At 39.5% G+C, this 72089-nt stretch overlaps 1 protein-coding gene across 1 annotated transcript; it reads right to left on the bottom strand.

The window, feature by feature from the left end:
- Positions 1-28332: 28332 nt before the first annotated feature.
- On the bottom strand, positions 28333-28797 carry LOC138885975 (uncharacterized). Its single transcript, XM_070166993.1, has one exon. It carries the CDS (start codon positions 28795-28797, stop codon positions 28333-28335), a length of 465 nt encoding a protein of 154 aa, XP_070023094.1.
- Between the last annotated feature and the right edge of the window lie 43292 nt (positions 28798-72089).

The raw sequence follows: 72089 nt of genomic DNA, 5'->3' as shown, positions 1-72089 counted from the left end.
GTGGTAACTCATGAGACGACTGGCCGGGTCATCACATCCTCCCCAACTTAAACAAACGTTCGTCCTCGAACGAGTCAAGAAACACACCTAAAGCCTCAAACATGTGAGGATATCTGCTCCGCATCTCCCGCTCGGTCTCCCAGCTAGACTCCTCCATGGGCCGACCTCTCCACTGCACTTTCACTGAAGCTACATCCTTTGACCTCAACTTTCGAACCTGACGACCCAAAATAGCTACTAGCTCCACATCATAAGTCAAATCATCATCCAATTGAACCGTGCTGAAATTCAAAACATGAGACGGGTCCCCAATATACTTCTGGAGCATAGAAACATGAAATACCACATGCACACTTGACAAGCTGGGTGGCAAAGCAACCTCATAAGCCACCTCTCCAATCCTCCGAAGCACCTCAAAAGGCCCAATGAACCAAGGACTCAATTTCCCTTTCTTTCCAAATCTCATAACACCCTTCGTAGGTGAAACCTTCAACACAACCTTTTCACCAACCATGTAAGACACATCTCGAACCTTCCTATCAGCATAACTCTTTTGCCTCGACTGCGATGTATGAAGCTCTCCTGAATCACCTTCACCTTCTCCAAAGCATCCTGCACCAAATCTGTCCCTAATAGCCTTGCCTCACCAGGCTCGAACCAACCGACTGGAGATCTACACCTCCTCCCATACAAAGCCTTATATGGAGCCATCTGAATACTCGACTGGTAGATGTTGTTATAAGCAAACTCCGCAAGTAGTAGAAACTGATCCCATGACCCTCTGAAATCAATGATGCAAGCACGCAACATGTCCTCCAATATCTGAATGGTGCGCTCGGACTGTCCGTCTGTCTGAGGGTGAAAAGTTGTGCTCAACTCAACCTGAGTACCCAACTCTCGCTGCACAGACCTCCAAAACTACGAAATAAACTGAGTGTCCCTATCTGAGATGAAGGAAATTTGGACACCATACAATCAAACAATCTCCCGGATATATATCTTTGCTAACCGCTCTGAAGAATAGGTAGTACACACAGGAATGAAGTGCGCAGACTTGGTTAGCCGATCCACAATCACCCAAATAGCATCGAACTTATTCAAGGTCTGTGGAAGTCAAACTACAAAGTCCATAGTGATTATCTCCCACTTCCATTCTGGAATATCTATCCGCTGAAGCAAGCCACCCGGTCTCTGATGCTCATATTTCACTTGCTGACAATTGAGACACTGAGCTACAAATCCCACAATATCTTTCTTCATTCTCCTCCACCAATAGTGCTGCCTCAAATCCTGATGCATTTTCGCGGCACCCGGATGAATGGAATACCGCGAGCTATGAGCCTCCACCAGAATCAACTCCCGAAGCCCATCCACACTGGGCACACAAATTTGGACCTATATCGTCAACACCCCATCATCACCAATGGTCACATCTCTAGCATCATCATGCTAAACTCTGTCCTTAAGTACAAGCAAATGCGAATCATCATACTGGTGCTCTCTGATGCGATCATATAAGGAATACCGAGAAACCACACAAGCCAATACCCGACTGGGCTCCAAAATATCTAACCTTACAAACCCATTGGCCAAGGCCTGAAGATCAACTGCAAGAGGTCTCTCCCCAACTGGAACATATGTCAAACTCCTCATACTCACTGCCTTTCAGCTCAAAGCATCGGCCACCACATTGGCCTTCCCCGGATGGTACAATATAGTAATATCATAATCCTTAAGCAACTCCAACCACCTCCGCTGCCTCAAATTGAGATCCTTCTATTTGAACAAGTTCTAGAGGCTACGATGATCAGTAAACACCTCACAAGACACACCATACAAATAATGCCTCCAAATCTTCAGTGCGTGAACTATGGCAGCCAACTCCAAATCATGAGCGGGGTAGTTCTTTTCATGGGGCTTCAACTGACGAGAAGCATAAGTAATAACTCTACCCTCCTACATCAATACACAACCAATCCCAACTCTTGAAGCATCACAATACACGGTATATGAACCTGAAGCTGATGGCAAAACCAATACTAGAGCTGTGGTCAAAGCTGTCTTGAGCTTTTGAAAGCTCTCCTCACACTCGTCCAACCATACAAATAAAACACCCTTCTGAGTCAACTTGGTCAAGGGCGATGCGATAGATGAGAATCCATGAACAAATCGGCGATAATAGCCTGCCAAACCAAGAAAACTGCGAATCTCTGTGGCTGAGGACGGTTTGGGCCAACTCTGAACTGCCTCAATCTTCTTCGGATCAACCTGAATACCCTCAATGGACACCACGTGCCCCAAGAAAGCCACTGAACTGAGCCAAAACTCACACTTGGAGAATTTTGCATAAAACTTCTCCTCTCTCAATCTCTGCAACACAACTCTCAAATGCTCCGCGTGCTCCTCTTGACTACGCGAATATACCAGAATATCATCAGTGAAGACTATGACAAATGAGTCAAGATAAGGCGGAACACACTATTCATCAAATGTATGAACGCTACTGGGGCATTGGTCAGCCCAAAAGACATCACCAGGAACTCATAATGACCATATTGGGTCCTGAAAGCTGTCTTAAGGATATCCGAGTCCCTGATCTTCAACTGGAGATAACCTGAACGGAGATCAATCTTGGAGAACACTCTCGCTCCTTGAAGCTGGTCGAATAAGTCATCAATGCGAGGCAAATGATACTTGTTCTTAATTGTTACCTTGTTCAATTGCCTATAATCAATGCACATTCTCATAGTGCCATCCTTCTTCTTCACAAATAGAACCGGCTCACCCCAAGGTGACACACTAGGCCGAATGAACCCTTTATCAAGGAGTTTCTGAAGCTGATCCTTTAATTCCTTCAACTCCGCTGGTGCCATACGATACGACGAAATAGAAATGGGCTGAGTGCGCGACACTAGGTCAATACCAAATCAATATCCCTATCCGGTGGCATGCCCGACAGGTCTGCAGGAAACACATCGGGAAAATCCCTCACAACTGGAACAGAATCAATACTGGGAGTCTCAACATTGACATCCCTCACGAAGGCTAGATACAAAAGACAACCATTCCCAACCATACGCTGGGCTTTCAAGAATAAGATCACTCTACTGGAAATATAATCAGTCACACCTTGCCATTCAATCCGTGGCACACCCGGTATAGCCAATGTGACTATCTTAGCATGACAGTCCAGAATAGCACGACACGGAGATAGCCAATCCATGCCCAAAATGACATCGAAATCCACCATACATAATAATAAAAGATCCACACGGGTCTCCAGACCCCAATAGTCACCACACATGACCGATACACACGGTCTACAACAACAGTATCGCCCACCGGGGTAGATATATAAATAGGTGAAGCAAGAAACTCATGGGGCGTACCCAAATAACGAGCAAAGTATGCTGACACATATGAAAAGGTGAAACCGGGATCAAATAATACAGAGGCATCTCTGTGGCAGACTGAAACAATACCTGTAATAACATCATCTGAAGCAATAACATCGGGTCTGCCTAGGAGTGCATAGAAACGGGCCTGGCCGCCACCTGATCAACCTCCCCCTCTGGGGCGACCCCTAGCTAGCTGAGCGGGTGGTGGTGAAGTAACTGGTCCTGAAGCCAATGACTGATTCACCCGCACGCCTCAAACTGGAACCAACATAGCACATAACCGTGCAATCGACTAATTAATAGTAGACTCCCCCACTTGGCTCGAAGCCATAGACCAAAACATATACAATAACTCATAACGCATATACTTTATTGCTGCCATAATACCATAGTGAGATTAAACCCAATCCTTCATAAGCTCATGGAACACAGACCATCTGGTACTTTATATCTTCTGCAAATCTCACATTCACTCTCGTAGTAGTCAAGCCTACTCTCTTGAGAAACCCAAATTCAAATTGTAAAACATATTTTCCCTAGTAACAGAGATCTTCCAATAAATTACACAAGGGATTACGCAAACTTCAGAACAATCCACAGGAGATAACCCTACCTGTTTTGCCTCAAACTAACATTTCTGTATACCTTCCACCGTCATAAACATTACGCAATCACTTAAACTTCCTGAGTCTGAACTCAGACCGCAACATGAAATTTACTTCACTCCCAACTAGAAAACATGGAAAGATTCTTCACACACCCATAACTCGGGGCTATACCTCAAATTAAGATGAAAATCGAGCACCTAATAGTCCTTCTATCCTCAACAAGCCTTTCTCGTCGCTTCCAAATCACATGAATACATCCCGCAGTCACATCACACTCATCACGTAACTATCTAGTCATCACCTCCCTTAATAGGGACACAAAAGAATGTATGGATCCAGAAACACGCGCTCACAAAATCAACAGCTCAGGGCTCAAGCTATAGGCAAAAATCCAGCCTCAAGTCTTCTCTACTGGCCAAACATCAACACATAGAGATCACATCTCGCCCCTTGATCAGGGAATCACAAGACATCGATGCATATCTGATACCGAGCGCTCATACGCGCATACGAACGCATGGAAGGAATTCAAAGAGTTACTTTTCCAGCTGAATCAAGGATGCATGATAAGAATTCAAGAATATGAAGTTTTTCCTAAAGGTTCTTCAGCCTCTCGAGGATAAATACAGACATCTTCGTACCGATCTCCGAGACTCTACTAAACCTTCTCATGACTCGTGAGACCTATGTAACCTAGGCTCTGATACCAACTTGTCACGACCCTAAACCTTAAACCTGGTCGTGATGGCGCCTCTCGTGAAGACAAGGCCAGCCGACACTTCCCATTTCCAATTATCAATAGTTAAGCATTTAGAAACAGTCTAAACATGGATAAATAAACCAAAATTTAAGCAAATGATAGTATAATATGCGGAATACATTACAAATGTCAAATAAGAGATATAAATGATAAAGAGGGAGAAACACGGGTCTGCGGACATCAAGCAGCTACCTCGTGGACTCCGATATCTACCGAGAGCTCTCAACTCGCACTGCAGGATCCCCAACGCCTGAATCTGCACACGGGGTGCAGGGAGTAAAGTGAGTTCTCTAACTCAGTGAGTAACAAATGTAAATAAAGACTGAAAGATAGAAATCACGTAAAGCACAAAGCATTCTATAATGAAGCAGTAAAATCATTTAAAACAGTAAACCAGTGAAAGATAGGTAAAATCCTTTAACTCAAAATTTATTTCATGAAAGGCCTTTTTCAACAATTAAGCAGGTAATTGACAGTCAATTATGAAAAGTAAACACATAAAGATTTGCCCCTTGAGCACAATATCAACAAATCCGCCCCTCGGGCAACATCTTAGAATAGTACCAGCCCCTCGGGCAATCACATAGAACAATACCAGCCCCTCAGGTTCAATCTCACATCACAATAGGTACCTCCGCTCACTGGGGGTGTACAGAATCCTAGAGGGGCCCTTACGGCCCAAGCGCAATATCAAGCCACCTCGTGGCATCATCACTAGGCCATCGGCCTCATATCAATCAAGCCACCTCGTGGCGTACATATCTCAGGCCCTCGGCCTCATAATCAGTATCAAATGTTTCCTCACAACATAGGCCCTCGACCTTACTCAGTCAAAATCCTCACAAGCCACACAGGCAATAGTAAAATATGATTCTCAGCCCAAAAATATCATTTAAAAAATCATGTAAGTGATAAAATAGAGTAAACGTGAATGAGTATGAAAACATTGAAATATAACATGACTGAGTTCAAGTATAAAGTCAAAACGGTGAGGAAATACCCGTAAAAATCCTCGAAGGATTCAAATAGTTGGCACAAGGCCCAAATATGGCATTCGGTCCAAATCATGAAGATAGCAAATAGATTTCAGTCAAATACGCGGTAAAATAGTCATTCGGGACGGACTAAGTCACAATCCCCAACAGTGCATGACCCTACGCTCGTCATCATGCGTGTGCGTCACCTCAATATAGCACAACGATGTGCAAGTCCGGGGTTTCATACCCTCAGAACATCATTTACAATCATTACTCACCTCGAACCGGTCAAATCTCTAGCTCGTGACATCTTTGCCCCTCGAATCGGCCTCCACTCGCGTCGAATCTATCCAAAATCAGAACGAGGACGTTAAAATATGCTAAGGGAACGAAGCCCAAGCGAAAATAATCAAAATACGACACAAATTCCGAAATTACCAAAACCCGACCCCCGGGCCCACATCTCGGAATTCAATAATTTTTACATCAATAGATTCCTTATCTCCCCACGAGCTCATACATATCAAAAGTTCTGAAATCCGACCTCAAATGGTCCTTCAAATCCCCAAGCAAAGGTCTAAGTTTTCAAGCCCTAGTTTCCCCAATTTTCACCCTTAATTTCCATAATTTCTAGATTTAATCCGTATAATAATAGCATAGGAAAGAGTTTTAGGTCCAAATTCCTTACCTCAATGAAGTTCCCTTGAAATCCCTCTTTCAAATCGTCCAAAAAGCTCCAAAGCCGAAGTCAAAAATGGTGAAATAGCTCAAATTCGCGAAGCCACAATTTATACCTTCTGCCCAGTCATTTTCGCATATGCAGCCAAATTACCGCTTCTGCGGTGCCGCATATGCAACCAAATAACCGCTTCTGCGGTTCCTCACTTAACAGCTAAAATCGTTTCTGCGGTCGCAGATGCGGTCACCCTAACCGCTTCTGCGGTCGTTGCTCATCAGGCCCTTTTTCGCTTCTGCGGCTGATCTCCCGCACGTGCGGCGTCGAACCTACGGCCCCCAATCCCCAGGTGCGGAAATACCAGAAGCAGCAAAAGTTCAGCAACTGCAACATTCCTCAAACTCCCCGTAAACCATCCAAAATCATCCCGAGGCCCCTGAGACCTCAACCAAAAACATAAACATATCCTCATACCTTATTCAAACTTGTACCAATCTTCAAAACACCTCAAACAACATCAAATCAACTAAAACACGTCGGATTCAAGCTTAACTTTCTAAAATCTTTCGAATTCCGTTTTTGATAAAAACCCAACCAAACCACATCCGAATGACCTGAAATTTTGCACACACATCCCAAATGATACAACGGAACTACTGCAACTCTCGGAATTCCATTCCGACCCCTATATCAAAATCTCGCCTATCAACTTGAAATCGCCAAAATATCAACTTCGCCAATTCAAGCCATAATCTACTCCGAACCTCCAAAACTCATTTCGATCACACTCCTAAGTCCCAAATCACCTCCCAAAGCTAACTGAACCATCGGAACTCACATCCGATCCCTCTAACACATAAGTCAATATCCGGTTGACTTTTCTAACTTACGCTTCCTCAAAAGAGACTAAGTGTCTCAAACCATACCAAATTCATTCCGGATTCGATCCGACCAACCCGATATCATATAACACGGATAAACAATGCATAAAGAAGCAGAAATGGGGAAAACAGAACGGTAACTCATGAGACGACTGGCCAGATCGTCACACTGTTGCACGTGAAAAGAAGTTAGGTAGGTTAATAAATTTATTATGGTAGCATTTTGTTATAAAGTACAATATTTTTTATTGAGGATAATTCAGTATTCAATTTTTATGGGCATTTTGGTAATTCAAGTTTGATGTTAGGAGTTTGCTACTTTTAATATAATATGAGTGAATATGATATGATCCTTTTCATCTTCATTCGAATTTGAACTAGAGATTTCATTCAACATAAATTAATAATAATAATAATAATAATAATAATAATAATAATAATAATATGTTACTTTTTTATTTTATCTTGTGGAAATCCACAAAACAGTATGAAAAAAAAATTCAACTCCTCCCAAAGAGAAAAATTGGCAGGCGTATAGTGAATAGATTATTTTCTTTTCCACGATTTCTCTCTTCTTTAAGTAATTAATATTTATTTTCTCATTTAATTTTTATTTTTATTTTTGTATTTTATGTTATTTTATTTTAGAATACAAGTAATGGAGCTATCAACTAATCTAGACACAATCAAGCACAAAAGGAAATGAACCCAAAATGTCATTAGAAACAAAAAGAAAATCAACAGTTTTCTTTGTCCAGTCAGGAAGAAACTTTCTAACATTTATGTTTTGACCTAAATCAGTATTTACCAATCAGTAAGAGAAAAGACTGTTCGGAGAAATAGTGATCATTGTATCTCAAAAGAAAGTGTTCAAATTCATGCTTATACTAAAATATTCTCTTTGATTAATTGTGCCTTAATTCCAGAATTATAAATGTTGGTTATTTATGAGGATTATCAGCCCCACTTAATGTTTAGATCCTTCTATAACGTTAAGATTTTTTTTCTCTAATAAAACAGGATTTACTCCTATGAGACTTCTTCTTTTCTTTGATCTGTTGGGTCATTTTTTTTCCTAATTTTATATTAGAAGAGCTTGTTGAATCATGAAGTATATTCTTTATTGGTAAATATATTCTTAAGGATAGTGCGTTTGACACGCCTCAAGCTTTTAAAGAATTTTGTGAATTTCTGTGATATTTTTAATAATCTTACGGATATTTTTTAGTTCTTTTATCATGGGCCACGGGAACGAACAAAATTATCGCCACTATAGAAAACACCAATGTTGGAGACAATTCTGCCATTCCTAACCCTATACTACCGGTGCCTACTTTTGAGAAACCCTTCCCAGATGTATCCAAAGTTGATGTGTTTGCTGGAGATACTAGGAACGTATTTCTTCTATTCTTATTTAATTAAAGTAACAAAATTGTGGGACTGTAAACATATCATACTAGTGAAATACTTTTCCAAAATTTTCTAGATAACATTTTGGTGGAAGTAATCCAATAGTTTCCTTAGCTACATTTATTGTTTGGGAAAACTACTCAAACTCTCAATGCATAAATAATTTCAACCAAAACTAGCCCAAAAATAAAATGGGATTTTTACCTTCCTATATACTATTTGAAACTTTATTACCCTCCCAACTCAAGTTTCAATTTAATTATATGGTCATATACAATTTACCAATTAAATACAAATAAGTTTTAAATGAGTTTCCCTTTATATTAGGAATTGAATAAGGAATATCAATTATTTCCTTATCCTTTTATACTTGCTCACCCTCTCTCCGTCTCTCTCTGTCTCTGTCTCTGTCTTCGTCTCTCTACTCTCCTTCTCTATTTTTTTTCAATTTTTCTTCATTTGATATTTTTTTTTATGATTTCTTGTTGTATAGAGTTTTAATGGAATTCATAAATGGACTTCAATCGTTTTAACTTAGCAATTTTCTTTCATGCTACATAATTGGTATTCAAATTAAAATTGTCAATAAATAAATTTTGAAGGTGTTTGACTCTCCACCATTGACAGCCATTAAAAAGCTTTGAAGCTTTGAATTCAAATTTAAATTTTTAAAAACCATTATTTGGTTGGATTGAGTGTTATTGCAACAATTGAAAATATTGTTTGGAATTTATATCTCAATTTTGAGAGTGTTTGGTGAAGATTAGACTTGATTTTGACAGAATTTCATATTGAAACTCGTCGTCGTCGAAGAAGAAGAAGAATAAGAAGAATAAGAATAAGAAGAAGAATGTCACGACCCAAAATCCACTAAGGGTCGTGATGGCGCCAGATACCACTATCAGGCAAGCCAACACTAAGAAGTTAACTAAATTCTCATTTTAGTATTTATTGAAATTATTTCTTTTATATATTAAACAATAAATAATAAAAATTACTGAAGTAATAATGATGTATTTAATAAACTTAATATTGAATAATCCCATAATCATCCCAGAACCCGGTGTCACAAGTGCATGAGCAATTTCTAAGAAATAGAGGATAACATGATAACTGTCCGAAATACAATTGGACAGAAAAGAACTACTATACTCTGAAGGAGACTCTGCTGGCCGCGGGTCGTCTCGAGAGGTACAGATCACCTAAGTCTCCGTATCAACCATGCTGCTGCGTCAAACTAGACCACTAGATCTGCATGTGCCTATGTAATAAAAATGCACAGCAAGTGTAACATGAGTACGAAAACAACGTGTACCCAGTAAGTATCCCGTCTAATCTCGAAGAAGTGAAAACGAGAGGTCGACTTCGACACTTGCTAGTGGTCCAATAAAAATATACCAATAATATAGTAAATAGAGGATTTTCACAGAAATGGCTATAACTCAATAGCATGAAGCAAGTAAACAATTCTTTTATTAATAGAAAATTTCCAAATTCATTTTTTTCATCATTTATACACTTATCTCTAGCCAAAGAGACAACATCATCATCTATAAACCTCAAGTCAAGCAATACAAGCATGCGCAAATCATGTCGAGGTCGTACGGCCCGATCCAATAATATTTAAAATGTGCACTGTCAGGGGGTCGAATTGCGCAAACTATAGATGTATCTATTTATTCTACCGAGTCGTTCGACCCGTTCCACAATATATAAACACATTCAAACAGTCAATCAAGAATTCATCAAGGAACAGTCATCCAAGAAAAATCAATTTCTCTTTTAAATATCAAGAAACGACGTCTAGTCCTTTAGAAATTCATTTACGCGTTTGATATGTTTTAAGCATCTTAAATTGACAACAGGATTTCAAATATTGCAAGTAAAGCATGCTTTTGGGTCCTAGATTACCCGGACTTAAGCATAATAGTAGCTATGCACGGACTCTCGTCACCTCGTGCGTATGTAGCCCCCACAAATAGAAGCACATATCCAATTAATTCACCTATGGAGACAATTCCCTCTTACAAGGTTAGAAAGGAAACTCACTTCGTCCCAAAGCTCAGTTCAAATTTTAAAAATGCGCTCAAACCCTCAAATCGAAGTTGAACTATCCAAAAACTATTCAAACGGGATAAGAACTAGTCAATACATGCTCAAAAGTTCGTATTCTAACTATTAAACTAATTTCCCAACCCTAAATGCAAGGTTCCTAAAATTCATCCCCGGGCCCCCGTGCCCGGATTCCGGAAATTTTTGAAGAAATTTGTTACCCATAACCTAAGGATCAAGAATATATTATTTTTACTTCATTCCATAACAAATTTCGTGGTTAGATCTTGTTTTTATCAAACCCTAGGTTTTACTCTAATCCCATGATTTTCACTAATCTTTATGTGTTAATTTCCCCCAAAACCAAGTATTAAACTCACATTAAGTAAAAATAACTTATCTCACAATGCTAGGTTGAAATCCCCTCTTTGGAAGCTCCCAATCACCCAAGAAATGAATGAAAATGACCCAAATGGTCTAAGTCCCACATTTATTAAGCTGTGCACAGGCCTCAGATGTCGTATTTACGATATCTGGTTCGCAAATACGAAGGTCACAATTGCAATAAAATCATCGCAATGCGAACCTGGGCTCCCTCTGTAAGGGTCGCAAATGCAACAAAAGGGGTCGCAAATGTGGATTTTGCTAGGTTCGCAAATGCGATCAAAATGTCGCAAATGCAATCGCTGCCCAGCTCAGGCTTCTTTGCAATTGCGAAGCCTTCCTCGCAAATGCAAATCCTTGCATTTGCGAGACCTGCAACAGCTGCTAAGAGACACTAGAAAACTTGAGTGTTTTCACTCCAAACACATGTGCGAAACGCACCAGAGCCCTCGGGACTCCACACTGAATACTCACACAAGTCTAACAATATTATATAAACTTGCTCGCGTGATCGTAACACTGAAATAATATCAAAAACTAAGAATCTCCACCCAAAACCAATGAATCAAACTTAAGAACTTCAAGTTCTTCATTCTACTTCCAATGCGCCGAAATGTACTTAAGCTACTCGGAATGATACCAAATTTTGCGTGTAAGTCTTAAATGACATTACAAAACAACTCCAACTTTCGGAATTGGAATCCAACCCCGATATCAAAAAGTTCACTTCTGGTCAAACTTCTCCAAAAACTTTCAATTTCTAACTTTATTCAAATGACCCCAAAATGACCTACGGGCCTCCAAATCCACTTCTGATCGCGCTCCCAATACCAGAATCACCATAAGGAGCTATTCCCAGCCCCGGAATCCCAATTAAACATCGATAGAATTTAAATGCACTTCTACCCAAATTTATGGAATTTTTCCAAAATGCCAACTTCCACAATAGGCGCCGACACGCTCCTGAGTCATCCAAAACCCGATCCGGACATACGCCCAAGTCCAAAATCATCATACGAACCTATTAGAACCATCAAATCCTGATTCTGAGGTCGTTTATTCATAAATCAACCCTTACTCAATTCTTTCAACTTAAAGCTTCCGAAATGGGAATGTTTCTTTCCAAGTCAACTCTGAACTTCCCGAAATTCAATTCCGACCACATGTACAAGTCATAATACCTAAAGTGAAGCTGCTCATGGCCTCAACTGCCAAACGACGTGCTGGAGCTCAAAACAACCGGTCGGATCGTTACAAATAATAATAAGAAGAAGATATGACACACAATATACTTACAAAATTGTGGTAAAGTTATAGTATAATTGTATGTAAATTACATTATGTTGTAGTTATATTTATTTTTTATTGGAATATTGTGTGAAAGTTGAATAATAGTTGTATAATGTATGAATCATTATATAAAATTTGTATTTAAGTTATCAATACAATATTTTACATAAATTTATTGATATGTATAAAAATTATACTAAGAGAGTAAGTTTTGATTGGAATTTTAGAGAGGATGCCACGACCCAATTCTAGTTTAGGCCGTGATGGCGCCCAACACTGTTGATAGGCAAGCCAACAATGAACAATCTAGTGAATTCTATTTTTAATAAGTTTTTCAAACAACTAACTTTCCTTAAATTTAAAAAATTTAATGAATAACAGATTTTAAAGTGATCAAAGCGAAAGAAGCTAAATGAAATCATAACCGTAGAAGACTTCAGCTGCTACAGTACGGCTCGGAAGGGCAACTCAGCGCGTAGTCTCGTAGCGGGGATCAAATATGTGTGCCTGACTGTTAACCAGATGTACCTGCCTCAGATCCTGCACAATTAAGTGCAGAAATGTGTCATGAGTACATAAACAATATATACCCAATAAGTATCCAGTCTAACCTCGAAGAAGTAGTGACGATGAGTCGACTTTGACACTTATTATGGGCTAACAATGATATATCAAAATTTTATACTAAGCATGGATTTCATGGATAATATTGAAAGCTCAATAACAGGAAATAATAAATTTTTCTTTCATAAATAATAAATCCCAAGTTTAGTTTCATAATTTAATAGTTTGTATCTCAAGACATTTAAACAATATCAATTATGAATAATTCCAAAGATTTATCATGCGCAAATTATGCCGAGGTCGTACGTCTGATCCAACATAATATTTAAACTGTGCATTGCCGAGAGTCGAACGACACGAACCATAGATGCATCTATCTGCTACCGAGACGTTCGGCTCGCTCCACAAATAGAAAACATTTCAAATAAGACACAAATTCTCATTTATAGTCAAGTGCTCCATTCGAAACTTCAAGGAAGTGAATTTAACATTTTACAATTATTTTATCAACTTCCAATATGACTTAAGCAATTAAATCAACAAGTAGGGGTGCAAACATTTCAAGTATAGCATGGTATTGGTCCTAGACTACATGGACAATAGCATAATTAGTAGTTACGTACGGACTCTCGTCACCTCGTACATACGTAGCCACCACATATAGGAGCACATATTAGGTATAATTCACCTATGGGGTTAATTCCCTCTTACAAGGTTAGAAAAGAGACTTACCTCGCCTCAAGACCTGCTTTCTGGTCCAAGATTATGCTCAAACCCTCAAATCGGTGCCGAACAATCCATAACTATTCAAATAGTATATAAACTAATCAATATATGTTCAAAAGTTCATATTTTAACTATTTAAATGATTACCCAACCCTAAATGTAAGGTTCCTAAAATTCACCCCCTCCCTCCAGGCCCACGTGCCTAGATTCCGGAAATTTTTGAAGAAAGTTGTTACCATAACCTCATGAACTCAAATATATGATTTTTACCAAATTCCATAACAAATATTGTGGTTAAATCTCATTTTTATCAAAAACCTAGGTTTTCCATCTAACCCATGAATTCCACAAATTTACATTGTTAAGTGTATACGGTAAAATCAGAGGATCCAATTTTCCATCGTTATGATGCCTCGAAGGCTCGAAATCACGGTCGAGTTTCATCCCTCGAGGGTCATCGATGCTCGACTGCGGGAAAGTATGAGACCGAAGGTTACGGGAAGAAAATGGGGAGTTCCCAAGGCGTGAAGCTAGAGCCGACAAAATCTGCCAGGCTAGTCTGAGCCCGTATCGTGGCATTAATTAGGTGTCCCATCTCCATATCTTTGTAATTAATGCGTTTGTATTATGTTAGGATTCCCCCTCTTATATAAAGGGGATCCTTTTCATTTTGTAAACAACTGTTGCTCCATAATAAATGTACTAGAACATTCTCTCTGCTCTCTAACACATTCTCTTGGTCTCGTCATCTCATTTATTGTTCATATTTATTGTGTTCAATTTATTGTTCATCATTTATTTCTTATTATTGGCCATAAAGAGCCGTCTTTGATTTATTAATAACTATTAGTCACCATCGACCGCCTTCGATAGCTCCCAGCCGAGCTTCAGACTCGACCCCGAGGCCCTCGAAACTGATTGACAGTGATTCAGTTTGATTAACATCTCGTTTCTAAGCTCTTATCTCGTCTCTAAGTCTTTCACCTAGCATCAACTGTCTAAAAACTATCATAAAAATAGATCACGTATTTTTAGAACCACTAAATCAAATTTAATTATTATTACCATTTCCACAGTAAATAGTTTAGCGCCCATCGTGGGGCTAAAAATAATAGTGATTATTTGCTTGCTGGTTTAACTACATAATGCAAGTTATCTTTCACGCTTTGTCTTGCCCAAGATCTTTGATTTTAGGTCAAAATGTCTGACTCAGTAAACAACAATCTTGAGAACCACGGAGAAAATGGTGTAGATGTTTCAGGTGTTGGTATACCACCGCGAAACCCTGAGAACGTACCAGAACCGATTTCCGTGGATGCGGTCTCACGCGATACTCAACATGTCGATGTAAGCTCCCACACTAATAGGAGCGTGCACCAAGGAGACCAACGAGAGGCCCAGGAAACCTCGGCTAGGGAAGAACGAGAGGTTAGCCTTCACATTATTTTTGAAATGTTGTTGGCACAACAACTAGCGATTGCTCAACTACAAAGTCACCAGAAAACTCCCAGCACAGTAGCGCCGGGGACAACTCCCCCGGCCGAGCAGGTACCGGAGAGGTCAAGCAACAACGGGTCGGTAGCTGACCTCGCCATCGTAAAGATCCTCAAGGACCTCACAAAGAGGATCGAATCGGGCGAGAAGAAGATAGAAGCCAACGACAAAAAGGTCGAGACCTACAACTCCAGGTAGACCAAATTTCGGGCGCACCCCCATCTTGAAAGGTGTGGATTCGAAGAAGTTCATACAAAGGCTGTTCCCAGAGGAAGTGGCTCCAAAGCCCATTCCAAAGAAGTTCAGAATTCCAGACCTTCCAAAATACAACGGGACCTCAGACCTCAATGAGCACGTTACTGCTTACACTTGCGCAGTGAAGGGCAACGACATAAAGGATGATAAGATCGAGTCCGTCTTACTAAAGAAGTTCGTGGAAACACTCTCGAAGGGGGCCATCATGTGGTATCACAACCTAGCTCCTAACTCCATAGACTCATTTGCCATGCTGGCAAATTCCTTCATAAAGGCACATGCCAGTGCCATCAAAGTAGCAACAAGGAAGTCTGACGTCTTCAAAATCAAGTAGAGGGAGAATGAGATACTGCGAGAGCTCGTATCTCGCTTTCAAATAGAACGGATGGAACTACCACCAGTCTCCAATGACTGGGCAGTACAGGCCTTCACTCAAGGTCTGAATGAGCAAAGCTCGGTGGCTTCGAAGCAACTGAAATAGAAACTGGTCGAATATCCCATCGTGACCTGGTCGGACGTTAACAATCGATATCAATCAAAAATTAGGGCCGCGAATGAACAACTAGGAGCCCTCTCGGGCTCGGTATGCCCAAGCAGGCTTTTGGCGAAGGAGCCAAAGCCAAACAAGGAAAGGTACCAGCCATACACCGACGCTAGGAAAAATGCCCCGAGGCATAACATACCCCGCAATGATCGAAGGATGGATAGAAGCCAAAACCCTTTGGGATTCGTCAACAAAATCGGATTCGATAGGAACACAAGGCCAATGGAGGCACCTAGTTGTCGGAGTACAAATTCAACATAGATGTATCAGACATTGTGTATGCCATTAGTAAAATCAGAGACGCGAGGTGGCCCCGGCCTATGCAATCAGATCCTTCGCAAAGAAATCATAATTTAGTTTGTGAATTTCACAACACGCACCACCACAGGACCGAGGACTGCCACCAGCTCCGAGAGGAAGTGGCTAGACTACCTAGTAAAGGTCACCTCCCAGAATTCCTCAGCGATCGGGCCAAAAACCAGTTCCGGAAAAGAGAGGCGGCCATGAAGAACAAAACGAATGAGACACAACATGTCATCCACATGATCTTGGAAGGCATCGATGCCCCACAAGAGCCCATAATGAGAAGAACAAAAATATCCATCACCAGAGAAAAGCGAACTCATAATTACATACCCGAGGATGCCCTCACATTTAGCGATGAGGGCATCAAGACCTTGTCTCAGCCCCACAACGACACACTGGTAATCTCTTTTCTTGTAAATACATTTCAGATTTAACGTGTACTTGTGGATCCAGGCAGCTCGGCCAATATTATCAGGTCGAGGGTGGTAGAGCAGCTCGGACTGCTTGACCAAATCGTACCCACCTCTCTAGTCCTCAACGGTTTCAACATGGCGAGCAAAACAACAAAAGGGGAAATCACCCTTCTAGTCAACATGGCCGGCACAATCCATGAAGCTAAATTCCATGTCATCGAGGGAGACATGAGGTACAATGCCTTGCTCGGAAGGCCATGGATACACTGCACGAGAGTAGTACCATCCACCCTCCATCAAATGATGAAATTCCCCACAAAGGATGGGATTAAGACCGTCTACGGGGAACAACATGCAGCGAAAGAAATGTTAGCGGTACACGATGTGACCTCAGCACCGGTACCTCTACCTTCGAAGGAGCCAAAGGATAAGCAAATAGTAAAATAGTAATAACAAACTACACTCCCGGCTATCCCGGACTAAGAAAAGAGGGGAATCGTACCGCATCCTCATCACAGGCGACTAAAACATATTAGGGCTCGAAACATCGCCGGCACGTTCTACACTAAGGTATGACCGTATCCTCTCTCTTTCAATTATATTCTACGCTGATCTGAGTGCATGTATCCAATCAAAACGGCTAAAGCACTCTCTGACTCGAAGGCCTTAGGTTTCAAAAAGCATGCATTGCACTCTTTTCCTTCGACCGGGTTTTTATCCCAAAAAGGGTTTTACCGGCAAGGTTTTTAACGAGGCAACATCTATATGCTGCCTAAGCAAGATACAACAATTATTCAAGGCTTCTTTTGCAACCAGCCTCAAATACTGGGGGCCATTCCCCTGGAAGGTCACCTACTCGGAGAAGCCAAGATACGCCAAACGGGGGCTCAATAGGAAAGTAATGTACCGGGCCAAACGGTCGAACGAACCGTATCCGCATAGAACAACTGAGCCCGCAACAACAAAAACATGTATACTTGTACCAAGTAATCAAAGAAAAACATTTTGCATTTCAAGGAAGCTCGATATTTTTGCAAAAAAATGGCCCCAAAGCCGAAAGGCACCCCGAACACTCGGGGACTGGCGTCAACAACTTATAAAAATGCGACCTCCGAGTCGGAGATCCTAACTCATAAGCCCTCAACGAGGCAACATCAAGATCACAAAGTGGCTCCAAAGCCAAAAACGTCCCGAACACTCGGGGATTAGCATCGAAAACTCAAGGCTACACGACCTCCGGGTCGAAAACTCCGAAATCATAAGCCCTCGATGAGCTAATACCAAGTTCACAAGTAATGGCTTCCGAGCCTTGAAACCCTCGATGACTCAGGGATTGTCGTCAATCGCCATCTCTATCGACTTATCAAAACCCGAGGTCGTAAGGCCACATGCGGGCAACCTTGGTCTCGTAAGGCCTACATAAGGCAACAACAACATCTGTAAGACCTCAAGCAAGGCATGAACAATACTTGTACCAAGTATCCAAAACTGTAAGACCTCAAAGGCATGAAAAACTTATAAGACCTTACTAATGGCATAAACCCGATCTCAAAGTTTCGGCCATATATCGAACTTGTAAGACCCCTAAAAAGGCATAACCTTGATATAGATGCCGAAACTACTTCACTCGGGACTTAAAGGCTCCGTCCAAATACAAATGACTCCGATCAAAAGGCTGTACCAGCCAAACTAATGTGACACGGGTACGCCCGACCATCGCTATAAATCGCAGGCCTTCAATTACTTCGAATATACTTCGGAAAGAACCGATTAAATAGGCTACCCTCGATATAGGCAAAAGAGCTTCGACCATGTTAGCTCCTAAACATTGGCTTCGAAATACTCAGCCTCCGAGCCTAACCTCCTGAGGTGCTCAATCATCGCCATGTAACAACTTACAATCGAGGTTTTATTAAACCATCGAAGAGTCGGGCAAACACTATTTCAAAAAATCATTATCGAAGGAAAAATAAAGCCTACATGAAAGGTCGTATCAACCCAAGGCGTAAGAGCCACTGTCGCCAGCCCACATATATAAAAGGTCGTACTGACCCAACGCGTAAGAGCCTAAGGGCCAGCTTGCAATTCAAAAACTTGAGGGTCGAATAAGCTCGAGTCATAACCTGATTTGGAGACTGAATCCAAAATAGTTAACTAAATATGCCTAAGGTCAAAAGCATAAGTGGCACTGTCGCTAGCCCACATATATAAAAGGTCGTACCAACCCAACGCATAAGAGCCTAAGGGCCAGCTTGATTCAAAAACTTGAGGGTCAAATGAGCTCGAGTCGTAACCCGATTCAGAGACTGAACCCAAAACAGTTAACTAAATATGCCTAAGGGCAAAAGCGTAAGAGCCATTGTCACCAGTCCACATAGACTAAAAGGTCGCATCGACCCAAAGCGTAAGAGCCATTGTCACCAGCCTAAAATTCGACAACTTGAGGGTCAAATAAGCTCGAGTCGATGCCCGACTCGGGGACTGAGCCCAAAACAGTTGGCCTAAATATGCCTAGGAGCAAAAGCGCGTGAGAGCCTACGGGCTAGCCCAATGAGCCTCAAGGCCATACCGTGAATCTAAGGATTCCTCTCAGCTCAAAGACCAGTTCATCTGGCTAAAATCAAGGCAAAAAGAAATGCAGTAGAAACAAAACTGCAAGGTTTCTTCTTTATACATACATGCGAAAAAATACAATCTCCACTTACAAACGTGCTTTGAGAATGATGTATGCAGAATACGAAAGAAAAATCTACATTCCCCGTAGAGGCTATGGCCTGTTGGCCTCACCTTCGTTATCCTCGGCATCGGACAGAAGCAACCGAGAACCACGCTCGTCCGCCCTTGCCTACATCAACTCTTCTGAGAGGTCAAATCCCCTAGCGCGGATCTCCTCGAGGGTTTTCTTCCAAGACTTACACCGAGCATATTCTTTGCTCCTATCTTCGCGGTAAAGGATCTTTCTTAGTTTAACTTGAGCATCGGCAAAATCCTTCAAATAGACCGCCACTTTCTGGTCAGCCTTAGTTCAGCTCATTACAGCTTCAGCTCAAACATCCACAACCTCGGCCTTAATCTTCGAGAGCTCAGTCTCGAGCTTTGTAATCATATTTGTTCAAGACAAGCTGTTATCGCGAGTTAAGCGAAGTTGAATCTTAAGGGCAGAAGCTTTAGCCAGAGCACCCTTCTCCGTCGAAGCCTGAGCATTCGCCTGAGCGTTTAACTCATCATAGTTGCGCTTGGCTTGGCCCACCTTGTCCCGAAGGCGCTCCAAGCTCTTCGCCTTTTTCTGCAACTGAAATAAACAAAACATTAGCTTTAGAAGTTAGAAGGAGGAACTCACACTTGCTCGAAACAAAAACTACCTGCACCTTCAAGTAGCTCTCATAATTCGAGCTCCGGCTCGTCTCATACTGTAAATATGCCAACTCGACGTCCCTTTCATCGCAAAGGATCCTAAGGGATTTCTCCTCACCCAGAGCTTTCCACAACTTAGCCTCACAGCAAAGCAACTCGTATTTAAGCTTGTTGAAGGCCTGCAAGAGAAAACTTAGTAAGGAAGGGAAGGCACCAAACTCAAAAGGCATGTGCCAAAAACTCACCATAGAGTGAAGCCGTTGTTCTTCCTCAAAGGTCGAGTGCACATCTTCTAACCTAGCTCCCTCAGCTCCAACAGAGTCGACACCGGCCGAGAAACGGTCGCTCGGTGCATATGATCTTGGGTTTCGAGTATCCCTCGAAGTACCTCCAGTGGAAAAAGAAGACGACACCGGTGTATAAACTGCCTCTCCAAAACCATAAATCACGGGCGCGGCAGGCTCAGTCAATACTTCTACTCCGGGCCCCCAATCCAGGTTCGCCTTACTTCAAGCACCATTGCCCTGCAAAGGTATCTCTTGCTTATTACTATCATTCTTTGGCACAGAAGGTAGCGATCCTTCTCCGGCCCCAAGGGGGCATGACTTCGCCTCAGAAGGCTCCTCGATGCCTACAAAAACAGGGTTAGTACGCTGAAAGAGAAAGTGCTTTTCCAACTAAAAGAAGAGAAGGGAACAGATCGCACAGCACATACCGTGGTATTTTGCCTCCCACCTATCCTTAGATAAAGCTCTCCACTTACGCTCGTTGTAAGTCGAGTGGGTTGCCAACTTTCGAACCCAATTCGGAAGATCGGGAACCTCACCCGGCATCCACAAAGTCGCTGCAGAAAAAGAAAAGAAGGCACATTTACGGAACACCCCTTTGCCATAATTGAAAAACTGTGAAGGCACGAGTGTACCACTTACGTGTATAATTCCATTCCTCGGGGAATGTCATAAACTCCACGAGGATAATATCAATAATTTGTACTTGGACGAATCAACTTATCCACTCCTGACCTTTATCTTCTTCATCATCTACAACGAAAGGCGTGGTCGACCGGCATCGTAAGGTTAACAGACCTCGATGATGAAAGGGCCGGTATAGCCTGATAAGATGGCTAAGCATAAATTCAATCCCTTCCTTCTCCGCAAAGAACTTCACCATCAACACTATCCGCCAAAATGACGGGTGAATCTAGGCCAAGGTAACCTGATACTTTCGATAGAAGTCAAGTACACCACTATTAAGAGGGCCCATCGTGAAAGGATACGTGAGCACATTCAGAAACCCCTCGGCACGGTCTGTAATACTCTCATCCGGGGAACGTACTTGCAGTACTATCTTTTCCCCCAATCCACAGTCTTTCCTCACCAACTCAAAGTGTCCCTCTCCTATCAAACAAGTAAAATTCAAGGTATGCTCCCGTTGGTCCTGAGTATCGGGGCACTTTTCTGAAGAAAAGTCCCCTCGCGAAGTAAAATGCCCCGAGCTAACAAGGCAAAAAATGGAGGCAGAACTCTCTCCTTCCTGCCGAGCGGATCCTGATGTAGCAGTCATGACTACAACAAAATTAGAGAACGGAGCGGGAATTTAGGCCAGAGCATCGATACTGAAATAGTGAAGGGCCTAACGCAGGAAAAGGGCAACTTCTCAGAATGATGGAATCTCCAAAAGGGCGGAAGCAACCCTATATATGGAAAAAACGGCGACGACCCGCCTACCTCAAAGGACGATTAAAGTGCTGGCCGAAATCACTTTGGGAAAATATGTCGGCGGGATCACCTCGGTCACTTTGCAGTCGTGTCGTCCATTTGACGAATGCCATATGACGTTTTGGGGTCAGAGACCCCCGCACCAAATAAGTCTCGAGATGGTACCCGATCTCGAGGACCTCCATCAAAAAGAAGTTAGGCTCCAAGAAGCCTTTGGCATCATCGCCAGTCTCGAGATGGTACCCGATCTCAAGGACCTCCATCAAAAAGAAGTTACGCTCCAGGAAACCTTTGGCATCATCTCCAGTCCCGAGATGGTACCCGATCTCGAGGACCTCCATCAAAAAGAAGTTAGGCTCCAGGAAGCCTTTGGAATCACTACAAGTCCCGAGATGGTACCCGATCTCGAGGACCTCCATCGAAAAGATGTTAGGCTCCAGGAAGCCTTTGGCATCATCGCCAGTCCCGAAATGGTACCTGATCTCGGGGATCTCTCCAAGAGGCCATCGATGTCATTACAAGACTCGGGATGGTACCCAGTTTTGAAGGCTCCTCTCAAGGAGAAAATAAGTACTTAAAACTCCACTTATATGGGCTTGGCCTCAAGGTACCATCTAAACTCGGGCAGTCCCTCGTCCAGGATCTATCTACAAAGCATTAAGGCTATCTACACATAGTTCAAGACAAGTTTCCATATGGCCCGAGCAAACCCCCACTCGGGGATCGTTCTCGAAAGCCTAAAGGCAGTTTCCATTCTCGAGCTTCCGAGCGAATCCCCCTCGAATATTATCACAGGGTCTAGAGTCTAAGTTTTGATTTGGGGTTTCGAAGCCCTACTCTCATTCAACTCGAAGTCATGGTCCCGACGACCCGAGTTTATCAGTCCAACCTGGGCTCGGTCCAAGGGACGGCAAAGGGTTTCGAGGGGAGCCCTGTTAATCAATCAAAGGTTAGAAAAAATACTCACACCTGGGTTCGATATTTGCGCCAATCAATGGAGTCATGCACTCAGATTCTACGCAAGCATAGATAAAGGGAAAATAATATACGTCAGAGACAAATTGAAGAAATATTTTTTATTCATAAACATTCGATTACAAAAGCCCACGAGGGGTCCTTACATACGATTACAAAAGCCCACGAGAGGTCCTTACACAGAAACAAAGAAGAAAAAAGGTACATATGCAAGAAAAGCCTAGAGTCTATTCTCGAGGGTCCATCCTCGGCAGCAGTATCTTTGAGCGCCACCCCCTCGGGTATGCATCCTCAGTAGCAGTGTATTCAACCACCACCTACTCGAAGGTCTCATCTCGGTCCTCCAAAATGGTATCTTCAAGGGAGAAGACGAAGAAGAGGAATGGGAGAAGATGAAGGAGAGAAGAAATGGGAGAAAGGTTGATTGAAGAACACTTGAATAAGGAATTGGTTCCAGAAAGCCCCCATTTATAGAGAAAGGCCAGAGTAACCGGAGGGCACAATCAATACTCTTTTGAAAAACGCAACCGTCGACGCAAAAACATATCGACAGGCGCAATTAATGCCTTTTGGGAACTGAATCGACCGCGATATTATTGCCTAGAAGGACGAGGATCGACAGTGCATTGAAAGATGCTAAAAAGACAAGTCAGCGGGATGCCTCGGTTGCCACAAAAGCCTATGTCATAAGTATGACATCATCAATATAACATTATCGTGGGAAATTCGGAAAGATGGTTATCAAGGTCGTTTCTTGTCATTCTACTCTAAGAAACGCGGGGACTATCTGTATACAGTAAAATTGGAGGGTCCAATTTTCCATTGTTATGATGCCTAGAAGGCTCGAAATCACGGTCGAGTTTCATCCCTCGAAGGCCATTGACACTCAACCACGGGATAGTTTGAGACCGACGGTTACGGGAAGAAAATGGGGAGTTCCCAAGGTGTAAAGCTAGAGCTGACAAAATCTGTCAGGCTAGTCTGAGCCCGTATCGTGGCATTAACTAGGTGTCTCATCTCCATATCTTTGTAATTAATGTGTTCGTACTATGTTGGGATTCCCCCTCTTATATAAAGGGGATCTTTGTCATTTTGTAAACATTTATTGCTCCATACTAAATATACTAGAATATTCTCTCTGCTCTCTAACACATTCTCTTGGCCTTATCATCTAATTTATTGTTCATATTTATTGTGTTCTATTTCTTGTTCATCATTTATTGCTTATTATTGGCCATAAAGACCCGTCTTTGATTTATTAATAACTATTAGTCACCATCGAATGCCTTCTATAGCTCCCAGCCAAGATTCAGACTCGACCCCGAGGCCCTCGAATAGGCAAGCTCGAGGCCCCGATTGACAGCAATTCGGTTTGATTAACGTCTCGTTTCTAAGCTCTTATCTCGTCTCTAAGTCTTTCACCTAGCATCAACTGCCTAACAACTAGCATAAAAATAGATCACGTATTTTTAGAACACTAAATCAAATTTAATTGTTATTACCATTTTTATGGTAAACATTAAGATCTATCCATAATCTAGGTATTAAACTCACATTAGGTAGGAATTACTTACCCTCAATAGCTAGGTTGAAATCTCCCTTTTTGAAGCTCTAAAATCGCCCCAGTGTGTGAAAAATGGGAGAAAATTGCCTAAGTTCCGTATTTAAAACAAGCTTTTATCACGCTGTGACGACCTTCTTCGCGAATAAGGAATAAGCCTCGCATTCGCGAAGGATTACACTGACTGGGCATCGCGAATGCGATGGCTCTATCATGAACGTGAAAAGCAACACCCACTGATCCTGCCCGATCCCATTTCCCCCACGCGAATGCGAGTAGGGTTTCGCGAATGCAAAGGCTTAGGCTCACAAGGGTTTGCGAACGCGTGTGACATACTGCAAACGTGAAGGGCAATTTTCCCACTACTCTAGATCCTTCTTCGCAAACGCAATGGCCCTCTCGCGTTTGCGTAAAAGGAAACCAGAACTGGAAATTTCTGGTTTCTCAGATTTAGCTCCGGGCGGTCAGAAACACACCCGAGCCCCTTGGGACTCCGTCCAACTACACCAACAAATCTGTATTCATGATACAGACCTGCTCGAACTCTCGAAACATGTAAAAAACAACGAAACCAAGAATCACACCCCAAAACTAAATTGAATGAAACCTTGAACTTCAAGTTTCCTAATTGCTCCGAACACGCCAAATCATACTTAGACTATTCGGAATGACACCAAATATTGCGTTCAAGTCATAAATAACATTGCAGACCTACTCCAACTTCCGGAAAAAGAATCCGAGCCCGATATAAAAAAGTCCACCCTCGGTCAAACTTTCCAAAAACTTCAAATTCTAACTTTCGCCAAATGACTTCGAAACGACCTACGAATCTCCAAATCCACCTCTGGACGTGCTCCTATGTCCAGAATCAAAATACGGAGCTATTCCCTGACTCGGAATCCCAGACGAATGTCTAGAATGTAAAATTCCACTTCAACCCAAACTAATGAAATTCATTCAAAATGCCAACTTTCACTATTAGGCGCCGAAACGCTCTTGGGTCGTCCACAACCCGATCCGAACATATGCCTTAGTCCAAAATCATCATACAAACCTATTGAAACTGTCAAATACCGATTCCGAGATCATTTACTCAAAATATTGACCGAAGTCAAACTTATCCTTTTAAGCCAACCTTAAGGAAACAAATGTTCTGATTTCAACCCGAACCCTTCCAAATTTAGAACTAACCATCCCCGCAAATCTTAAAACAGTAAAAACATGTACAAGAAGTTTTATTTAGGGGAATGAGGTTCTAGAAAGCAAAACGTCTGATCGGGTCGTTACATTTTCCACCTCTTAAACAAACGTTCGTCCTCAAACGGTTTTAGAATCATACTTGGAGCGCTAAATAAGTGTGGATATCTGCTCCGTATGTCCTCCTGGGACTCCTAAGTCGCCTCCTTGACCGGTTGGCCCTTCCACTAGACCTTTACCACAGAAATCCTCTTGGATCTCAACTGGCGATCCTGTCTAGTAACAATGGCAACTGGCTCCTCCTCATAAACCAGGCTCTCATCTAACTGAATAGTGACACATGAGACAAGTCGGTGTGATACCTCCAGAGCATAGACACGTGAATAATCGGATGAACTCCTGATAGGTTGGGAGGTAAAGCAAGCTCATAAGCAACCTCCCCAACTCATCTCAACACCTCAAATGGGCCTATAAACCTTGGGCTCAGCTTGCCATTCTTCCAGAATCTCATAATCCCCTTCATCAGCGAGACTTTCAAGAGAACCTTTTGGCCCACCATAAATGATAAATCACTACGCCTTCTGATCCGCGTAACTATTATGTCTGGACTGTGCTATGCGAAGCCACTCCTAAATTAACTTTACCTTTTCCAAGGCATCCTTTACCAAATCAGTACCGTATAACATAGCCTCGCCGGGCTCAAACCACCCGATGGGATAAAGATATCGTCAACCATATAAAGCCTCAATGGAACCATTTCGATGCTGGACTAATAACTGTTGTTGTAAGCAAACTCAGCTAAAAGTAAGAATCGGTCTCGTTGCCCTCCAAAGTCAATCACACATGCTCTGAGCATGTCCTCTAGAATTTGAACTGTCTGCTCCGACTGCCCGTTGGTCTATAGATGAAATGCTATGCTGAGCTCTACGCGGGTCCCCAACTCACTTTGTACGACTCTCTAGAAATGTGAAGTAAACTGAGGGCCTCTATCTGATATGATAGAAACACGCACAACATGCAACCGAACTATCTCTTGAATATAAATCTGGGCCGACCTCTCTGAAGTATACGTAGTCACAACCGAAATGAAATGGACCGACTTGGTCAACCAGTCAACAATGATCCAAATTGCATCGAACTTCCGCAAGGTCCGCGACAACCTAACTACGAAGTCCATAGTAATGCTCTCCCACTTCCACTCCGGTATAGTCATCTACTGAAGTAGGCCACCTGGCCTCTGGTGCTCATACTTAACCTACTAGCAATTTAGGTACGTAGATACATACTCAACTACTTCTTTCTTCATCCGCCTCCACCAATAATGATGCCTCAGGTCACGATACATCTTGGTAGCACCTGGATGAATGGAATACCAAGAACTGTGTGCCTCCTCTAGAATCCTCCCTATCAAGTCATTGACATTAGGAACACATAGACGACCCTGGAGTCGCAGAACACTATCCTTGCCGATAGAAACCTCCTTGGCACCACCCTATAGTACCGTCTCTGTGAGGACCATCAATTGCGGATCATTTAACTGTCGAGCCTTGATCGGCTCCAATAATGAAGAATGAGCATCAACACTTGCATGAACGCAACTGGGCTCTAAAATATCAAACCTTACAAGTCTATTGGACAAGGACTGAATGTCCAAAGCTAGTGGCCTCTCCTCTACTAAAATGAATTCCGAGCTACCCATACTCTCTACCTTTCTGCTCAAGGCGTCCGCGACCATTCGCCTTGCCTGGATGATAAAGAATGGTGATGTCATAATCCTTCACTAACTCAAGCCATCTACAATGCCTCAAATTAAGATCCCTTTGCTTGAACAAATGATGTAAGCTGCGATGATCAATGTAAACCTCACATGAAACTCCATAAAGATAATGCCTCTATATCTTAAGAGCATGAACAATCGCAGCTAACTCTAGATCGTGCACATGGTAGTTCTTCTCATGGACCTTCAGCAGACGCGAAGTATATGCAATAACTCGCCCCTCCTAAATTAGTACACAACCCAAACCAATACATGAAGCATCGCAATAAATCATATACATCCCCGAATCGGAAGGCAACACTAGAACCGGGGTTGTAGTCAAAGCTGTCTTGAGCTTCTCAAAGCTCGCCTTACAATCATCGGACCAACGGAATAGAGCACCATTCTGGGTCAATCTATTCAAAGGTTCTGCAATAGACGAAAAGCCCTCCACAAACCGACGATAATAACCTGCTAACCCCCGGAAGCTCCTGATCTTAGTCACCGAAGTGGGACGATACCAACTCTGAACTGCCTCAATCTTCATGGGATCCACCTTAATACCCTCGCCTGATACAACATGCCCTAAGAATGCCACAGAATCTAACTAGAACTCACACTGCTTAGCATATAGCTTCTGTTCCCGCAAGGTCTAAAGCATCACTCTTAAATGCCACTCATGCTCCTCCATACTACGGGAGTAGATTAAAATGTCATCAATGAAGACAATGACAAACGAATCAATATAAGGCCTGAACACCCTGTTTATCAAATCCATAAACACCACTAGGGCATTAGTCAAGCCGAAGGACATCACTAGAATTTCATAATGGACATATCTGATCCAAAAAGCAGTCTTCGGAACATTCGAGTCCCGAATCTTCAACTAATGGAACCCTGATCTCAAGTCAATCTTAGAGAACACCCTAGCACCCTCAAATTGGTCAAACAAATCAGCAATACGCGGCAACGAATACTTGTTCTTGGTGGTGACCTTGTTGAACTAGCAGTAATCAATGCACATCCGCATAGTCTAATATTTCTTCTCCATAAATAACATTGGTGCACCCCAAGGTGATACTCTTGGTCTAAGGAACCCTTTTGCTAATAACTCCTCAAGTTGCTCCTTCAACTCTTTTGGAGCCATACGGTACGGTGGGATAGATATAGGCTGGGTACCTGGAGCCAAGTCAATATAGAAATCAATATCATGATCTGGTGGCATGCATGGAAGGTCAGAAGGAAACACATTGGCAAACTCCCGGACTACTGGCACTGAATCAATCGCTGGAGACTCTGCAGTAGTATCCCGAACATAAGCTAGATAGGCCAAACAACCCTTCTCGATCATATGTCGAGCCTTCATAAAAGAGATAACCCAACTAGATGTACTAACAGATGAACCCTTTAACTCCAATCTAGGAAAATCTGGCATCGCTAAGGTAACAATCTTGGCATAATAATCAAGGATGGCGTGATATGGAGATAACCAGTCCATGTCCAGGATGACCTCAAAGTAGGTCATATCAAGCAACAGAAGGTTCTCTCTAGTCTCTAACCACAGATGTGACCACACATGACCGGTATATCCGATCTACAACCACAAAATTGCCTACAAGAGTGGACACATAAACTGGAGTACCCAAGGACTCACGAGGAATATCCAGGAAATGAGAAAATAGAGATGACACGTATGAATAGGTAGACCCTAGATCAAATAAAACTAAAGCAACCCTACCGCAGACAGAGATAATACCTATGATTATGGCATTTGAGGCCACTGCATCTGGTCTGACCGGAAAGGCATAGAACCTGGATGGAGCGCCGGCTGGCTGGCCTCCACCTGACTGAATAGTAGCTAGCTGAACTCCCCCTGCCTGGCCTCCACCTCTAGGACGATCTCTACCCGCCTTCCCTTCGCCTTTAGGCGACAAGACAGCTGGTGCTGTAATCATGGGTTGTTGGCCCTGCTGCACTGCCTTGCAACGAAGCCTGGGGCAGAATCTCTGCACATGAATCAACCTCTCGGTGTTGTGATCTGCTTCCTTGAAGTCTAACCCTGATGGCCCGAATACCCACTGGAAAAACTATGAATAGTTGGTCGGCGGTACGAACTCTCTGGCATGGAATTGAAGGAAGCACTGGAAGAACCCTAATGACCCAAGTAGCCAATAGGAGAACCCTGAATGGCCGGTGGGATGTAAGAAGTCTCTGGCATGGCGCTAAAATAGGGTCGCGCCGGAGCACCCTGAGGAGGTGGTGGTGCTGGATTTGTGGGCCTGCTAGGCTAACCCCTCCCAAACTGATCTCGGCGCCCAGCTGGGGAACCTCTAAACTCCCCAGAATAACGGAACCTCTTGTCCCTTTGCATCTGCTCTCTACCTCTCAAACGGTAACCCTCAATCCTCCAATCTATCTCTATTACTAGCTGATAAGAAGTCCCCATATCGACCTCTCGGGCCATAGTAGTCTGAATACTTGAGTGCAACCCCGCAACAAACCTCCACACTTTCTCTGCATCAGTAGGAAGTATTAGAAGTGCATGGTGAGACAACTCAGAGAATCTTGCCTCATAATCGATCACATACATGTGAACCTATTGGAGCTGCTCAAACTGAAATCGCAACTCTTCCCTCTAAGAGGGTGGGATATATCTGTCCAAGAATAGGCGTGTGAACTGGTCCCAAGTGAAAAATCTAGTGATTTCCATTTTTAATAAGTTTTTCAAATAGCTAACATTTCTTAAATTTAAAAAATTTAATGAATAATAGATTTTAAAGTGATCAAAATGAAAGCAGCTTGAAATCATAACCACAGAAATACAACCCAAAATAATAAGTCTACTAGTGTGTGCCAAGATCCGGCATCACAAATGTATGAGCATTCTAGTAGAATATACAAAAGAATACTAGTATACTGTCTGAAATGAAATAGACAGAAAATATAACAAAAGGAAAACATCAGCTGATGTAGTATGACTCGGAAGGACAACTCACCATATAGTCTCGCAGCGGGGATCAAATATGCATGTCGAACTGGTAACCAGATGTACCTACCTAAGATCCTATAAAATTAAGTGCAGGAGTGTAGCATGAGTACATAAACAATATGTGCCCAGTAAGTATCCAGTCTAACCTCGAAGAAGTAGTGACGAGGAATCGACTTTGACACTTACTATGGGCTAACAATGATATATCAAAATTTTATACTAAACATGAATTTCATGGATAATATTGAAAGCTCAATAACAGGAAATAATAAATTCTTCCTTCATAAATAATAAATCCCAAGTTTAGTTTCATAATTTAACAGTTTGTATCTCAAGACATTTAAGCAATATCAATTTTGAATAATTCTAAAGATTTATCATGCGAAAATTATGTCGAGGTCGTACGACCTGATCCAACATAATATTTTAACTGTGCACTGCCGAGAGTCAAACGACACGAACCATAGATACATCTATCTGCTGCCGAGGCATTCGGCCCGCTCCACAAATAGAAAACATTTCAAATAAGACACAAACTCTCATTTATAATCAAGTGTTCCACTCGCAACTTCAAGGAAGTGAATTTAACCTTTTACAATTCTTTTATCAACTTCCAATATGACTTAAGAAATTAAATCAACAAGTAGGGGTGCAACATTTCAAGTGTAGCATGGTATGGTCCTAGACTTCCCGGACAATAGCATAATTAGTAGCTACGTACGAACACTCGTCACCTCTTACGTACGTAGTCCGCACACATAGGAGCACATATTAGTTATAATTCACCTATGAGGTTAATTCCCTCTTACAAGGTTAGAAAAGAGACTTACCTTACCTCAAGGCCTACTTTCCGGTCCAAGATTATGCTCAAACCCTCAAATCGGTGTCGAACAATTTAAAACTATTCAAATAGCATATAAACTAATCAATATATATTCAAAAGTTAATATTCTAACTATGTAAGTGATTATCCAACCCTAAATGTAAGGTTCCTAAAATTCACCCCCCTCCCCCCCCTCCCCCGGCTCACGTGCCCAGATTCCAGAAATGTTTGAAGAAATTTGTTACCCATAATCTCATGAACTCAAATATATAATTTTTACCAAATTCCATAACAAATTTCGTAGTTAAATCTCATATTTATCAAAAACCTAGGTTTTCCATCTAACCCATGAATTCCACAAATTTACATGTTAAGATCTACCTATAATCTATGTATTAAACTCACATTAGGTAGGAATTGCTTACCCTCAATAGCTAGGTTGAAATCTCCCTTTTGAAGCTCTAAAATCGCCCAAGTGTGTGAAAAATGGAAGAAAAATGCATAAGTCCCCTATTTAAAACAAGCTTCTGCCCAGCTGTGACGGCCTTCTTCGCAAACGCAGAAGAACCCTCGCGTTCGTGAAGGTATACACTGACTGGGCATCGCGAATGCGATATCTCTTTTGCGAATGCGAAGAGAAATTCCCACTGATCTTGCCCGATACTACTTCCCCTACGCGAACGGGAGTGGGAGTTCGCGAACACGAAGGCCTAGGCTCACAAGGCTTCGTGAACGTGTGTGCCCTACCGCGAACATGAAGGGAAATTCGCCCACTACCCCTTTGCGAGCGTGATGGCCTACTTGCGTTCGCGTAGAAGGAAACCACAACTGGAAATTTTTGGTTTCTCAAATTTAGCTCCAGGCGGTCTGAAACACACCCGAGCCTCTCGGGACCCCATCCAACTACACCAACAAGTCTGTAATCATGATACGGACCTGCTCGAACTCTCAAAACGTGTAAAAAACAACGAAACCAAGAATCACACCCCAAAACTAAATTGAATCAAACTTTGAACTTCAAGTTTCCTAATCGCTTCGAACGCGCCAAATCATACTTAGACTACTCGGAATGACACCAAATTTTGCATGCAAGTCATAAATTATATTACGGACCTACTCCAACTTTCGGAACCAGAATCCGAACTCGATATCAAAAAGTTCACCCTCGGTCAAACTTTACAAAAACTTCAAATTCTAACTTTCGCCAAATGACTCTGAAACAACCTACGGACCCCCAAATTCACTTCCGGACGCGCTCCTAAGTCCAGAATCACCATACAGAGCTATTCCTAGACTCAGAATCCCAAAGGACATCTAGAATGTAAAAATACACTTCAATCCAAACTTATGAAATTCATTCAAAATGCAAACTTTCATTATTAGGCAACGAAATGCCCCCGGGTCATCCACAACCCGATCCGAACATACGCCCAAGTCCGAAATCATCATACAAACATATTGGAACCATCAAATCCCAATTCCTTGGTCGTTTACTCAAAATGTTGACCGAAGTCAAACTTAGCCTTTTAAGTCTACCTTAAGGAACCAAGTGTTCTGATTTCAACCTGAACCCTTCCAAATCTCCAACTAACCATTCTCACTCGTCATAAAACAGTAAAAGCACGTACGTGAAGTCTTAGTTAGGGGAATGAGGTTCTGGAAAGAAAATGACTAGTCGGGTTGTGACGGAGGAAGAAGCACACACCACAGACAAAATATATACAAATCAGATACAAATATATACAAAGACATATTGTATAAAAATTATATTTAAGTTGTATGATATTGTAGTTGTATATAACCGGGTAGAAATAATATATGAAAGTTGTAGATAAGTTGTATAATATATATATAATTAGTTGTATAAAATTTGTTTTTACTATGTATAAATCAAATACAAAATATACAAAAGACATATTGTATAAAATTTGTATAAAATTGTATTTAAGTTGTATGATATTGTAGTTATATTTAATTGGCTAGTAAGTGTATATTTTTCATCTATTAGCTTTCTGATTCTTTTTCTTTCTTATTTATTTGGTTTATGATCAGTTTGTGTTATTTTTCGTGGATAGTTTGGTGAAATGTTAATTTAGAATGATCTGTTTGCCTTTTTCTCTCCATTAATTGGTTTTTTTTTTATCTTCCCAGTTATTGCTTCTTTAATATGCAATTAGACAAAGTAATGAAAAAACCGAGCAAAGAAGTCATATCTGAGCTAATTATAACTAACTCATCCGCTTATATTATACAAAGCAAGACCCGACAAGAATATAGAGGTCGAAGAGCTATGGCTCAGCTGCTTCACGTATTACACCCTATTTCCTGAAGTTGTAACTGTTGTCAATTTTTCCGCAGATGTCTACAAATAGATGTAATTGTTATCAATAACTTATTACTATTAATTGGTTAAATTTTCTGACTTCTCATTTTAAAGTGCAGCTTCGATAGCCTGCACACCTATTTTAACAAACTGCAGACTGCTTCTATTGTTTCTATAATTCTTGAAAGCTTAAATTATATTGGGTTCTTCTTAGATATATACATATATAGTTAATACATATACATATTTATTTCTGAACATATTAATTTATAAACTACTAAAAAAATTAAAGATGAGGCTTATGCCCGCCCCAACTTTTGATATTTTTTTTCTATTCTTACAGATATTAGCTTAAGGATAAATTAAAAAAATCGAAAGAATTAGCAAACAGAAATCCCTAAATATAAGTTAGATCTGGAGAGATGAGGGAAGATAGGAGAGAAAAAAGGAAAAAAAGGTATAAATTAATCCCTTGATTGAAGATACTAATAATGGATTGGGAGCCTTCTAAGGTGAATTATATATATATTTTGTAACTAAAACGTGTTTAGGTTGTGTAAATACAAAAACTTGGATATTTTTCGTAATAAAGTTTCAAATAGTGTATAGGAACGAAAAAATTCTAAATAAAATTGTAATGACCCAACCGGCGTTTTGAGCATTTGCATTCTATTCAGTTATTTGAAGTCTTGAGTAGCTTCATAAGATGTATTATGACTTGTGTGAATAGTTGGTTTTGGTTTCCAGGTGATTCGGAATTGATTTGGAAGAATGAATATCATGTTAGAAGCCTTAAGTCGGATGAGTTGGCCAAGTTTGACTTTTTGTATTCGATCCTGGATCAGAATTTTGATGGTTCCGTTAGGTCCGAATGGTCATTTTGGAATTGGGCATATGCCCGGATTTGTATTTGGATATTTCTAGAAGGTTTCGGCACCATTTGACAAAAGCTGGAAATTTAAAGGTTTGAAATGTTCATAAGTTTGACCGATAATTGACTTTGATGATGTCGGGCTCAAATTATTGTTCTAGGAGTTAGAATAGGTTTGCTATTTCATTTGGAACTTTTTTGCAAAATTTGAAGTCATTCCGACTTGATTTGATATGGTTCAGCACGAGTTTTGGAAGTTGAAAGTTCAAAAATTAATTGAGTTTGATTTAAGGTGTGATTCGAGGTTTTAATATTGTTATGTTTAATTTGAGGCCTCGAATAAGTTCATGCTATGTTTTGGGACTTGTTGATATGTTCGGACGGTGTTCCAGGGGCTCGGGTGAATTTTGGATAGGTTTTGGACCATTTTGGGCCATGTTGTTATTGCTGGTTTCTGCTGTTACCTGTTGCTTCTGGTGGTCTTCACGATCGCAAAAGTCCAGCCGTGATCGAAAAGTGTGCTTTGGTATGCTGTGAATATGTTCTTCGTGGACGCAATATAAGGAATGCGTTCACGAAAAGTAAGCTGATTATGTTTCTCTTTCGCGTTGTGGAGCTGGGAGCTGGAGGTCATGTCTTCTTGTTCGCAAAGTATTTACCATATTCGTGAAGGTCTGATCTATTGTGCATCGCGTTCGCGAGGTCTATGCCACGGGCACGTAGGGTCATTTTTTTGCGGTGAGTTTTTATTCATCGCGAACGCGCGAGTCCGTTCGCGAAGTGTATACCTAGAACAGTGTATAAGGTACTCTATTTCGAAGGCTTTGCTCATTATTTTATCACATTTTGAGTTGGGGAGCTCGAATTTGGATGCTTTTGGAGGCAATTTTCAACACGTGGATTGGGGTAAGTGTTTTCTACTCGGTTTTGATTATATTTCACTAATCTATCTTCAATCTTGGCATTTGGATTATGAATTTTATACAGAAATTGAGGGTTTTTGTCTAAACTTTTCTAAAGTGAATTTTTGAGTTTTGAACATCAGTTCAGAGTTGGATTTGAGTGAAATTAGTATAGCTAGACTCATAATTGAATGGGTTGTCAGAATTTATGAATTTTGTCAGGTTCCGAGGTACGAGTCTGGGTTTGACTTTTTGGTTGACTTTGAGTTATTGATTAAAGATCCAACATTTATCATTTCGGATAGTTTCCTTTGGTATTATTTGATGTATGTGCCTTTCTTTTGGCTAGTTTCGAGCCGTTCGGAGATTGATATGCACGGGATGGCATTCTAGAGTGTTGTTTGGCTTGCTCGGTATTTGTTTTGGCATGTTTGAGCTAAATATCTTATCTAAACTTGGTCTTTTATGACTAGTGTGCAAAATTTGAGCTCATTCAGAATTAGTTTGATATGATTCGACATTAGTGTTAGAAGTTAGAAGTTCATTAGATCATTAAGCTTGAATCGATGTGCAATTCGTAGTTTTTGGTATTGTTGATGTGATTTGAGGCTTAGAGCGGGTTCATATTGTGTTTTAGGACCTGTTGATATATTTGGAAGGGGTCCTGGGGGCCTCAGGTGTGATCTCGATGGGTGTCAGACCATTTTTCCTTCATTGTGGACTGCTTATTTATGTGCATCTAGTTTCCTCTTTCACGGTCGCGAAGAAAGGGACGCGGTTGCGAAGAGTTGTTGCTGGCAGTGGTCATTTATTCTTTGCATTCGCAATAGTAAGCTTGCATTCGCGAGGCTTTGAGAGGCTTAGGCCAGTGCGGTCGCGAGTAGGATAACACGTTCGCATTGAGGAGATGTGAGCTGGGGCGTCAGGCTATCGGCTTACGCGATCGAGTAGAGGAGCCCGCATTTGCGTAGTGGCAGGACATGTAAGCATAGTGTTCCCCACTAGGTATTGGCGTTCGCGTAGGCTATTTGAGGGCTGTGATTATTTTGTTCTTCGCGATCACGATGTTGGTCCGGCGATCGCAATGCACTGTACCTGGGCAGACTGTTAAAACCCCAAATTGAGGGTTAGAGTTTAATATATCATATTTTGAGTTGTACAGATCGGTTTTGGGTGATTTTGGAGGGGATTTTTACGATTTGGATCCGTGTAAGTGCTTTTGACTCGGATTTGTTCATTATTCATAATTTCATCTTAGTTTTTATCATTTATTTGGTGAATTAATGTGAAGAAAAGGGGGATTTTAGTAAAAACTTCCTAAAGTGAAAATTGAGGATTTGAAGGTAGAATCTAGGTGAACATTCTCTCGAAATATTTTAATACATGATATTCACGGTAGATGTCTGTATAGGCAAAAATATGCCCTAAGGAAATTTAGCGTTAATCGGCATTAAGAAAAAAGATGTGGTCGAGGTCGACTAAGAAATAGTGAGATTCGTGGCCGGGCTATCAACAACAGTCGAGGTCGAGCACCAAGGCCAGAACAATAACGGCTAGTTTTGGTAATAAGATATTAAAGAGAATATTCTATTTAATATTCTCTACCCTTGTACTATTAGGGTTTGTTAGGGACATGTCTCATATAAATAGAAAAGGAGACAATAGTGTAACACATGTAACATTGACTTGATAAGAACACTTTTCAGAAGAAGATTCTTTCTCTCTAGCAAATATACAAACTCTACCTTTTGCAATATTCTTGCACACATTATCCCATATCTTTCCATCAGATCCGAGAATAGTTCGAACATTCGAGGATTTGTCTGTCACTCATCATTGTCAGAAGGAACAATCATTAATCTTATTCATTGTTGGGTGAATCATTCCCCCTATTTACATTAATGCCATTTATTGCTATTTACTGCTTGATATCCCTCCATTATTGCTCACGTCTTTTAAAATAGTAAATGTGCATTACTTTCAGTTTCCCACCGACTTTATCTTACGTTGTCTATGCCGTCAAGTTCTAAATCTAGAGATATTATCATTAACCAAGTTTAACCCTTCATCACATAAAATTAAATAGTTTAACCAAAAGTTTATATTTTTTGGTCAAACAATTTGGCGTTATCTGTGGGGATTTCCTAGTTAAAGTTTTAGTTTCCTCTAGATCTACAACTAGCATGGATTTCTAACAAAAAGAAAACAAGAACAAAATTCCTTTCCTTGTACACACAGATTTGATATGGCAGGTAATGGAGAAGAAAGAACGAGAGTAATGACCAACCTCACAACCAACCTCTTGAATACCATTAGTGAGGTTTCTGAATCATAAGGTGAGGATATAACGCCTAACGCCTCCCCCAGGTGAGGCGGGTCACCTCCTCCTCATGGCAGTATCGCAATGCCTTGCGGTAAAGGAGCTTCCACGTCCGTGACAAAAGATACACCGCATGCAGTAAAAAATCTCTTTGAGGCTTGGCTAACTGACACGCTAACCAGCATTCCCCATAAGCCCGTTCAGGATACATTTATAAAAAAATGCGAGGACTTGTGTTATAGGCGAGCAACATGGCCCGTTTCCTCCTTCGATGACATGTATTACTCACAACATCATTAATAGTGCAGGTGACGACACCCTTACAGCCATTTGGAGGAAGATGGGAGAACTGGAAAATGAGAACAAAACACTTCGGGACCAAATAGAGAACACCAAGAAAGGTCGACAAGATACTAGGTTCCCCGAAGCTCTTTACGAAGAGGGATGCTTGTTGGTTCATCGAGCAACCATATAGTGATGAAGCTGCCTCGCACACCATACCAAAGACTTTCAAAATTCCGCCCTATCTAAAAATATATGATGGTACGACTGACCCAGAAGACCATGTAACTCACTATGTCACCGCTATGAAAGGCAATGACCTCGCCAAGGAACAAGCATCCTCTATTTTGTTGAAAAAATTCGGCGAGGCCCTCATTAAAGGAGCATTGACGTGGTATTCACAACTGCCCATGCGTTCCATTGAAGCATTCAAAGAAATGGCCGACAAGTTCGTAACGGCCCATGCTGGGGCCAAAAGGCAGAGGCAAGAGTGAACGATATATTCGCTATCAAACAATCGCCCGGAGAAAGATTGAGGGACTTCCTCACCCGATTCAACCGAGTAAGAATGACCCTACCGAATATATCGGATTGAATGTCTGTCATAGCCTTCTAGAATAGGCTAAGCATGAATGGTTCAAGGGCGACGAGAAAGTTATTAAGTCAGCTCATGAAATATTCTTCAACTATTTGGTATGAAATACATAACGCCTACTGTGCCAAGGTCCGAGCAGACGAGGACTACCTGAATGGGACAACTCACTGATTTACCTCGGTACAAGCCGAATCCATGAAGGATCAAAGAAACAATATTAGGAGGGACCTCGTAGCTCCATAACCCAACCAAGAACGATATTTGCCTTATGTCAGAAGCGCCATCGCTCCACCCTCTGCCCACGAAGAGGGCCCACCCAAGCCAAGGACAAGTACTCACTGGGATGAGAGAGGTATGCCCCCTTATTATCTACTCACAATTTTTGTGCGTCACTTTTAGAAATAGTCTACGCATTAGAGAAGCTCAGACTGAAGGTAAAGTGGCCGCAAAAGATGAGGTCAGATCCAAGCACCAGAAATTTAGATGCCCTTTGCGAGTTCCACCAAGAACAAGGGCACAAAATTGAGGACTGCATCGCCCTATGATAGGAGTTCATAAACATTGCTCCGACAACGACTACTCAAAGAACTGCTGAGCAACCGGGGCAGGACCAACTTTGCCAGAGGATGCGAATAGCATCAAGGACCGTCGAAACTGCCCTCACCTACCCGCACCATCCAAATGATCATTGGTGATGGAAACAACCCTTCCATCAACATCAAAAGTTCACCACAACCCATAATCTCAAACAGTCGATCACTCACGAACGGTATGACGAACTCAAAGAAAGTATCACCTTCGTTAAGTCATATCCCCATGGTTTGGTTTTCCCTCACTACGATGCCCTTGTTATCACTTTAGGAATTCTAGATACAAATGTGAGACACATTATGTTGGATGACGGGAGCGGCGCGTGCATTATCCGCCCTTGAGTGTTTGCATAAATGAAACTCGAGGATATGATAGTGTCGCATTGCATCACACTAACAAGTTTTAAAAATGCAGTTGAACAAACATCTGGAAAAATCACAATCCCCATCCTGGCCGGCGACGTCACTCTAGAAACCACATTCCATATTATGGACCAGGATACATCATACAATGCCATAATAAGGCAACCATGGATACACGCCATGGAGGTTATGCTCTCCAGCTTGTACTGAGTCATGAAATTTCTAACTCCATAGGGTAATATTCAGCATACGAGGAGAGTAACACATATCTCGGGAATGCTATCACATCGCCCTGGATTGCACAGCCACTCAACAAATGAAGGGCAAATCAAAAGAGGCATAACAATTAACAGGGCCAAAGTCAAGTTGTGATGAGAGAGAGGACGTCATCAGAGATCTTGATATAGTAGAAGCCACGAAATCAACCATAGAAGACCTCGACCTTGTTCAATTAGACGACAACAGCCACAACAAGAAGGTTACATCGGCTACAAGTTTCAAGAACCAGGTAAATTCCGTCAATTCTTAACTACTAACGTGGACTTGTTTGCTTTTAGCCATATAGATATGACAGGTATCCCGAAGGAAATCACTACACATAAATTGAATGTCGACCCATTCCACCCCCGGTTAGGCAAGTTAGGCGTAAGTTCAACTCCACAATAAACGATGCAGTACGCGAGGAGGTCGAAATATTATTGAAAAATGGCTCCTTCAGGGAGTCAAAGTACCCCCAATGGGTCGCCAATGAGGTCATGGTGAAAAAGAAAAATGGGAAGTGGCGAATATGCATAGACTTTACAGATTTAAATAAAGAATGCCCCAAAGATTCATTCACATTACCTCATATTGACCAACTCATCGACAATCAGATCCTCATGGAAAAGGAGGATCAGGCAAAAACAACTTTGATCACCTATCAAGGAACGTACTGCTATAGAGTCATGCCTTTCGGACTGAAAAACGCATGGGCAACGTACCAAAGGTTGGTAACAAAAATGTTCAAGGACCAACTCGGCAAGACGATGAAGTTCTACATAGATGAAATGCTGGTCAAGTCCAAAATGAAATAAGATCACATCGACCACTTGAGAGAAACCTTCGACATACTCAGGCCATACATTATAAAACTAAACCCAAAAAAATGTGCATTCGGTGTGGTGTCAGGAAAGTTCTTGGGTTTCCTAGTGCCGAGGTCAACCCCCACCAAATCAAAACCATCGTAGGGATACCATAACACTTAACCAGCAAAAAACAGGTTCAGAGGTTGACTGGCCGCATCGCCGCCCTTTCAAGGTTTATCTCGCGATCGTCTGATAGGTTCCACAAATTCTTCGGTGTACTCAAAAAGGATAACGACCTCCAATGGACCTTCGAGCGTGCCCAAGCCCCGAAGTAATTAAAGGCTTACTTGTCGTCACCACCATTGCTTCAAAACCAGAACCTGGGGAGCGCCTCCTCATCTACCTCGTTGTATTCGAAGTAGCTGTGAGTGCAGTCCTAGTCCGAGAAAATAAAGGTACACAATTTCCAATCTATTACTGATCACATCCAACTCTAGTCCTCAAAGGATAAGCGGTTGTTACAAATATAATCCGGTCTAAAAGTTCGGAGTCGAATCCCATAGAGAACTAAGGCTTAGCTATATTTGTTTAATATCACTAAAAAGACAAGTTTGATCAATTTTCTAAATTATAATAATTGAGATTTATATTTATAACTAATTAACTAGAAAATACTAGAAAACGGTAAAATTATCAACTAATGAGATAAAGGATTGGAGACTAAATTAAGGAGATCTAGAGTTATGATTTTTCCCAATTGTTGGAATCCTTTTAGCTATGTTCCCTGCAATTTTTGTCAATGTATTCTCTACTGATCGTGAGCACATTAGGTGTCGTAATTCTCTTTTGAGCAACTACAATAATTTACTGGACATATTCTCTCGAACTACGCTAGTTGGCTTTATCTAACCGCTCACTATGACAACGTCAAGGCTTTGTTATTTCTAAACCTGCCTTTAAACCCACTGTATTGATTTCTCACATACGTTAGGAGTGACGTTGTTCAACAACCACCTAAATATGTTTCCTTTCTCAATAAACACATAATAAATAGGTACAGTTAATCGATAGCCATTCAATTAACAATAATAAATACGTAGTTGAACAAGTAGAGAAATTCAATGGCTCAATTATATAAAAACATAACAAGAATTTATCCTACAAAAGGTTCTATCAAAACCCTAGATAAAAAATTATCTATTCATAATACTATGTAAAATTACAATACTAAAAGTCATAACCAACAATGAAAAATAGGAAGAGGAAGGAAAAACTCGTAGAAGAATTCCCCGCCTTGCTCCTATTGTGTCTCTACTTCCTTAGGTCGAATCTGTGTCAAAAGTATGTCCAACCTCCTCAAAATACCATTTTCCATGCATATATACCAAGTAGGGTCGGCCCAAACAATTATACCTTCTCCTACGCACAAAAGGACAATTTTTCAGGTCTGGACGCGCGCGGTCGCGGTACGGGCGTGGTATTTTCCCAGTGCACTGCCTCAGTCCGCGTCCAGATCCGAGTTTGCAGTTTCGGCCACGTTTTCACCCTATTATGCTTAGAATTTGGAAAAAGCATGAAAGTTGTATCTCTTTGCGTTAGCCTTCCAACCATATATTATATAGGCCAAATGGAGTTAAGAACAAAGAGTTATGTCTATTTTACTAGATAGTGCACAATATGCCTACTCGAGTCTTCGTTTGTTCTTAATTATCTAATTTAACCCCTAAACACAATCCCGGCTTAATTCCTTGGGCTTTTACTCAAACTTCAAAACTCCAAATCACTTGAATTCCTTCCATAACATCTATATAGCTCGGAATCACTCCTACAAGGCATAAAACACATAGTTACTACAAAACACTAGCGATTAAAGCTCAAACTCAATTAAAGTGCAGTAAATTAGAGTGTAATAAGCGACTAAAATGCACTAATAGCCTATCATCAATTACATTAGCAAAAAAGTAGTCGATGTCGAGACGAGGTACCCCTACCTCTCTATCCTTGGTCGTAGCTTCACAAAAGCTTAGACCCTACTTCTAGTGCCATCCCATCTCGGTAGTCACAACTTTTCCCTAAAGAAGTATTTTGCATAAACCCGAGCTATCAGACAGGCTAGCAAAATGGGCCATAGAATTAAGCGAGCATGATATCACATATTAACTGCGAACGGCGATAGAGTCACAAGTCCTTGCCAACTTCGTCGCCGACTTTAGCACAAAAGTAATGCCCAAAGTCGAAAAAGAAGCGGCCCACGCTTCTCCCCAAACACGAAACCTATGGATTTTGTACATCGACGACGCTTCTAACGCATTAGGGTCCAGACTTGGACTCGTACTCGTACTCGAAGTCCCGATAAGTGAAGTGATTCGCTAGTCCATAAGGTGCCTAGATATGACTAACAACGAGGCCGAGTATGAGATCGTAATTGTAAGGTTAAGACTAGCACTCAAGTACAAGGCGAGACGGGCAAGACTACACTGTGATTCTCAAATTTTTGTCAACCAAGTCATAGGGACTTTCCGGATCAAAGAGCAAAGGTTACAAAAATATCAGGCCGAGATCTATAAGTTGTTGCCCGAGTTCGACGAATGTCAGCTCGAACAGATCCCTCGAGCACCGAACACCGAGGCAGACGGCCTCACAAAATAAGCAGCAGCCACCAAAAACATTACAACCGGAGAAAGAAACATGGTCACCCTTCTCTACTCATCGATAGATCAAATTGAGGTAAGAACCATAAACCAAACTTGGGACTAGCGCAATCGTATTATCACATATTTATATGATGGCATACTCCCAGAAGATAAAAAAGAAGCCAAGAAACTTTGAATGCAAACGGCCAGGTACAACATCATTCATAACGACCTATACAAGAGGATGTATGGCGGCCCCCAGGCAAAACGTTTAGGCCCAAATCAGATGTGTCGCGTCTTCGAAGAAGTTCCCGAAGGCCATTGTGGGGCTCATTCCGGTAATCGAGCTCTGGTTAAATGCCTCATACAGGTAGGTTACTACTGGCCTATCATGAAAAAAGAGGCTTCATACTTCATAAAAAAATGCGAGCAGTTCCAAAGGTACGCCCCAATGATCCACCAAGTGGGCGAGCACATCCACTCAATTACTTCCCCTTGGCCATTTATCAAGTGGGGATTAGATATCGTTGGCCCCCTCCCCGTGGGGCGTGGTAAGGTACGATTTCTTTTGGTTTTAACTGACTATTTTTCTAAATTGGTAGAAGTAAGAACGTTCGCCCAAATATGTGAACAAGAGGTGATCACCTTTATATGGAAAAATATCATATGCCGTTTCCTTAAAGAGATCAGTTGAGACAACGGACCTCAATTTACAGGAAAAAAGGTTGCCGAATTTTTTGAGAAATGGCATATAAAAAAATACTATTAACACCGTATCACCCCGCGGGCAACCGGCAAGCGGAGTCCTCCAACAAGTCAATACTGAACATCATGAAGAAAAATTTCGAGGAAGGGCTGTTCATTTGGATCGGATATACAAAATTCGAACCGATCTGCTTAATTTCAGATTTTGAATTTTGGATATTTGGATAGGATTTCAGATTATGTTTATTAAAATTTTGGATATTCAGATTGGATTCGGATTGGTATACTTTTAACCCGATCCGATCCAAAATCCAAAATTATTAGGGCATGTATAAAATACTAAACTTCAATTTCGGATTGTCAGTACTTCCTTTACATCTTCCTCCAAATTATTACCTTTATAATTATTGAATTTAGCTATATTGGCACCATAGTATCTTCAAATTGCAAAAACATGAATTTGTCTTGATGTATTGCCTCTTTTACAAAAAAAGAATATACGTATGAGTTTGCAACTTTGAGGCATAACAACTCGAACCTCCAAAGAAATATTTTCTTAGAGATGCAATGTTGATAAAAGGAATGAAAAGCAAAGAGATGTTTTTATTAACACAGAAGAAGCAGATAAGGCAGATGCATTAGCCGATTAGATTAGCAATAACCTTAATAATACGTCTAATACAATCCGAAATCTGAAATATGGATCCAATCCAAACTTTAAAATCCAATCCGATCTAATCCAATACTAATTCGGATCAGATTTAGATTGCATTTTGTAAAATCCAAAATCCGAAATCTGAATCCAAAATCCGAAATCTAAATCTGAAATGTGCATGTGATAAATCCGATCCAATCCAATTCATGCACAACCCTAGAGAATGCCAAGTGACTACGGCCGGAGTTATTACTAGAGGTACTTTGGGCCTACCGAACAATGCCAAAGACGAGCACAGAAGAGACGCCCTACTCATTAGTCTACGGGACTTATGCGATAATACCGGTCGAAGTCGTAGAGCCCAGTCTGAGATACTCCCATGAGAGGGGGCCGAGGAACGACGAAATAAGAAGGCAAGAGCTCGACGAAGCCAAAAAAGGGAGAGATATGGCCTACATAAGGATGATCGCCCAAAAACAACAGCCACAATGCTATTACAACAAAAAGGCAAAGGTCAAACCACTCAAACTCGGGGATTACGTGCTCAATGCTAAAATACAAGCAAGCAAAGACCCGCGGGAAGGCAAAATGGGAACAAAATTGGGATGACCCATACAAAATCACGGCAATAACGAACAAAGGGTCATTCCAACTAAAAACAATGGAAGACAATCTACTACCAAACAACTGGAATGTCACCCACCTCAAGTACTTCAACTTTTAAGAAAAAGTGTCCTTCAAGTCGTACTCTTTTTTCCCTCACTTGAGTTTTGTCCCAATTGGGTTTTCTCAAAGAGGTTTTTAACGAGGCGACGAAGGGGACTCTTCAAGTTGAAGCGTGAACGGACGGAGGCACAAGACGGCTTATTCAATGCTCAACCTCTCAATATACTTCTCCAGGTCGACCAATGAAGGGACTAGATAGAGTGGGACCGGAATACCAGCCCAAAAAATATGTAAATTTCTCCAAGTGTATGAATAAAGCACAAGCGCATGAAGTTAACCCATATTTTTGCCAAACGTACAGCCAAAGCAACGTCATCTAAATACCTATTCGGCCCTCGGCCATAATTAAATAAAGGTTACATTCGATCTCGTTTGAATTAACTAAGTATATGTTACATTCGACCTCGTTCGAATTAACTAAGTATAGGTTACATTCGACCTCGCTCGAATTAACACTTATTCGGCCCTCAGCCATAATTAAATAAAGGCTACATTTGACCTCATTCGAATTAACTAAGTATAGGTTACATTCAACCTCGTTCTAATTAACTAAGTATATGTTACATTCGACCTCGCTCGAATTAACACCTATTCGGCCCTCGGGCATAATTAAATAAAGGTTACATTCGACCTCGTTTGAATTAACTAAGTATAGGTTACATTTGACTTTGCTCGAATTAACACCTATATGGCCCTCAGCCATAATTAAAAAAGGTTACATTCAACCCTATTCGAGCTAACTAAGTATAGGTTACATTCGACCTCGCTCGAAATAACACCTATTCGGCCCTCAGCCATAATTAAATAAAGGTTACATTCGACTTCGTTCAAATTAAGTAAGTATAGGTTACATTCAACCTCACTCGAATTAACACCTATTTGTCCCTCATCCATAATTAAATAAAAGGTTACATTTGACCTTATTCGAACTAACTAAATATAGGTTAAGTTCGACCTTGTTTGACTTAACACTTGTTCGACCCCCAGCCATAACTTAATATGGGTTACATTCGACCTCGTTCAAATTAACACATATTCGGCCCTCTGCCGTAACTAAACACGGGACATGTTCGTCCTCATTCGAACCAACACCTACTGGCCCTTAGCCATGATCAAAACTAGGTTTTATTGCGACCTCATTCAGCATACGTGAACCAAGTTCTTTCAACTAAAGCAACCAAATAGCAAAACAAAAGAAAGAGGCATACAAACTCGAATAGAAGGAAAAGAATCAAGTAAGAGCAACAAAACTGGCATTTCATACTCAGAATATTCTTTTTACAAAGTCTAGAATAGATGCCCACAAAAAATATGTACACAAGTCTACAGATAAAAAGAAGGAAAAATAACTAATCGCTGTCTAACCCAGCAAGCTATCTGCTTGATTTCCTAGGCCATATCCATCCGTCTCTCCGCCATCGCCATCGCCATCGGGATACTCATCCTCATACTAGGCGTCCTATTTAATCTGATCCACGCCTGCATCCTCTTCGTCATTACCAGCCTCCGGTGTAGCTCGGTCATAGGCATAAGCAATCCGCGTTGTACGTGCCTTAGTACGAGCATCCTTGAAGTCAGCCTTCATAAACTTTCTCCTCCCCAACAGATATCTAAATATATCCAGTTGGGCCTCAGTGTGGATCCACTACTCATACAGATCCCGCGGAATATCAGGAAAAGCAGAAGTGTGAGAAAAAGACAGCTGAGCCAATAACTATGCCTTCTCGACCTCAACGGGAGCAACTCAGTCATTAAGGCCTAAAGCCTCTTTCTCCAGCTCCCCTATATGCTCATCAAGTCGCTCCTCTCTAAGCCTGGCCATCTCCAGATCACTCTCCCGCTCAGAACGAAGAACGCATATTATGGATCCACTTTCCTCGAAGCCCCCAACCAAGCCAATTTCGCCTTCTCTAAGTCCGCTACCTTCTCGATAACCTCGCCACTTAGAGCATCCGCCTTTATTAGATATTCTTCGAGCTCGGCCCGCAACGAGATCACTTTGTCTTGGAGATTGGCACATTGGGCCTCAGCCCCCTTGCTCACCTCGAGCTATTCTTCTTTATCTCTCAACACCCCCTCGAGGATACAACATTTCCCGATGACTCTTACCAACTCATCATCTTTCTATTTCACTTCGCCTCGGAGGGCCTGGAAGTTTCCACTCTCACCAAACCGCCAGCAGATCTCGTGATGCTTATTGCGGTACTCATGATACTTCTGCTCCATCTTCTAGAAAATAGCCTTACGCCTCTCCCCTCAATTTCCAAAATCACAGTCTAAAACAAAAAACCAAGGCTAAACAACAAGTAAGAATAAAGGACAAAGCACAGAATTTGAAAGGAAGGTCGAAACCCTAAGGGTGAGGCCGGCTATACTCATTGATAGGGTAGCGTCATCCAGCTCCTCAAGAGTTCTACACTCCACATCGGAGCAAAGGTTACCTAAGGAAGAGACTATGTTCTCTGTGTTCACCGGTAGGTACCGATCCATGGGGATCGCAATGGTTCGCATTTACCCTTCCAACCTCACTTCACTCGGGTAAACCCCTCGCTCATCATCCGCACCTCATCGGCGTCAAGATCGGAGCCCATTTCATAGCCATCCTCTGCAACACCCTTATCTCTACCATTGGCAGACGAGGAAGGAACGTCAGCCAGCCGTAAGGACGTCGGCTCATCTTATTGGTCAACACCCGGAACCTCCACAGATGGCCCCCTAGTTCTAGACTTGACATCATGAAGGGGTACACCTTTTACGGCCCTCATTAATGACGGGACCTCAAATGGTAAATCAGCTTCATCTTCAAGCATGATGGTTGCCCGCTCATGATCACCCCTACTAAACCACGGCTCGGACGGTCCTATCACCGACGTCTACCGATCTCCTTTTGCGAGAAATAAAACCCTCCTCGCCTAGCGATGACTCATTTTCTTCATCTATTAAATGACGCAAGGGGGAAGTTGGGAGTTCTGTTGCTGACACAGTCGATGACCGAGCCAACCTAGTCGTAGCTGAAGGCGGAATGGAAGAAGACAACCGGGCAGGTCTGGCCATTGTCACAACAGGAGCGGACTCTGAAGAAGTAGTTTTCCTCTTACGAAATGCAGGAGGAGGAGCCCTCAGCCTTCTCAAAGATCCTTGGACTGAAAAAAATAGATTAAAAGGTCTCATTCCTCACACGAGACAATAACAAGCTAGCGACCAGGAAGTCGCAACAAGTATAGATGTAAATGGGTAAACTTACCGGTCACAGAAGACGCAGGCCCAAACATCTTGAGGAAGGCCGGCCATTCATGAATCCCCGTTGTATGAGGCAGAACCGTGCTAACCTAATCATGAATGTCTTCGACCAAAGAAGGGGGTGCAGTTTCGGCTACACAAAGAAAGAACAAAATGTCAAGACACGACTAACACTGCCAATACAAATGCTTGATATAAAAAAGAGAAATAGATGCTTACGGGCATAATTCCAAGCCTCAAGGAACTCGCACGCAATAGCCACCACGTCCTCAATTTTGACAAAGAAATAATTGAGAAAAAGCTAATGATTTGTCTTATCATCCATCTTCACCACTAAAAATTTGCTTCCTCGATGGTGAAGGCGCAACATTGTCCCCTTATGGAAACTAGGGGCAAAGAGATGCATCAAGTGACGAAGTGACATCCTGACCCTGGATAATTTCGCATATTTCGTTAGCATGCAGATAAGTTTGTAGATGTATGGAGAAAGTTCGGCGGGGCAAACACCATAATAACGGTAGAACTCCTCTGCCAATAGGAGAATATAAAAGGAGTAGCCGACATAGAAGAGATACGCATAGAAAGCGCAATATTCAGGGTGGTGTATTTATACCACATCACGCTCCATTTGAATTAGGTAGATATGGGCAAGAATTTTGAACTTTGCCATGAACTTAGCAAGTTCAACCTCTTTTATCAATGACACCGAGACCTCAGGGTCGTCCGTAGGCACCTTCAAAAAATTGGATCTAACTTTTTCACTATGAGGGATTATCTCCTCCACTGTAGGAAAATTCTCATCCTCAGCAGCAGCAAAAATACTATCATCATCGGGAGGCATACGCACCGCCAAAGGAACAGGGTCAGTCACCCTACCAGAACTAAAAGATACATTAACCATTTTTAAAAAAAAAAGAGGATGTTGCAAGTGCAAAAGGGTTGTGAGTAGTAGGTATCACCGGAATCAAGGAAGGCAGATACACAATAATGAAGCTAAGAGGATAAGAACTCTAAATGAAGAATGGGGAAAAAGACATAGTGATTCGATGTTAAGGGTGCAAAACATAGATAAATGGTTTCATATCCCTATTTATAAGAGATCAAGCACTAGGATTGAGAAATCAAACTGTCATTACCCAGCGCAGGTATCGAAATGGTAGAGGCACGGGAAACGATGCAAGGCATCGAACAAATGCGTAATAATGACGCATGATATCATGACGTCAGTCTGAATCGATGTGACCTTAGGTTGCGGCTCACGAAAGGCCACATTACCACCTCGTCTGAAATGCCACTACTCGACCTGCTCGCCTAAACTTCCGAATCACAACAAATAGGGTCCGCTCATTGAGGTCATCCGGGGTCGGTCTCAATAAGCGGAGGGACTAACTATATGTCACAACCCTAAAATCGACCCGGTCATGATGGCACATATCGTGAAACTAGGCCAGCTCCCGAGTTAATGATTTAATCAATAATAATTTGTCTTAAGCTTTTAATTAGTCAAATATCTCACAATGTAAGTCTAAATGAACAATGTAGAAATAATATACAAGACCGACATCGGGGTGTCACATGTCACGAGAATCTACTAAGGTCTGAATACAACAAAAGTCTAAGAATGTACTAAAAGCAAACTCTAGCCCGCGATGCCTTTGACTCACGACTCGGCCTATGAATGCTCCAAATCTAGCTAAAAGCAAATTCATACCATCAAAATATGCTAAGGGAACAAAGCTCATTCGAAAATATCCAATTTATACCAAAAATTCTGAAATTGGCCAAACCCGGCCCCCGAGCCCATGTCTCGGAATCCAATAAAATTTACATCAATAGAACCCTTATTCTCCCACGAGTTCATACATACCAAGAATATCAAAATCGGACATCAAATGGCCCCTCAAATCCCCAATTTACACTCTCCAATTTCAAGCCCTAATTCCCCAATTTTAGTCTTTAAATTCCACAAATTTCATGTTTAAATAGGTAAGAATCAACATAGGATCGAGTATTGAGTTCAAAAACCTTACCTCTAAGTATTTCCCTTTGATTCCCTCTTCGCTCCTTCTCAAAAAGCTCCAAAATCGCTCAAAAATGGTGAAAGATAGACCAAATATCGCGAACATGGCTATTTAAACATTCTGCCCAGGCCAAAAATTCCTTCTTCGCGAATGCGGTCAAAGCCTCGCATTCGGGAATCACAAATAATTCATGGCTCAAATTACTCTTACGCAAACATGAACATTACCCTCGCGAACGTGATGCCTTACTCAGATCAGCCTACGCGAACGCGTTTCTTCAGTCGTGAACGCGATGCTTTAGGGCCTGGGGCCCAAGTCTGCTTCACCCTTCTACGCGAACGCGAACCATGCCACGCGTTCACAATCACAATTAGACTCAACCTTCGCGATTGCAGGACCAACATTGTGAACGCGAAGGGTAAATAGCCTGCCACACTCAATATCTCTTCGTGAACGCGAGGGCCTTCTCGCGAACGCGAAGAGCAAAACTTTGCAACACTGATATGAAGAAATATGCAACTTTCAAAACAAGAATTTGATCCGTTTAACCACCCAAAACTCACTTGAGGCCCTCAGGACCTCAACCAAACATGACAACATATCCCATAACATCATTCACACCTGTTCCAACCTTCGGAATGCTCAAGACAACATCAAAACTACATTGGATTCAAGCCTAAGAATTTCAAATACTTCCAAATTTTTCGATCAAAAAGTCTATCAAACCTTGTCTGAATGACCTGAAATTTTGCACACACGTCACAAATGACACAATGAACCTACTCCAACTTCCGGAATTCCATTTCGACCCCTAAATTAAAATCTCACCTATCAACCGGAAAACGCCAAAATCTTAATTTCGCCAATTCAAGCCTAAACCTTCCACGGACCTCGAAAATACATTCCGATCACGCTCCTAAGTCCCAAATCACCTAACAAAGCTAACCAAATCATAAAAGTTCCAATCTGAGATCATATACTAACAAGTCAAAACTTGGTCAACCTTTCAAATTTTAAGCTTCAAACTGAGAACTGTTCTTCCAAATTCATTTTGATTACCCTGAAAACCAAAACCGACGATTTACATAAGTCATAATACACCACATGGGGCTAGTCATGCCTGAGAACTGGCGAGCTAAATGCAAAAGCTCAAAACGACCGATCGGGTCGTTACATCCTCCCCCATTTAAACATAAGTTCGTCCTCGAAAGTTCCCAGAGTTGTTCCAAAAACCATCAAATCGTTGTGTAACCTTACCATGCACATACCCGGGGGTGATCCCACGTCACCCTATCTCATATAGGCCTGATAAGACAATGTAACTGAAATTTCACAATCCAACCTAGCCCATAAACCTTAGAACCACATTTCTACTTCTGAAATCATCTACAAGATCAAAATCTCACATCTATACTTTGAATAAGCCCAAACAAGCTGTAACAAACCATACCCGCAGACTCAATTGCCATTACATGATATACCACATAACTCCAACACTCGTAGCGATAGCTTCTAATCACAGCAGTTGACCAAAACAATCGAATATCGATAATACCTCTTATAAAATAAAGCCTCATTCCAACACTTCCGTATAATGTCAATGATAAATGAAACACGCAGTAAGTCATAACCATTCCTCAAATCAACCATTCATGAAGTCACTTCTCCTTTGGCAAGGACCATAGCAAATTTCTGAGCCAAACCTCGATATTATCCTTCCAACATGCTGAAATCGAGTTGTATTCATTATAGATTCCAACAATCTCACCTAATCCAACACAACTATTCCGGTGACATGACACATCAATACAAACTAAAGCCACAACTCGTCCAATCCGCATACCAATAAACAAAAATCTGAACGTACTCAAATCATGAAAACGACTTGAATGAAAGAGCTGTACCACAAGCTCACCAGTACCACCAAAACAAAATGCTAAGAACCCATCATACATCATAGAACCAGAACACACGAATCTAACCCGAAGGGTCATACCTCCACATAACTTCGCTGCAATATGCGACCCTATCCAAACACTGGTCCACATGAAATACCTCAAGTCACTATGATCAAATTGACAACCACGTGCAATTTGATGTCTAGAACCAAAGCAATCATCTTAACCATTGCGAAGCAATTGACATAACATTACACAAACCCGAAAGGACACAACCGATACGCCATCAGCAAAGCAATACCCAATACTCCTCCCGCTCGAATTCCACTAAGAGACCCCAATAAAACCGCACCACATGTGCCTATAACCAACAAATCCCAATGCCTCGCAACACGGAAAGGTAACTCATAGATCTCCCCAGATCACAATAAGCTCAATAATTGAATCAACACATCCCTCAACAATACAACTCGGAGTCAACCAATTCGACTCGATGTAGAACACACATCCATATTGGCCTACCAATGAACCCCTTATCAAGGAGTTCCTGAAGCTACTTTTCAATTCCTTTAACTCCGCCAGTGCCATATGATACGGTGCCCGGCACCAAACTAATACCGAAAGCAACAACCCTGCCTGGCAGCAGGAAACACACCTGGAAAAATCCCTCACTACCGGAACTGAATCAATGGTAGAAGCCTCTGCACTGCCATCCATCACGAAGGCCAAATAAGAAAGACAACCCTCCCCAGCCATCCGCTGGGTCTTCAAAATAAATCCACCCTACTGGACCATAAACTCGTCAAATCTCGCCACTCAATCTATGGCATTCCCGGTATAGCCAGCGTCACCGTCCTAGCACAACAGCCCAGAATAACACTACACAGAGACAACTAGTCCATACCCAATATCACATCAAAATCTAGCATGCTAAGCAACAAGGATCCACTCGGGTCTCCAAACCTCCAATAGTTACCACACCAGACCGATATACGCGGTCTACAACCACGACCTAACCTATTTATGAGAACTCTCAATCTCCAAATCCATACAGCACATGAATCACCATATCTGATCCCAACTCCACCGTCCAAATATACAACACACCTCTAATACCCAGTCATCCCATGAGAGGTACTCCAAAAATTCTTCTATGCCACCAAGCAAACTCGAAAATCAGCAGTCGATCCAATAAGAGAGTGTCGCAATACTAATACAGTATCATCAACTCAATCGCATTGCCCTTTTTCTAAAACGTACACCTTCATCAAGCTACACCACTTAGTAATATCATTTCCCTAGTCATCTGAAACTGTCTATGCTGCTTAAAAATTTGTGACCTTCCTTTCAAAACTTAACCATGACCTTACACATGCAAATCTCAATCCTACACAACATACCGCATACACCATACTATCCTAGGATAAACATGAGAACTTCATATCCCTTCCGATCCACAAGCAGCTACGTACTCAACTAGCTAAGAACTTTCCATTGATCCCATCTAGAAGAAAATCACTACACATCATATGCTCCTCACGCTCGTAGCAAATATACATCTCTAACCATGGTAGAAACCATCAAGAACTCTCCGAATTCCCTTTGCACCAAACTAACCATTAGGACTGAATATTTCTAACTCAACCAAGCTACGCATGCCACTAAAACCCAAGGGCATTGCCGCAAAACACCTGCAGAAACTCATTATCTCGTAAGCATCCAAAGAACTGATCATATCCTTACCATGCCGATCTGACCTACTACCAAGCTATCCCACCTATCCAAGTTCCTTCTGATTTACCCTCAACTTGATACTTCTTATTGCTATAACACCACAATTCCTCAGCTCATACTCACCACACGAGACCCAAGCATAAAACTATACCGCCTAAGGCTCATAAGCCACTGGATACTCTCTTAAATATTCCCAAAAACACCACATTCAAAATACCTACCCTGAAGTGACTTCCTATGAATCCAAAGTCGTCACATTCACCTTCCTGATATTGATATATAGACTCCCATAATTGGTAAAGAAATGCCACAAGTCTTGACACTCTCCAATGTAAACCTCAGTTTCTAGCCAATTATACAAGTCGAAAATCTCCACTTGTTACATGTAAAATATTGAACTCACTAGAACTATTCTCGAGAGTCATCCACTCTACTCAAACTGTAATTAGACCGATCAAACGGACCGGACAACCCGTGCTCCATTAGCACTCCGACACCGCAGAATGTAACCTCACCTTAATACAACCAAGCAACTTCCTACTCTATGCACCGTACATCCTTTACCAATAACAACTCAAGTCATTCCATGATTCTCATACACCCATAAAGCATAACATAACCTTTATTGAAATTTCCTTTACTCGAGCCATCCTTGGCCTCAACCTCCGTAAGTCATAACTGATTCACCCATACGCCTCAAACTGGAACCAACATAGCACATAACCATGCATGCAATTAATCAATAGCAGACTCCCCCACTTGGCTCAAAGCCATAAATCAAAACACACAATAATTCTTAATGCATATACTATATTACTGTCATAATACCATAGTGAGATTAATCTCAATCCTTCATAAGCTCGTGAAACACAAATCATATAGTACTTTAAATCTTCTACAAATCTCGCATTCACCCTCGTAACAATCAAGCTCACTCTCTTAGGCGACCCAAATTCAAATTGCAACATATATATGTCACTGGTAACAAAGATCTTCCAATAAATGACATAAAGGATCACGCAAACTTCAGAACAATTCGCAGGAAATAACCACATGCCTCGCCTCAAACTAAAATCTCCTTATAGCCTTCTGCCATCATAAACATATACAGTCACTTAATCTTCTTGAGTCTGAACACATATCACAACGTGAAATATACTTTACTTCCCAGCTAGGCAACATGAAAAGGTCCTTCAACACGCCCACAACTCGAGCTAAATATCAAATCACGATGGAAACCAAGCACCGGATAGTTCTTACTACCAAGCAGGACCTTCTTGTCTCGTTCAAATCATATGCACACATCTCGCAGTCACATCATACTCATCACATAGCTATCCAGTCATTACTCCCACCAATAGGGATACTATCAGACATACAAATCCAAAAGCACTTGCTCACATAATCAACGCCTCAGTGCTTAAGCTATAGGTAAAACCCGGCTGTAAGTCCTCCAGACTAGCCCAACATCAATGCATAGAAATCACGTCTTGCCCCTCGATCAGGGAATCACAAGTCATCAATGCACAGCCAATATCGAGCGCTCATGCACGCATACGAACACATGGAAGGAATTCAAAGAGTTATATTTCAAGTTGAATCAAGGACGCATGATAAGAATTCAAGAATGTGAAGTTTTTCCTAAAGGTTCTGCAGCCTCCCGAGGATAAGTACAAACGTCTCTGTAACGATCCGCGAGACTCTACTAAACTTGCTCATGACTCGCGAGACCTATGTAACCTAGGCTCTGATACCAACTTGTCACGACCCTAAAACTGACCAGGTCGTGATGGAGCCTATCGTGAAACTAGGTCAGTCGGCACAACTCCCGAGTTAACCATTTAATCAATAATAATTCGTTTTTAAGCTTTTAATTAATCAAATATCTCACAATGTAAGTCTAAATGAACAGTGCGAAAATAATATACAAGTTTGACATCAGGGTGTCACAAGTCACGAGAATCTACTAAGGTCTGAATACAACAAGAGTCTAAGAATGTACTAAATACAGTCTAAGGAAGACAAGAGGGAGAAAAGTAGTGCTGCGAACGTCGGGCAGTTACCTTGCTAACTCTAATGACTCTGTCACTGGGCAATCAACACCTGCTACCGGGTTCAGAACTACCTGAATCTGCACATAAAGTGCAGGGAGTAATGTGAGTACGCCAACTCGGTGATTAATAAAAGTAAAAGCAGCTGAGAGATAAGAAAACACGTAAAACACAACAAAATGCTACAAAGATGTAGTGTAAAACCAATACAATGCAATAAAATAGTGAGAACTTGTAAAACGCCTTAGTTCAGTATAAACTTCTTTAAAACATCTTTTAACAGTTAAATGAGTGAATGAAAAACAGTGAAAAAAGATAAACACATAAAATCAACTCATCGGGCAAAATACCACATAACCAGTCCCTTGGGCTATCTCACAATCACTCGTATCAGCCTCTTGTGCAATAACATGGAACAAACTCAGCCCTCGGGCTAAATCACATCACACACTAGGTACCCGCGCTCACTGGGGGTGTACAGACTCCGGGAGGGGCCCCTTACGGCCCAAGCGCAATATCAAACAACCTCGTGGCATAATTAATAGGCTCTCGGCCTCATATCAAGCGACCTTGTGGCATAACAACTCAGGCCCTCGGCCTCATAATAGTAAATCAGTACAACACTGTTGCAACGTGCAGCCCAATCCCATAATAACCTCACAACACAGGCCCTCAGCCCTACTCAGTCAGAAATCTCTAAAAGCCACTCGAGCACAGTAAAATATGATGCTCAGCTCAAAATATCATTTAAGATGTCAAAACAAAGTAAACATGGCTGAGTTATAAAAACAGTAGAATATAGCATGACTGAGTACAAGTATAAAGTCAAAACAATGAGGAATAGTACTTAAAAAATCCCCTAAGAGTCCAAAACAATTGGCACGAGACCCAAATATGGCATTCAGCCCAAAACATGATGACAACAAATAGTTTTCAATCAAATACGCAGTTAAACAGTCATACATGATGGACTAAGTCACAATCCCAAATGGTGCACGACCCCACGCTCGACATCTAGCGTGTGCGTCACCTCAAAATAGCACAATGATGTGAAATCCAGGGTTTCATACCCTCAGGACAACATTTACAATCATTACTCACCTCAATCCGGTCCAAACTCTAGCCTGCGATGCCTTTGCCTCTCGACTCAGCCTCCGAATGCTCCAAATTTAGCCAAAAGCAGATTTATACCATCAAAATATGCTAAGGGAACAAAGCTCATTCGAAAATATCCAATTTATTCAAAAAATCCCAAAATTGACCAAACCCGGGCTCCGAGCCCACGTCTCAGAATCCGATAAAATTCACATCAATCCCTATCCTCCCACGAATCCATACATACCAAGAACATCAAAATCGGACATCAAATGGCCCCTCAAATCCCCAATTTACACTCTCCAATTTCAAGCCCTAATTCCTTAATTATAGGCTTTAAATTCCACAAATTTCATGTTTAAACAAGTAAGAATCAACATAGGATCGAATATTGAGTTAAACAATCTTACCTCCAAGTGTTTTCCTTTGATTCCCTCTTCACTCCTTCTCAATAAGCTCCAAAATCGCTCAAAAATGGTGAAAGATAGACCAAAAATCGCGAACATGGCTATTTAAACATTCTGCCCAGACCAAAAATTCCTTCTTCGCGAATGCGGTCAAAGCCTCGCATTCGTGAAGCACAAATAATTCACAGCTCAAATTCCTCTTATGCGAACACGAACACTACCCTCGCGAACGCGATGCCTTACTCAGCTCAGCCTATGCGAACGTGTTTCTTCAGTCGCGAACGCGATGCTTTAGGGTCTGGGGCCCAAGCTGTTTCACCCTTCTACGCGAACGCGAACCATGCCATGCATTCGCGATGCACAATTAGACTCAACCTTCGCGAATGAGGGACCAACATCGCGAACCTGAAGGGTAACTGGCCTGCCACACTCAACATCTCTTTGCGAACGTGAGGGCCCTCTCGCGAACGCGAAGAGCAAAACTCTACAACAGTGATCTGAAGAAATCTGCAACTTTCAAAACAAGAATTTGATACGTTTAATCACTCGAAACTCACCCGAGGCCCTCGGGATCTCAACCAAACATGTCAACATATCCCATAACATCATTAAAACCTGTTCCAACCTTTAGAACTCTCAAGACAACATCAAAATACCAAAATTACATCGGATTCAAGTCTAAGAATTCCAAAAACTTCCAAATTCCGCTTTCGATCAAAAAGTCTATTAAATCTCGTCCGAATGACCTAAAATTTTGCACACACGTCACAAATGACACAACGGACCTACTCCAACTTCCAGAATTCCATTCCGACCCCTATATCAAAATCTCACATATCAACCGAAAATGCCAAAATCTCAATTTTGTTCTTCCAAATTCATTTCGATTACACTGAAAATCAAAACTGATGATTTACGTAAGTCATAATACACTACATGGAGTAGTCATGCCCGAGAACTGGCGAGCGAAGTGCAAAAGCTCAAATGACCGTCCGAGTCGTTACACTATATAGGTCAAAATATGCCCTAGGGGAATTTAGCGTAAAGAGACATTAAGGAAAAATATGCGGTCGAGGTCGACCAGGAAACATTGGGATTTGTGGTCGGGCCGTCAACAACGGTCGAGTTCGAACACCAATGCCAGAACAATAACTGCTAGTTTTTGTAATAAGATATTAAAGAGAATATTCTATTGAATATTCTCTGCCCTTGTAGTATTAGGGTTTGTTAGGGACATGTCTCATATAAATAGAAAAGGAGACAATAGTGTAATACATGTAACATTGACTTGATAAGAACACTTTTCAGAAGAATATTCTTTCTCTCTACCAAAGATACAAACTCTACCTTTTGAAATATTCTTGCACACATTATCCCATATCTTTCCATCAGATCCGAGAGTAGTTCGAACATTCGAGGATTTGTCTGTCACTCATCATTGTCAGAAGGAACAATCATCCATCTTTCATTATTGGGTGAATCGTTCCCCCTATTTACATTAATGTCATTTATTGCTATTTACTGCTTGATACATTAATGTCATTGATGGCATCAACACAAACATCATTCAGAACCTCCATAAAACCTCTCTCCTCTCCATGCTTCTAACACCTCCTCCACAATCCACTATGGCTAATTTATCACAAAATCCATTGAAACACCTTAATATTTGACCTTAGATTTTACTGATTTTGGTCAGATGCAAAACATATCTTGTTAATTTTGAAGAAAAGAGTTTTCATTGTCCACCCCAATCAGATCTCCATTAGTCGATTTATGCGATGGCTGGCCTTCCCTTCTTCTCTACTGACGAATCTACCGCTCCGTTGTTAGTGCGCCGGATATTTGGATGATGCAAAACCACCCGTAAAGAATAAAGAGAAAATAAAATAAAACAAGAAAATAAAATAAAGAAGAATAGAATATGGAAAACAAAAAACAAAAAACAAAAAAGGCAAGGCACTGGCATTTGATTTCGTCGGACAAACGACTCGAAGAACGAAATGAGGAAGAAAGGAAGGTGGAAAAGAAAGAAATTGAGAAAGAATAAGAAAATTAAAAAATTGAAATTTACACTTGGCAGACGCGTGTTTTTCACTACTTTGATACAAACATGACTATGATCATGTATTCTATTTTAAAATAGTTAAGGAAGGTAATAGGACCGCCGAAAAGGAAAAGTGTATAGTTTGAACATCGGTCATCGATTGGGGGTACTTGTCACGACCCAAATTCTTATTAGGTTGTGATGGAGCCAAACACCGTTGTTAGGCAAGCCAACATTAATCAACTAGTAAGTCCTCATTTAAACAATTAGTACGTGAAAACTTTTCGTTATTGATAAAGAAATTAGGAGTTTGAAACTTAAGCATAATTAGAGGAAATGTAATAATTTCGAACATAAATCATGATAGTAATTCAAAAATCATACGTCTACCAATGTGTGTGCCAAGACCTAGTGTCACAAGTATGTGGGCAATCTAGTAGAATATACAAAACCATACTATCCTACTGGCTAAAAAAGAAATAGACAGGGAAGTAAAGATATAGAAAGACTCTAGCTACTGTAGAACGACTCAAAAGGGCAGCTCACAGGAAGTCTGAAGCTAAGGAGTCCACTCTATGCGCCGGACTGATGGCCAGATGCATCTGCCTCAAAGCCTGCACAATCAAGTACAGAAGTGTAGCATGAGTACATACAAATATGTACCCAGTAAATTGGCATGATCAACGCAGATAAATAAACATGACTTTAAAAAGGAATTAAGTTATATATATATATATATAAATTGACGATTTATCGAACTTTTTACACTATCGCAGTCTAGCTCTTTTTTGAAATATTATATTTTATGAAAGAGATTTATTATAATTAAATAATAAATAATAAGTCTCGACAAAAAATCTGATTATTTATAAAGGGAACATCTATGAATCCAAAAATTAAATGAGTTTTTTCGAGTTAAAAGTGCATATCAGGTGAATATATGGAGTAATGTACTTGTGATCTCATTAACGATGAATCTCATGTCTTGCGAGTTGACGAACTTAAAGGGCTTGTTTGTCAAGTTGATATAAATGCCACTTTTAAATTTCATTCACTAGATAGATTAATATAGGGATTTTCTGTTGGATAGTATGAGGTCAAATTAGAATATCATCTAATTAGAGAATTTGAGAGAAGTGCGACTAAAAAACCTTGTAAAGAGTAGTCTAATTATCAATCCTTTTTAAATATTCTTTATAGATGAGTTTAACTTTATTATTGTGCATTAGTAGAGATTTTTAAAAATATTAAGAAGATCTCTCTTAAAAATATTAAGGTGGCATTTGATTCAAATTTTTGAAGAAGATCTTTCTAAAAAAAGAGTGATTTTTTTCTTTAAAAAAAATCAAACTATCAAGGTGGTATTTGATTCGCACTTTTTGCACGACCAGTGCACGTAAATAAAAAAGATTTAAAAATAATTTATCTATATTAATAATGTGTCAAACTTTTTACACTATCTTTATCTAGCTCTTGCGTTTGGAAGACAATATTTTAAAGAAGTGATTTATTTCAATTAAGAATTAAATAATGAATTTCAATGAAAAAACTGATTATGGTATGGAGTGAACATCTATGAATTTAAAAACTAAATGAGATATGAACGCGATAATTTTATAGAAGAGTTTAAATTTAATGTTGTATATTAATAGTGCAAACATTATATAAACTATAAAAATTTATGTTAAGATGACACTTGGTTTAAAATTTTGACGGACTTTTTAAAAAATATTGAATGGTGGTATTTCGTTCACATTTATAGTATGATCAATGCAGGTAAATAAACATGACTTTAAAAAGGAATTAAGTTTTATATATATATATATATATATATATATATATATATATATATATATATATATATATATATATATATATATATAGAGAGAGAGAGAGAGAGAGAGAGAGAGAGAGAGAACTTTTTACACTATCGCAATCTAGCTCTTTTTTGAAAGATTATATTTTATGAAAGAGATTTATTATAATTAAATAATAAATAATAAGTCTCGACAAATAATCTGATTATTTATACATGGAACATCTATGGATCCAAAAATTAAATGAGTTTTTTCGAGTTAAAAGTGCATATCAGGTGAATATATGGAGTAATGTACTTGTGATCTCATTAACGATGGATCTCATGTCTTGCGAGTTGACGAACTTAAAGGGCTTGTTTGTCATGTTGATATAAATGCCACTTTTAGATTTTATTCATTAGATAGATTAATATAGGGGTTTCCTGTTGGATAGTATGAGGTCAAATCAGAATATCATCTAACTAGAGAATTTGAGAGAAGTGCGACTAAAAAACCTTGTAAAGAGTAGTCTAATTATCAATCCTTTTTAAATTTTCTTTATAGATGAGTTTAGCTTTATTATTATGCATTAGTAGAGATTTTTAAAAAATATTAAGAAGATCTTTCTTAAAAATATTAAGGTGGCATTTGATTCAAATTTTTGAAGAAGATCTTTCTAAAAAAAGAGTGACTTTTTTCCTTAAAAATAAAATATCAAACTATCAACGTGGTATTTGATTCGCACTTTTTGCACGACCAGTGCATGCAATAAATAAGATTTAAAAAATAATTTAAGTTATCTATATTTATAATGTGTCAAACGTTTTACACTATCGCCATCTAGCTCTTGCGTTTGGAAGATAATATTTTAAAGAAGAGATTTATTTCAATTAAGAATTAAATAATGAGTTTCAATGAAAAAACTGATTATGGTATGGAGTGAACATCTATGAATTTAAAAACTAAATGAGATATGAACGAAATGATTTTATAGAAGAGTTTAAATTTAATGTTGTATATTAATAGTGCAAAGATTATATAAACTATAAAGATTTTATGTTAAGATGACACTTGGTTTAAAATTTTGACGGACATTTTAAAAAATATTGAATGGTGGTATTTTGTTCACATTTATAGCATGATCAATGCAGGTAAATAAACATGATTTTAAAAAGGAATTGAGTTATATATATAAATTGATGATTTATCGAACTTTTTACACTATCGCAGTCTAGCTCTTTTTTAAAAGATTATATTTTATGAAAGAGATTTATTTTAATTAAATAATAAATAATAAGTCTAGACAAATAATCTGATTATTTATAGAGGGAATATCTATGAATCAAAAAATTAAATGAGTTTTTTCGAGTTAAAAGTGCAGATCAGGTGAATATATGGAGTAATGTACTTATGATCTCATTAACGATGAATCTCATATCTTGCGAGTTGATGAACTTAAAGGGCTTGTTTGTCAAGTTGATATAAATGCCTTCATTCACCAGATAGATTAATATAGGGGTTTTCTGTTGGATAGTATGAGGTCAAATCAAAATATCATTTAACTAGAGAATTTGAGAGAAGTGCGACTAAAAAACCTTGTAAAGAGTAGTCTAATTATCAACCCTTTTTAAATTTTCGTTATACATGAGCTTAACTTTATTATTGTGCATTAGTAGAGATTTTTTAGAAATATTAAGAAGATCTTTCTTAAAAATATTAAGGTGCCATTTGATTCAAATTTTTGAAGAAGATCTTTCTTAAAAAAGAGTGACTTTTATTTTTTTTTAAAAAATCAAACTATTAATGTGGTATTGGATTCGCACTTTTTGCACGACCAGTGCACGCAATAAATAAGATTTAAAAAATAATTTAATTTATCTATATTAATAATGTGTCAAACGTTTTACACTATCGTCATCTAGCTCTTGCGTTTAGAAGACAGTATTTTAAAGAAGAGATTTATTTCAGTTAAGAATTAAATAATGAGTTTCAACAGAAAAACTGATTACGGTATGGAGTGAACATCTATGAATTCAAAAACTAAATGAGACGAAACGCAGTAATTTTATAGAAGAGTTTAAATTTAATGTTGTATATTAATAGTGCAAAGATTATATAAACTATAAAGATTTTATATTAAGATGACACTTGGTTTAAAATTTTGAAGGACTTTTTGAAAAATATTGAATGGTGGTATTTCGTTCACATTTATAGCATGATCAAAGCAGGTAAATAAACATGACTTTAAATAGAAATTAAGTTTTATATATATATATATATATATATATAGAGAGAGAGAGAGAGAGAGACCGATTTATCGAACTTTTTATACTATCGCAATCTAGCTCTTTTTTGAAAGATTATATTTTATGAAAGAGATTTATTTCAATTAAATAATAACTAATAAGTCTCGATAAATAATCTGATTATTTATAGAGTGAACATCTATGAATCCAAAAATTAAATGAGTTTTTTCGAGTTAAAAGTGCAGATCAGGTGAATATATGGAGTAATGTACTTGTGATCTCATTAACGATGAATCTCATGTCTTGCGAGTTGATGAACTTAAAGGGCTTGTGTTGTCAAGTTGATCTAAATGCCACTTTTAGATTTCATTCACTAGATAGATTAATATAAGGGTTTCCTTTGGATAGTATGAGGTCAAATCAGAATATCATCTAACTAGAGAATTTGAGAGAAGTGCGACTAAAAAACCTTGTAAATAGTAGTTTAATTATCAATCCTTTTTAAATTTTCTATATAGATGAGTTTAACTTTATTATTGTGCATTAATAGAGATTTTTTAAAAATATTAAGGTGGAATTTGATTCAATTTTTTGAAGAAGATCTTTCTTAAAAAAGACTGACTTTTTAAAAAAAAAAAAAAAATCAAACTATCAAGATGGTATTCGATTCGCACTTTTTGCATGATCAGTGCACGTAAATAAACAAGATTTAAAAAATAATTTAAGTTATCTATATTAATAATGTGTCAAAATTTTACACTATCGCCATCTAGCTCTTGCGTTTGGAATACTATATTTTAGGGAAGAGATTTATTTTAGTTAAGAATTAAATAATGAGCTTTGACGGATAAACTAATTATGGTATGGAGTGAACATTTATCAATGAACGCAGTAATTTTATAGAAGAGTTTAAATTTAATGTTGTATATTAATAGTGCAAAGATTATATAAACTATGAAGACTTTATGTTAAGATGACACTTGGTTTAAAATTTTGAAGGACTTTTTAAAAAATATTAAAAGGTGGTATTTGGTTCACAATTTTAGCATGATCAATGCATGTAACTAAACATGACTTTGAAAAGGATTTATGTTATATATATATATATATATATATATATATATATATATATATATATATATATATATATATATATATATATATATATCGAGCTTTTTACATTATCGCAGTCTATCTCTTTTTTTAAAGATTATATTTTATGAGAGTGATTTAATTTAATTAAATAATAAATAATCGAGAAAATGCATAAGTACTCCTAACCTATGACCGAAGTTTCAATTACACACCTTTACTTTTCGGGAGTTCTATTACCTCCTGAACTATTTTAAAATGGAATAATACATCATTAGGTGCTGAGGAGGCATGTGAAAAGCAAAACATGAGTAAAACCTGATTAATATTGCCACATGTTATATTTTAATTGGACAAGCACTTATAATTAATTAATATTATAACTTAAACTAATATATCTTTTTAGTTTTTTTTAATAGAGTCATTTTTTTTTGTTTTTTTTACAAACAAATCCTCCGGTGAAAACTTACCGGCAACCACCAGAAATACCATCAACTAAGGGTGGGCATATATCGGGTAAAACCGATAACCCGAACCATTAATTCTTTATTGGGTTATCAGTATTGGGTTATTAGATTAACGGTTCGGTAACGGGTTAAATTTTTTTTTATTGGGTTATCGGTTCGGGCTCGGTTTGCATTTTTGTTATTGGGTAAAAACCGATAACCCAATAAGAATGATGTAATTTACTAATTTACCCTTAAGTATATACTAGGGTTATTTATTTTCCTAATTCCCTCTTCACTCTTCAGTCTTCAGTCGTTTGTCTCTCAGTTCTCATTCTTGTTTCCGCCGCAGCCCCCAAGAGTTAAGACGCAAGACTCACCACCAGTTCTCCGTCAGACATCAGTAGATACTGCACAGAAGTGGGAGCGTGCTTTTGTTAAGAAACAACAAAAGTTGGCAGTTTACACGTTCTGGCAGTTTGATTTCTTTGTTTTATATATTGCAAATTTTTTTAGTTGTTTTATGTTATCGGGTAAACCGATAACCGATAACCAATATCTTATAGGTTTGGTTATCGGGTTATGATATTTGTAAACCGATAACCGATAGGCAAAACCGATAATGTTCAAAACCGAACCGAACCGACCGATGTCCACCCCTACTCACATCTTTTAGAATATTAAATGTGCATTACTTTCAGTTTCCCACCAACTTTATCTTACGTTATCAATGCTGTCAAATTCTAAATCTAGAGATATTATCATTAACTAAGTCTAATCCGTCGTCACATAAAATTAAATTGTTTAACCGAAAGTTTATATTGTTTGGTCAAACAATATCAAGATTCTATCCTAGTTTTGAGCTCTCTACTCTCTAGTTCAAGTTGAGTTCCGTGAGAATCCAAGGCAAATACCACACAATTTGCTAACGGCAGAATATTGTAAATTTCTAAGACAAGTTTATCATTTCCCCATAATAATAATAGGAGGAGGAAGTAAAGCAAGTGATCTTTTTTTCTCCCATGGAAATGCAAAGGTTTAATCTCTTTTATTTTATTTACTTAAAGTTACCTCAATGACCTTTGGTCTATGTATCCTGCAAATGGAGCAGGCTAAACTCCAAATGCTAAGAACGACAGTGACGAGTCAGGACGCAATGGCTGTCCTCTTCGGTCAAAGCCCGTCAGCTCAGTCAAAGCTTCCTTGAAAGTTATGGGACCCACTGTTGTCCTAGTTGGCAGGTTAGATATCAAAAGTTGGGAAAAAGAATCAGTGACGTGGCCTATAGCCTTTTTTGTTTTTCACTCTATGTTTGGTATTCATTTTGGAATAAATTATGTTATGAAATATAACTCAAAGTAGCAATATGGAACAAGGAAATAAAAACAATTTAGTAAAACATGAATAAAAAACGAAGATAGAGAGAAGGAAGAAGTTTTCTTCTTCAATTGTGTGTATTTTTCTATCTATTACAAGGCCTTTATATAGGCATGAAAAGTGAAGAAAATATGTCATAGAATATGTCATTGAACATGAAAAATATGTCAGTGAATATATCATTAAGCATTTGACATGAAGATCATGGAGGAAGAGTAGACATCCACCATAATATGATATTTATCATAACACTCTCCCTTGGATGTCCATAAATAATGTGCCTCGTTAAAACCTTATTAGGAAAAAAAACCTATGGGAAAAAAAATCCTAATGAAGGAAAAAGAGTACACATATTTAGAAATACGCCTTTTGGTTACCTCGTTAAAAATCTTGCAAGGAAAACCCGGTGGGACAAAACCTTGTAAGGAAAAAAGAGTACACCGCATATTAACTTCCCCTGATGAGAGCATCGGTTCACATCCTTCAGCCTTTGCATCCCAATCTTGTACACCAGTTTCTTGAAGGTTGACGTCAGTAGAGATTTGGTGAACAAATCAACCATATTATCACTTGAACGAATCTGTTGCACATTGATATCACCATTCTTTTGAAGATCATGTGTGAAAAATAACTTTGGTGAAATGTGCTTTGTCTTATCTCCTTATATGAATCATCCCTTCAATTGGGCTATGCATGCTGCATTGTCTTCATACAAAATTATGAGTAGTTTGTCACACTTCAAACCACATTTATCTTGGATAAGATATATTATAGACCTCAACCAAATACATTCTCGACTTGCTTCATGAATAGAAATTATCTCAGCATGATTAGAAGAGGTAGCCACGATTGATTGCTTAGTCGATCCCCAAGATATGACAGTGCCTTCACATGTAAACACATAGCATGTTTGAGATCAAGTCTTGTGTGTGTCAGATAAATACTCTATATCGGCATAACCAACAAGATCGGGATTGCAATCATTGCCATAAAATAAGCCCACATTGGTAGTCCCTTTTAGATAACACAATATGTATTTGATTTCACTCCAATGTCTCCTTGTAGGAGCAGAGCTATATCTTGTTAAGACATTAACTGAAAATGTTATGTCACGCCTTTTAGTGTTAGCAAGATACATTAGTGCATCAATTGCACTAAGATATAGTACTTTAGGACCAACAAGTTCTTCATTATTTTCATGAGGTCAGAATGGATCTTTATTTATATCGAGTGATCTCACAACCATCAGGGTACTAAATGGATGTGCTTTATCCATATAAAATCGCTTTAAAATATTTTTAGTGTATGCTGATTGATTGATAAATTTTTTATCTTTCATATACTTAATTTGTAGACCAAAACAAAATTTTATCTTTCCAAGATCTTTCATTTCAAATTCTTTCTTTAAACAGTTTACTGCTTTAGGAAGCTGTCTGGGAGTTGTAATGATATTTGAATCAACAACATACACAAAGATTATAACAAATTCAAATCCAGAACTTTTTATAAAGATACAAGGACAAATTGAATCATTCTTGTACCCTTCTTTCAATAGGTACTCACACAGGCGATTATACCACATGCGCCTTGATTGTTTCAATCCGTATAAGGATTTTTGAAGCTTTATTTAATAAATTTCTTGGAAACATTAATATGCTTCAGAACAATTTTAATCCTTCAATGATTTCTATTATACGCATATCAAGTTTTCATGTATTGCCAGATTAAAACCTAAAATAATTATATCCACCATAAGAGAACATGTCTCCATATAATCAATGTGAGGATATTTACTAATTTTCTTGTGTCGCAAGTCGTCTTTTTATCTATCGACATGAACATTTTGCACAAGAACACATTTATACCTCTATTGGCTTTATACTTTCAGGTGTTGGGACTATCCGCCCACCTTCATATTTTTTCAAGTGAAGTCAATTTTCATTGCGTATTTTTCATTTGGCCAATCATTTATCTATCCAAATTCATGACAGATTTGAGCTCAAGATCCTCGTCAATATTAATAATATTGAGCGCTACATTATGTTAACAATATCGTCGACGATCATTTTATATCAGTTCAATTATTACACAATAAAGACATAACTTATTGACATCTCTTTATCTCATTATTTTTAGGTACCTGAGCCTCTCACATGAGGTCTTACGAAGTGTTATGTCGTGGTGCTCTTCTAAAGCATTTGCCTCCTTATTATGACCATCTTGAACATTTTCCCCTCTTCTTCTTCTTCAAGGGGTTTTATCTTTGGAACCAATTGGTCTGTTACGCTTCATGCGTGCCATAAACTCTGTCCCTCATGGACTTTATTCTATTTGGAGCATTAGCAGCTGAAATATGACATTTAGCTTTGGGTCAGCAAATGCGTCTGACAATAATTTATAAATTAATTATCACTTGAACTTCAAGTTCATATTTTCTTGTACGAGGATCTATATGTATTCATAATAATTCATTTCACGTATCACTTTCTCAGCTATCCATTTTCTCCCCCTAATGTTGGGATCACCAACATATTTCCCAACCTTCTTTGGGAACCCATCTTTGTGCATTGTGGTGACATAATTAAACCATATAACATATTCATATTTCTATATAGAAATTATTTGGTTCCTGACCCTGAACCGATTGTGATAGGGAAAATTTTTCATAACATGGCTAAATGCGTACAAGTGTTGGTGTATGTTAAATAATACATCTCATACCAAATTTCATTTTTGGGAGTTTTGTTCTCATAACCAATGGTTTATCTATAATTGGAGGCATACAATTTTCGCTAAACCAACTTGGATTTAAACCAGTATTATCAAGATAAATCATCATAATTTATATTCTGGAACTGTGCTCTAATAATTTGAGCAAGCAATCTTGCAAAAGTCAAATTGCAAGTTGATAACAAATGCACATGTGACCATAAAATAGATGCATCTATTAAAATCATATAATAGTAAACGGTCTACATCGTAGGTGACTGGGTCCATATATTTATCACCTTTTATTCGTTCCAGAAATCAAGGGATTCAATCCCAACCTTAACAGGTATATCATTAGAATAAGCAGCACAAGAGAATTCTTGAAGAATCTTCTATTCTTCAATATATATCAATGTAATTCTTAATTAATTTTTTGCATCATAATTGAACCGGGATGGTCAACCGGTCATGCCAACTAATATTTATTTTAGTAAACCTATAGTTTACTTGTGGCATATAATTCCAACATCATGCTTATATTTGTGTAGTACAAATAGAAAGAAATCGGGTAATCTTTCATATTTACCCGGTATGATTATAGAAATATGAAGATATTCAATCTTCCTTTCATTTATAATCTCAATATGCCAATCACTTTGACTTATACATTTGAAATTCAAAAAGTTTCTTTTGAGACTTTACAATATCAATGTCATGAATAATTTTATTCATCCGGCTAGTAACAAATTAGTTTTTTCGGAGCTCTTAACAACTTTTGTACTACAAGATCTTTTATCATACCATTCATATGGTAAATGTCTCCTTCACTGAAAAAATTATATCATAATAAATTGTCATGGACAAAATTATCATAAGCAAAATCATTTCTTGCTTTAATTTTGCCTTTAATAATTTTTTATAAGGCATGCCAAAATATTTTGGCGTATCACATGTACGAGACCAATGACATATTCATGTAGCCACACAATAATATTTATTCTCTTTATTTTACTCAAACCTCCCTTAAAAGTGAGTTATGTGCTATTCATCCAATCATGCCTTGCATGTCTTTATTCATTACTTTTATCACATATTACCACATTCACCTTTAGGAATGGGTCAGCATTCTCAATGCTTATCACAAGTCACATTCTCTTCAAGGAATGGATCATAATGAGCAATGTGCTTCATACCAATTTGATGGTAAACATTGCCTTCACATTTTGAAGGACTATTTTGAGAACCCTTATTGTTCTCCCTTTATAATCATTGTGATGATTATTATTATTTGGAACACTCACGTTCATTGTTCAACCACTTGTCTTCATTTAGACTTATTATGCACTGCTACCACATTCACTTCAAGAATAGAGCTAATCAAGTGAGACAATCTTCATGCCTTTTCATGAAAAATATATTATTTTTCTTTAGTCATCATTATATCATCAATATGGTACATTGGGACTCAAACCCAATGTCTTACCAATATAAAGACATGTTAGACCATAATAAATTGGGATTCAAACCCAACTCTTATCATTATGAGTATCAGGACTTGATCCCGATGTCTTACCCTCAATCAATGGCATAATAGGCTAAACAATATTGAGATTCATTCTCAATCCTTAATTTCAATCACATGCCAATAATGTTATACACAACTAATTTGCAACTTAACAAATCAAATTTGTTTTCTTAAATAAGTGTACAAATCTCAAATCAGAGTAAAGCTTTATCAATTATTTGTAGCATCTATATGAAATACAACCGTTTGTAGTCAGAATATTTCTTCTAAATTCTATTAGAGTTTAAAAGGATCATAAAATCATTGTCATAATATTTATTGAGTCTCTCTCAAAAATATTGTTGTTTTCGGGGTATACCCTACCTATTGGATTTGATTTAACGCCATGACTTTCCTTCACTCAATTCAACCAAGCAATTAGTGAATAAATTTATCAAAAGTACAACATATAGGTAACAACACATATATAGTACTAATATATAAATTCAACATTTATATTACCTGAAAAGTGACATTATAAGTAACAACTTACCAGTTGTAGCTTATACATCATTCATATAAAATACTTGAAAATGGTAAGTCAGTAGAAAGCATCAAGTAGATCATGGATACTCGAAAATACCTCTTCTAGTAGTCATACTAATCACTGTTTGCTTTCAAATGATACGACAATAAATTATGAAGTCTACTTTCTCAGTAGTTGATTTATTTTCCAAATTTCAAAGAAATAATTAATCAACCTAAATAAAGATGTGAAGTATTTCTTATTTTCTTAAAGATGATTTATGCTTCTAATCAGTATGACATTTTTTTTTATCCTCCCCTTTTTTTGGTATTATATGCAAGTGTAAAAATTCAAAAGGAAAAAATATTCATCCAAGTAAAAGAAAATGTTAAAAGCGGTAGGACAGATTTAAGATAGTTAACACACAAATATGCATAAGACAACTTATATAACATATCCTTGGTTACCATGACATGCCTCATATCAACAATTAACTGCTACTATGATTTTTACATATAGAACTTCGAAAATTTTATTCCATTCATGTGATATGAAAGATGTAATATTAATATGTGCTTATGTAATACATGTATGGTATGAAGTTGTGTGCATACAAGACATTGGAGGAATGACAAGTATAAGATAATCATACCTTTTTATGTTTCATTACTTACCATATGTAGTTTCTCTTTACTTTCAACCATGAAATGATATGTATGACTTCTTATTGCAATTTTTTCGGATGTAGGACAAGTTTGTA

Source organism: Nicotiana sylvestris, chromosome 2 (genome assembly GCF_000393655.2).
Source record: "Nicotiana sylvestris chromosome 2, ASM39365v2, whole genome shotgun sequence".
Classification (NCBI taxonomy): domain Eukaryota; kingdom Viridiplantae; phylum Streptophyta; class Magnoliopsida; order Solanales; family Solanaceae; genus Nicotiana; species Nicotiana sylvestris.
The sequence above is the reverse complement of the archived record's forward strand: the minus strand, read 5'-3'. Positions and strand labels throughout refer to the sequence as shown.

Bases quoted from the DNA above. Each gene is read 5' to 3' on its own strand.
- LOC138885975 (XM_070166993.1), bottom strand. From the start codon at position 28,797: ATGGACTGGTTATCTCCATATCACGCCATCCTTGATTATTATGCCAAG.